This window comes from Sus scrofa, chromosome 2 (assembly GCF_000003025.6).
Source record: "Sus scrofa isolate TJ Tabasco breed Duroc chromosome 2, Sscrofa11.1, whole genome shotgun sequence".
NCBI classification, from domain to species: domain Eukaryota; kingdom Metazoa; phylum Chordata; class Mammalia; order Artiodactyla; family Suidae; genus Sus; species Sus scrofa.
Window position 1 is genome coordinate 69,083,054 of NC_010444.4, and position 50,900 is coordinate 69,133,953.

The window sequence follows — 50,900 nt, forward strand, 5'->3', positions numbered from 1 at the left end:
CTGCTCCCGCAGCATATGAAGGTTCCCAGGCTAGGGGTCCAATTGGAGTTGTAACCGCCAGCCTATGCCAGAGCCACAGCAACACGGGATCCGAGCTGCATCTGCGACCTACACCACAGCTCACGGCAACGCCGGATTGTTAACCCACTGAGCAAGGGTAGGGATCGAACCCTTAACCTCATGGTTCCTAGTCGGATTCGTTAACCACTGCGCCACGACGGGAACTCCTGTTTTGTCTTTTAAAAGTCACAACACAGATTATAAAATGATGTAAACCAGGGAGTTTCCTCGTGGCTCAGCAGGTAAAGGATCTAGTGTCATTGCTGTGGGTCTGGTTATAGCTGTGGTGTGGGTTCCAGCCCTGGCCCAGGAACTTCCACATGTTTTGGGTGCGGCCCAGAATAAAACTAAATAATAAAATAATGTGGTCAGCTTCTTTAAAGTCGGTCAGAACTGCCATCTGGTATTTGGGCCTTGCCAGGCAGCCATAGTGACCCATCAACTAGGCTGCCCCTTGATGAAAACTCAGGAATGCCTCTCCTGAGAGTGTCTTCAGAACTCATAGGACATTCTCTGATAGTCTTCAGTGGACACAAATTTTGATCTTAAAGCATCAGATTTGACTGAGTAGGAAAGGATAGGTGGAGTTCCCATTGTTGTTCAGAGGGTTAAGAACCCAACTGGTATCTATGACGATGCAGGTTTGATCCCTGGCTCCACTCAGTGGGTTAAGGATCTGGTGTTGCTGTGAGCTATGGTGCAGGTCACAGACAACTCAGATCAGATGTGGCTCCACTTTGACCTCTAACCTGGGAACTTCCATATGCCTTGGGTCCGGCCCTAAAAAGAAAGGAAAAGTTATTTGGAGCCAGTAGTAACGGGTGCAGAGGCCAGATCGGGTGGTAAATGCTGGAGTAAATCTCTCTGGAGAGTCGTAGGTATGCATGGTGGGATTCAGGTGTCCACACCACAGCCATCAGGAAATAGGGTAAAATGAGTCAGAACCTGTTGCCCCACACTAGAATCTCTCAGCCAGATCAAGGATGGAAAAAGGCATTAGAAAAAATGATTCAGTGTCTAGAATGTGCTTTCAAATCAGCACATGTGTGATTCAGTGTCTAGAATGTGCTTTCAAATCAGCACGTGTGTATAGTTTCCTTGGCTGCCTTAATAAAGTAAGTACCGCGGACTAGGACTTCAACAACAGATATACTGTCTCACGGCTCTTTTCTTTTTTTTCCAGGGCTACACCTACAGCATCTGGAGTTCCCAGTCTAGGGGTTGAATCAGAGCCGTAGCCACAGGCTTACATCACAGCCACAGCAATGTGGCATCAGAGCTGCATCTGTGACCTACATCACAGCTCATGGCAACACTGGGTCCTTAAACCACTGAACAGGGCCAGGGATGGAACCCACATCTTCACGAGTACTAGTCGGGTTCTTAACCTGCAGGGTTGGTTTCTGCTGAGACAGACTCCGTCCCACCCCTCCTGCCTAGCTTCCGGTGGTTTGCTGGCCTTCCTTGGCATTTCTTGGCTTGTAGATAAATCACTGATCTCTTTTGTCATCTTCAAGTGGTGTCTGTCTGAATTTCCCCTTTTTATAAGGGCAGCAGTCATGCTGGGTTAAGGCCTACCCTAATGACCTCATCTGTCTTTTTTTTTTTTTTTTTGTCTTTTCTAGGGCCGCACTCACAGCATAAGGAGGTTCCTGGGCTAGGGGTCTAAGCAGAGCTGTAGCCGCCTGCCACAGCTGCAGTAACTCGGGATCTGAGCCATGTCTTCGACCTACACCACAGCTTGCAGCAACGCTGGATCCTTAACCCACTAAGTGAGGCCAGGGATCGAACCTGCAACCTCATGGTTCCTGGTCGGATGCGTTAACCACTGAGCCACGATGGGAACTCCCCTGATGACCTCATCTGAACCTGACCATCTGCAAAGACTCCATTTCTAAATAAGATCACAATCTGGAGATGATCACTTTTATCTTTTTCTCCAGGGAGAAGTAGTTGAACCCATGATCGAATGTAAGGGGAACGATTCAACAAGATCGGCCCTGAGGCCTGTGCAATTTGGCACAGGTGCATCACATTTCCCCTTTGCTGATGCCTATTTTGAAATTCTCTATAATAAAAAGTGTTATTTTTTGTTATGTTTACTTTTTTCTTTTCTTTTCTTTTTTGGCTGCCCCATGGCAAATGGAGTTCCCAGGCCAAGGATCAGATCCAAGCCACAGTCTTGACCTAAGTGGCAGATCCTTAACCTACTGTGCCAGGCCAGAGATCAGACCCATGTCCCAGTTCTCCCAAGACGCCACTGATCCTGCTGTGCCACTGCAGGAACTTCTTTATTTTTTGCAATGTTGTGTCGATTTCTGCTGTACAGCAGAATGACCCAGTCATATATATATATATATATTTTTTTTTTTCTTTTTGCCTTTTCTAGGGCTGCACCCACAGCATGTGGAGTTTCCCAGGCTAGGGGTCTAATTGGAGCTACAGTTGCCGGCCTACACCACAGCCACAGCAACGCCAGATCCTACCCATGTCTGCAACCTACACCACAGCTCATGGCAAGCCGGATCCTTAACCCACTGAGTGAGGCCAGGGATCAAACCCACAACCTCATGGTTCCTAGTTGGATTCGTTAACCACTGAGTCACGACGGGAACTCCTATACCTTCTTTTTTTCATTCTGTCTTCTACCATATTCTATCCCTGTGCTATACAGCAGGACCTCATTGGCTTTTCCATTCTAAATATAGTAGTTTGCATCTGCTAACCCCAAACTCCCCATATATCCCACCTGCTTCCCCCTCCCTCTTGGCAACCACAGGTCTGTTCCGCATGTCTGTGAGTCTGTTTTTGTTAAAGCCTTCTTTTAAAAAAAAAAGAGAGAGAGAGAGGGAGTTCTCTCATGGCGCAGTGGGTTAAGGATCCAGTGTTGTCACTGCAGCAGTGACAGTGGCGGCAATTGGGTCGATGCTGTGGCATAGGTTCAATCTGGCCCCAGAACCTCCAAAGTAGTTCTGCAGGTGCAGCCAAAGAGAGAAAGGCGAGTGGAGACATTTCTTCAGGGGAGTTGTTGCTACTTGCCAATCCCATCACACCCTCTTGGGCCATGGGTAAACCCCGAGAGGAAGGGGACTTCACAGCTTTTGAAAGCTATCTCTGAAGGCAGGACATCCAGGACTCAGGATGATTTAGGCTTAGGAAAGCTCAAGTGAGGGAGTTCCCATTGTGACTCAGCAGGTTACAAACCCAACTAGTATCCATGAGGACGCCGGTTTGATCCCTGGCATTGCTCAGTGGGTTAAGGATTCAGTGTTGCTGTGAGCTGTGGTGTACTTTGCAGACTCGGCTTGGATCTTGCGGTGCTGTGGTTGTGGTGTAGGCCGGCAGCTGCAGCTTAGATTCGACCCCTAGCCTGGGAAATGCCATATGCTGTATGTTCAGCCTTAAAAAGTGAAAAAAAAAAAATCAAGTGAGCCAAGGGAATGGGATCTGACCCCCAGGAGACCCAGAGGGTGAGAGGCAGGTGGCTCTGATGGTGGCATCAGGGTGGCCGCTTATTGGTGGCCCACTGGGAGGGAAGAGAGTGTAGGACCTGACCCCAAGGACTGAGGGAAGAGCCACAAGCCAAATCAAAGATGACTCCATCCCAGCAAAGGGGTCCCCAGGAAAGAGGAAGCCCCAGAGAGCCCCCTAAAATACTTAACCACACTCCTGGGGCATCCAAAGGGGGCAAAGCCACCTGCCAAGGGGGAGCTGCCCTGTCCCCTCCTCCCTGCACCTGGGCAGGAGGGACTCAAGCGCCCATGGGAGGAAGCGAAGGGAACAAGCCCTTCTTCCTCTACCAAGGCCTCCAGCCTGGAGAGGCCCGACCCGGGGCTCCCAGCCAACACCAAGTCGAGATCAGCAGTTTGCACATGATATTGATTTGGGCCTGAGTCCCAGGCAGAATTCTCAGCCAGGGCAGAGTCCACCACAGAATAAACATTCAAAGAGCGGAGGGAGAAGCCAAGTTATGTTTTTATCAACATCCAAACGTCATGAAGTTTTGCTTTACACCCAAGGGCTGTGATGCGGAACCATGAGGCTAGAATGAACTCATCTGTGGGAATGCAGGAGGAAGTGTGAATTCCTGCCTAGTTCTAAGGAAGCAGACACACTGTAACTCCTACTGTCTCTTCTCCCTGAACAGCAATGGCCTTATTGAAAACTCATACCCACCCACCCTCTTTTATTTTTTGGCCAAAGATCTAATCTGAACCACAGCTGCAACCCATGCCACATCTGCAGCAACATCAGGTCCTTAACCCCCCGTGCCACAGTGGAAACTCCTCAAGCCCACCCTTTGAGGTTTGTGTTACCCTCCCATTCTATAGCTGAGGCCATCAAGATTCTGCTAGGAGAAGTGACTTGCTCAAGGTCAGAGCTTGTGGCAGGTGCTCTCGGCAACTTGACCACATCCCATCAAGCACTTGCTGGTCTGTGCACACCCCCAGCAGCTGCAGGACTCTACTGGGCTTGTCAACTGGACAGGTCAGAAGGACTGGGGAACCATAATGAGATACCACTTCCCACGCATTGGGGGGCAATCATAGTAATATTAGAGCAAAATTAATTTTGGCTAGCAAGAGTTCCCGTTGACCCAACATAGTGTCAATGAGGTTTCGGGTTCCATCCCTGGCCCCACTCCAGAGGTTAAGAATCTGGCATTGCAATAAACTCTGATGTAGGTGGAAGATGTGGCTGGGATCCCGAGCTGCTGTGGCTGTGGTGTAGGTGTAGCTGCAGCTCCGTTTAGACCCCTAGCCTGGGAACTTCCATGTGCTGCAGGTGTGGCCATAAAAAGAAAAATAAATAAATAATTAAATACATTTTGGCCAGGATGTGGAGAAATTGAAATCCCAGAATCTTTGTACCTTGCTGGTGGGACTGCAACATGGTACAGCTGCTGTGGAAAATAGTCTGGCGGTCTCTCAAAAAGTTAAACATGGAATTAGCATGTGACTCAACAATTCCACTCTTAGTTATATACCCCAAAGAACTGAAAACATGTTTGTACAAAATCGTGCTCATGGAAAGTTCCCATTGTGGCTCAGTGGTAACAAGCCTCAATAGTATCCATGATGATGAGAGTTTGATCCCTGGTCTCGCTCAGTGGATTAAGGGTTCAGCATTGCTGGAATTGTGGTGTACATCGCAGATATGGCTCGGATCTGGCATTGCTGTGGCTGTGGTGTAGGGTGGCATCTATAGCTCCCATTTGACCCCTAGCCTGGGAACTTCTATATGGTGCAGGTGCAGCCCTAAAAAGTAAAACAAAAACAAAAACAAAAACAAAAAACAAAACAAAAAAACACATAGCAGCATGATTAACAATAGCCAAAAGGTAGAAACAACCCAAATATCTACCCACTGATAAAGGGATAAACAAAATGTGATACACCTTTACAATGGAATATTATTCAAACTATGGCCCGAATATCATGGAGGTTCCTCAAAAAATTAAGAGAATCGGAAGAACGTCGTCGTCTTTAACGAATCCAACTAGTATCCATGAGGATGCAGGTTCATCCATCCCTGGCCTCACTCAGTGGGTTAAGGATCTGGTGTTGTCATGAACAGTGGTGTAGGTTGCAGACACGGCTAGGATCCTGCGTTGCTGTGGCTGTGGCATAGGTGAGAGGCTACAGCTCCAATTTGACCCTTAGCCTAGGAACCTCCATATGCCACGTGTGCGGCCCTAAAAAGCAAAAAAAGAAAAAAATAAGTTAAACTCAATCCAGCAAGTCCACTTCTGGGTATTCATCAAAAGGACACAGGAGTTCCCTTTGTGGTACAAGGGGATCAGTGGCATCTCGGGAGAGCTGGAATTCGGGTTCAATCCCCTGCCTGGCACAGCGTGTTAAGGATCCAGGGTTGCTGCCGCTGAAGTTTAGGTAACGACTGCGATTAGGATCTGCTCCCTGGCAGGGGAGCTCCATATACTTCGGGGAGGCCAAAAAAAAAAAAAAAAAAAAAAAAGGAAATGAAATTGCTTTCTTAAAAACATACTTTGGTGGGGTTTCCGCTGTGGTAGAGTGGGTTAAGGATCCGGCATTGCTGCAGTTTCCACATGGGTTGCAGCTGCAGCTTGGATTCAATGCCTGGTCCAGGAACTTCTATATGCTGCAGGTGTGGCAAAGAAAAAAAAATCTGGGAAGTTCCCTGATGGCACAGTGGGTTAAGGATCTGGCATTGTTGCTGCTGTGGTGAGGGTTTGATCCCCAGCCTTGCAACTTTTGTATGCCATGGGCACAGCCAAAAAAAAAGATATCTGGACCTTGTGTTCCTGGACCTGTTAAAACCTGGTGGATGAAATCCTTTGGGAATCTTTTTTTTTTCTTTCTTTCTTTTTAGGGTTACAACCTTGGCATATGGAAGTTCCCTGGCTAGGGGTTGAACTGGAGCTACAGATTCAGCCCACGCCACAGCCACAGCAACACCAGGTCCGAGCTGCGTCTTTGACCTACACCACAGCTCACAGCAATGTCTGATCCTTGAACCAACGAGCGAGGCCAGAGATTGAACCCGCATCCTCATGAATACTAGCCAGATTCACTTCTGCTGCACCACAGTGGGAACTCCTCCTCTGGTAATCTTTTGTAAAAGCAGAGGAACGGAATTCCGGGCTGGAGGAACAGCATGTGCAGAATGCTTACAGAACAAGAGTTTATTTATTCAATAAATGTGTATTGACCATTTGCCTATAATGACCAGACATTGATTCAGGTGCCGGGCCTGACAGGGTCCCTGGCCTTCTGGAGCTCATGCTAATGGAGGTGACACAAGCAAGTAAACCAAAAGAATTTCAGCAATTGAGTGAAGTTTCCATAATGAAACCCTTAGGGCAAGTGACAGAGAATGTGGCCCTGGACAGAAGATCCAGGGAGGGGGGAGCATGCAGGAAGCTTTTAGGAAGAGGCTCAGACCACAAGACGGGAAGAGCATTCCAGGACAAGGGAACTGCCAGGTGGTCATGCCAGAGCTCAGAATGAGGGGCGAGCAGACATGATGCCATGGAGAGGGGTTTGAGTACTTCTAGTTGGGGACCACACCCTCTGATCTGCAGTGGACCCATCCCCTGACCTTCCAGAGACTGCCTGGCACCCTGGAGGAAACCCTGCCCTTCCTGGTGGCTGCAACAAGGAGATGGGGAACCTCTGCTTCCCTTTCTTTCAAAGAAGCACAAAGGGAGTGTAGACAGGGAGGAGCAACCCCCCTTATCACCCCATCCTCATCTCAGGAAATGGCCCTCCACCTTCCCAGGACCTCAGACCAGGACCAATGAGTGGACCTTGACTCTGCTCTGCCCCCATGTCCCAGCAAGTGCAGCTGGCCCTGTTGCCAAAACGGATGCCAATTTTTTTTTTTTGGCTGTCCCACAGCATATGGAGTTCCCGGGCCAGGGATCAGATCTGAGCTGCAGTTTCTACATAAGCTGCAGCTGTGGCAATGCCAGATCCTTAACCCAGTGTGCTGGTGGTGTCCCATTGCTTCCAAGATACCACGGATCCCAATCCCACTGCATCACAGCAGGAACTCCTGGATGCCAAATGTGACCACACCTCCAGGGTCACTGCCCATTCCAGGCTCCATCACTGCTCCCCTGCGCTGGAGCCGTCACCTCCTCTCCAGTCTCCTGGCTCCTACCCTGTCCTCCTTCCTATCACCTTCCTGGCTATAGCTCTGCTGTCTCAGGAGGCTGCCTGTAAACACCCAAGTCAGGGTGCGTCCCTCCTCTGCCCAGAACCCTCCACAGCCACCTCATTTAGAGGAAAGGTCAAAGTTCTCCTTAGACCAAGCTCTACCCCATCCCCTCTTTACTGCAACTCAGCAACACTACCCTCATGACTGTTCCCCCCATCCATGGCATGCGGAAGTTCCCTGGAAAGAGATGCAACTCTGACCACAGCAGTAACCAGAGATACAGCAGTGACAATTCCATATCCTTAACCCATTGAGCCACCAGGGAACTCTTTTTTTTTGTTTTTTTTGCTCTTTTTAGAGCCACACCTGCAGCATATGGAAGTTCCTAAGCTAAGGGTTGAATTGGAGCTGCAGCTGCCATCCTACACCATAGCCACAGCCATGACAGTTCTGAGCCAAATTTCCACCTTACACTGCAGCTCACGACAACGTTGGATCCTTACCCCACTGAACGAGGCCAGGGATCAAACCTGAAACCACCTGAGCCACAGCAAGAACTCCAAGGAACTCCCTTTTTAAAAAATTATTTTCTTTGGAGTTCCCGTCGTGGCTCAGTGGTTAACGAATCCGACTAGAAACCACGAGGTTTCGGTTCGATCTCTGGCCTTGCTCAGTGGGTAAAAGATCTGGCATTGCCGTGAGCTGTAGTGTAGGTCACAGACGCAGCTTGGATCCCGTGTTGCTGTGGCTGTGGTGTAGGCTGGTGGCTACAGCTCTGATTAGACCTCTAGTCTGGGAACCTCCATATGCCGCAGGAGCGGCCCTAAAAAAGGCAAAAAGACAAACAAACAACAACAACAAAAAATATTTTCTTTAATATATGTGCTGCCCCATTGAGCTCCTGGCTGTTCCTTAAGGCAGCTTCTATCTCAGAGCCTTTGCACATTCAGTGCTCTCTGCCTGTTAACTGCCCTTCCTTGCTATTGTCAGGACTCTTCTCACCACCCTCTGGTCTTAGCTCAAATGTCACCATCTCAGTCTTTCACTGAATTGTCTATTTAAGGTTTATTAGTTCTCATGGCTCAGAGGGTTTAAGATCCAGCGTTGTCACTGCTGTGACTCTGTTTACAGCTGTGGTGCAGGTTCAATCCCTAGCCCAGGAAATTCTGCATGCTGCTGTCATGGCCAAAAAAGGAATGATAGAATAAAAGAAGGAAGACCCTTACACTGAGGTATATGGAATGACAGGCTGACGTGGACCTGCCATATAGCGCAGAGAACTCTACCCAGTAGTCTGTGATAATCTATGTGGGAAAAGAATCTGAAAGAGCATGGATAGTGTATATGTATGACTGAGTCATTTTGTCATACAGAAGAAATTATCACAACCTTGTAAATCAACTATACTTCAATAAAACTTAAAGAAAAAAGGTTTATTAGGAGTTCCCGGGTGGCCTAGAAGTTGAGGATCTGTCATTGGCACTGCTGTGGCTCCGGGCACTGCTGTGGCTCTGGGCACTGCTGTGGCTCTGGGCACTGTTGTGGTGCAGGTTTGATTCTTGGCCTGGGAACTTCCACATGCCATGGATGAGCCAAAAAATATACATAAATTGGAGTCCTACAGTGGCTCAGTGGGTTAAGAACCTGACACTGTTTCTGTGAGGCCTTGCTCAGTGCTTTAAGTTTCTGGATTTGCTCCAAGTCGCTGCACAGGTTGCAGATGTGGCTCAAACCTGGTGTTGCTTCATTGTACAACTACGAAAGTCATAAATTCATTGAGTAATTAAAAAAATGGAAGGGGTGGGAGAAAGGATAATTTAATACGTGGGATTGATTACAAATGTGTTGGCAGAGTTGAAGAAACAAAAGAAGAAAAGTCCATTAATAAAGATCAGTAACTGCAAGAAGAGACCACCATCCCCAGAGCTGCTGGGGAAAAGTGATGTTACTGAGTCGAGGAGCACATACTCTGCCACCTCCTTTCTACCTTCTCATATCCTGTTAATGCACCACAATGGCAAAAACCTATTGGACCACAGCTGGAAAGAGAGCCTGGGAAATTGTGTTTTCAGGCTTCCAGTTCTATTTTACAGGAGTGAGAATAAGAGGGCTGATATGGAATGTTTCAATAGATGATAGCTGGCATATACCTCTTCTACTAGCATTCTTAATCACCTTACCCTCCTTTTAAAAAATTCGTACCGTCGGAGTTCCTGTTGTGGCTCAGTGGTTAACGAATCCGACTAGGAACCATGAGGTTGTGGGTTCGATCCCTGGCCTTGCTCAGTGGGTTAAGGATCTGGCGTTGCCATGCACTGTGGTGTAGGTCGCAGACACGGCTCGGATCTGTTGTTTCTGTGGCTCTGGTGAAGGCTGGCGGCTACAGCTTCAATTAGACCCCTAGCCTGGGAACCTCCATATGCCACGAGTGCAGCCCTAGAAAAGACAAAAAGACAAAAAAAAAAAATCATACCATGTATACCACTATTTGCTTATTTATTGACTATCTCTCTGCCATTCCCAGCCATGTCAGAATAGAAATTCTGTAAGAGCAGGGGCTTTGTCTGTCTTGCTTGTTGCTACACCTCCAGTAGTCAGAATAGTGCCTGGCATCAGTATGGTAGCCTACGAAGAAGGGAGGGATTGTGAGAGTGAACTGCGTCAGTAGAGAGGAGTATTTAATTACTGATAACGTTTAGAATTGCCAGTGCATGGTAATAATAAAGAAAATAATAACTTGATGAATTGTAGTTAGTTTTATGACTGATTTCTAATTTTCTGCAGACAGTGCATTCTTTTATGTGAGGGTAAAGGATTAACAAAACCCTGTCTCCATCTCTAAGGACGTATTTGAACTTGGGTTAACTTTTCTAGTTCAGTTCCTCTGGAAACATGATAAAGTAAAATGTCAGCTTGTTAGTAGGCAACATTTCTTATGGTAAAAATAATTCTCTAGTGGAAATCTTAGCTTTGGGCTTCCATGAATGTGGTAACATTTGAAACTGGATATTTCGTTTGTGAGGACTCTGGAAGCTGTCCAAGATTGTTTATAAGAAATACTGATTACTCTGTCAGACATGAGACTTCAAAGTTGGTGGTTCCTATACTCTCCTAGAAGAATTCTGGTTCCCTTGTACCTAAATGTCACTTGAAGAATAAAGATAACAGCTATTGGATGGTTGTATGAATTGCTAAGATGACTGGTCCCGCTGAAGAAAGCCTGATGTTCCTCCACCAAATACTGAGTTTCCTATTCAATCAATATATTTCTAAGTAAATTGGTACAAAGCATAGTATATTCTTTTCTTGTAAGATTGATGTTTAGTTAGGAGAACCCCTGGTGGGCATTCCAGCATGTATTAGATGGTCAATAAATATTTTCTGAACAAATGCATGAGGTTGGAAATGTATGACATTATATAATTATGTGCAATTATATAATTATTGAATGGTATTACCTAAATTTTGATATGCTTACTTTGTTGAAATTAATAAATGATTATACCAGCAAAAAAACAAAACAAAACAAAAACCTGGTGTTGCTGTGGCTGTGGCTTACGCCAGCAACTGCAGCTCCCATTCAGCCTCTAACCTGGGAACTTCCTTTTTTTTTTTTTTTCTTTTTTTGTCTTTTTGCTATTTCTTGGGCTACTCCCACGGCATATGGAGGTTCCCAGGCTAGGGGTCTAATCGGAGCTGTAGCCACCAGCCTACATCAGAGCCACAGCAACTCGGGATCCGAGCCGCGTCTGCAACCTACACCACAGCTCACGGCAACGCCGGATCGTCAACCCACTGAGCAAGGGCAGGGACCGAACCCGCAACCTCATGGTTTCTAGTCGGATTCGTTAACCACTGCGCCACGACGGGAACTCCTAACCTGGGAACTTCCATATGCCATGGGTGTGGCTGTAAAAGGAAAAACAAATCAGAAAAGCCCTACCAAAATATAAATAAATTAGAAATTCTTTAAAAATTCAAAATAAGGAGTTCCCGTCGTGGCGCAGTGGTTAACGAATCCGACTAGGAACCATGAGGTTGCGGGTTCGGTCCCTGCCCTTGCTCAGTGGGTTAATGATCCGGCGTTGCCCTGAGCTGTGGTGTAGGTTGCAGACGCGGCTCGGATCCCGAGTTGCTGTGGCTCTGGCATAGGCTGGTGGCTACAGCTCCAATTCGACCCCTAGCCTGGGAACCTCCATATGCCGCGGGAGCGGCCCAAGAAATAGCAACAACAACAACAACAAAAGACAAAAAAAAAAAAAAAAAAAGATAAAAAAAATTCAAAATAAGGTTTTACTGGGCGTTCCCATCGTGGCTTAGCGGAAACGAATCTGACTAGCATCCGTGAGGACGCGGGTTCAATCCTTGGCCTTGCTGAGTGCGTTAGGGATCCGGCATTGCCCTGGGCTGTGGTGTAGATGGAAGAGGTGGCTGGGATCTGGTGTTGCTGTGGCATAGGCCAGCGGCTACAGCTCCGATTCGACCCCCAGCCTGGGAACCTTCATATGCCCTAAAAAGATGCGGCCCTAAAAAGCAAAAAAAAAAAAAAAAAAAAAAAAAAAAGTTTACTAAACTTCACATTACCTATTCCCTTCTCTGCTTCACTTTTCTCCTAGCACTAATAAAATCATCTCTGCATGACGCCAGAGACTTTCATCTGTTCCGTTCACTGCTGTGAACGGCACCGGGAAAAATGCCTGGCACAAGGTAGGCTCTCAGTCATTGCATAGCCTGTTGAGAGAACGAGCCACGCTCTTGCCGCTGCGAGGGGTACCTGGACCGCGCGGGGGAGCTCGCTGCTCGCGCACTTGGGACAGAGGCCAAAGGACGCGGTGATGTGAGCCCGAAAAAAATCCGCCAGAAAATGACCTCTAGCGGAGAATTTTCCCAAACCCTCCCAGGGACGTCCCCGGCCTTCACTCTTCCGCCTATGTCCAGGCCGTTTGGGTCGGGAACCCAGCGCCCTCCACCCTCCAAGAAGAAAGATCCCCGTGGAAATTTCTTAGGAACAATCAGGGCGGAGAGAGGAACGCTTTTCTAGCTGGCGAGTGATTCGCAGCCCCTTCCCTTGGAGGAAGGGTTCTAGCGTCCCTGAGGGCCCCCCTCCCTTCCCTTTCTGCAGCTCGACCTCTTTGGCCCCAGTAGGTCTCCATGGCGACGCGACGCTCCCCCCACAACAGGAAGACTTAGGCGGCGGAGCTCCGCGCTTGGAGACTCTAGGGTCCACAGCCTTGACGAGCTGCATGCTGAATCTTGGGGTCCCACGCGCAGGCGTGGCCCTGGGGATAGTGTGGGGTGACCTTGGGGTTAGGGTGGGGCGGCATGGGGGCGACCTATAGACGCGGCGCGGGGCCTCATCATTTCCCTGAAATGCCCTAATGGAACAAGCCCGGACAAACACTCGCACAGTGCTGGGGGCCGGGGTTCGAGTTTCGGGAGCTGCGCGCAGAGGACTCCCTCTCCCCGCCCCACTCTGGGACCTAGCGGCTGCCTCAGTTTCCCTGCAGAAGGCAATGGTTCGAGCGCCCCCTCTCCCCTCTCGCAGTCAATGTCTGCGGCATCAGTTTCTCCACGGAGCCTGGGAACTGCAGCGGAGGGGTTCCACGCGTCAAGACCACGAGGCTTCCTTCCTTTTTCTGAAAACTAAAGACGTTCACGCGGCGGAGGCCAAAAGGGGAAGCGAGGCCCGGCGGGGTGGGAGCGCCCATCCGTGGGGGATGCAGACGTGATGAGGCTTGCGTCCTCACCCCCAGGGTTCACTGGCGCCTGGAGGTGCCCGTGCCTGCAGCGCTTCCCAGGAAATCTCGGTGTCAGCTGGGAGGGGAACATGCCTCTTGGGGGAGGGGCACCCTTGGACGAGAAACGCTTGGGGGAAGATTCCTGGGCCCCCACCGAAGCGAGGGAGCCTCTACTCGGTTAAAGAGGCCTGAACGCGCAGGGGAGTCAGACGAGTTCGAAGGCCCTCGCAGCTCGGATCCTCTGTTTACCCCTCTACGGAATGGACGCAGTAACCGTCCCTACTGTCCAGAGTGGTTGGTAGCATTCAGTAAAGCGCTAAACGCAGTGTAAACTTACAATCAAGGTTAGCCCAGCCAGGGCCCCGGGCCCCGAGCGCCGGGAGCAACCCCCGAGTTGCAGCCGGGTCGCTTCCGCCAGGCAGCCCTCTTTACTTCAGTTGGGAAATTCCGGTGCTTGAGCGGCCAGCGAGGCGGGTGGACAATCTGGCACGGCCCCCGGCACCCCCTCAGCGGAAATGCCGGAGCCCTCGTTCGGGAGGGGAAAGCTCAAGGTTTCCGGGAAGGGAGCACCGCCCCTCGGCCCCCCGTGGCGGGCCACTATAAAAGGACCCTCGGCGCCACAGTGCGCGCCACACGCCTCTGAGCCACTTAGTCCGCCCCGCCGCCTCCGCGATGGCTCCCGGCGCCACCCATCCTGGCCAGCTTGCGCTCCTGGCCCTGCTCCTGCCCCTGCTTGGGGCTCTGCTCCCAGGTGAGTCGGGCGTGGGGGCTGCCGTCTGTCGGGCGGGCTCTCCGGGATACGAGCTAAGCCCCTGGGAGCGGTGCGAGGACCTTGTCCCCAGGTAGGAGGCTTGGGGATAAGGCCACTCATACTTTGGGGAGCTGTCTATGGGAAACTGGGGCTAGAGCCACCGATTGAAAATCAACAGCCCTGGGTGCGAATCTAGACCCTCCATTATGGCACGATCTGTGGCTTCGGGACTCTGGACTGCCCCTCCCAGAGGAGCCTCAGTTTTTCAGCCATAAAATGGAGAAGTTAATAGCGGCCACCTGGAAGGGGTGTGCCCTGGCCCCAGGAGGTGGTCAGAGCTTGGAGAGATGTAGCCCCTCGCCAAGCTTACCTGGACTGGGGACTTCCCCCCCCTCCCCGCCACAACACACCCTTGTACATTCTGTTCCTCACCCTCTGCCCCTGGGGGAAGTCCAGGACTCTCAGCTCAGGGGAATTCCAAGGCTGACTTGCCCGGGGAGCAGAGGCTGAGCAGTGGGATGCCCCGGCGGCTGCGCCTGGGGTCGGGGGAGTGGGGGTGGAGAAGGGGGGGAGGGTGGCAGGAGAATGAAAGATGGACATTGTGATTGCCAGCTCAACAAAGTGTTCTGATCCCTATTTCCGTCTGGGTTCTCCCGCATTCTCACCTGAGTAAGCGCCCTTTTTCAGGCCTCACCATTGCCGTCTGTGAAATGGGAATGATCCCAGAATTATCCACACATCTCCGCACCAATGGAGGAGACCCAAAGCTGAAGGAAGAGATCTAGGGGAGGGGCTCAGACAGACATTATTTTCCGCTTTGGAGGCACCCCAGTCTGAGGAAGCTTATCCCAACAACCCCCCTCCCTCTTACCTGCAGTCACTTGTTACCTGCACTGCGCTGGGTGTGACTTGCATTAGCAGGAGGCGGGGTGACTATAGTCACCCAACTTACAGATGGAGAAATTGAGGCCCAGAGAGGGGAAACCACTTGTCCAAGGGAATGAGGAGCCAGCCTGATTGGATGTCCTTTATCCCTGGAGGACTGACTCCCTCCACCTGACCTCTTGGAAGGGAAAAGAATGCTGAATTCATGCCCTTCTTTTGCCAAAATCCTCCATGGCTCTTCATTGCTCACAGAATGAAGACTATCCTTAACACCTCTTACCCTATTTGCATGATCTGCCTAACTTCCTTTCACCCCAGTTAATTCCCCATACTCTTTGCTCCAGTCACCCTGCCTCAGGACCTTTGCATTTGCTGTTATTTGGCCTGCAACTCATTTCCCTTTCCTCTGGATGGCCAGCCCACTGCTCATCATTCAGATCTCTGCTCACAAATTACCCTGTCACCAAGGCACTGTCTGTTCTATCTCCCTGTTTTATTTTCGCCAAAGCTCTTGTGAGCATCAGTTATTAATTATGTTGTTTGCTCCTGAGTTTCTCTGTCTCCCACACTGAAGGCAGACTTTTGTCTTGTTCAAAGGCTGGCTTGGTCCCCAGCACGGAGCATGGGCTGGGGGCAGTAATGTTGATGAGCCCCATTTGTAATGTGGGTCTCTCTCTTATCCTTTGGTTGCAGGGCTTGGAGGTGCTGAAATCTCAATGTGGCCCCTAAACACCATCATACCCAAAGGAGGCTCCATGAAGGTGAACTGCAGTGTTGCCTGTGATGGAAACATCACCAGCTTTGGCCTAGAGACTCACTGGCACAAGACTGAAGTGGACCACAGAGACAAGTGGAAGATTTTTGAACTGAGTAATGTGGAAAACGATGGCACTCTACTCTGCCATGCAGTATGTCAGGGAAACCAGACACAAGTTCAAGGGAACCTCACCGTATACTGTGAGTGCCTGGGACCTGGGGGCTGGATGAGGCAGGCTGGTTGGGGGAGGTGGACAAGGGAGTCCCCAGCAGGCTGGGACAGCCTTTTTTGCTTGGTGGTGGGGCCAGAGTCTCATGGAAAAGGCAGATGGGCCCATTTTCGGAAAGCCTCATTATCATCTGGAACCTTTCCTCGAACTTCCTTGGGTGTGCCCTTACAGTAAGGACGGGCATGCAGAACATTTGAGAATGCTGGCTCTGTAGGCCTCTTGAAACATGTGACAAAGTCCTAGATCTGACTCTAGAAAAAGATGCAAGTTGGAGTTCCTGTTGTGGCTCATCGGGTTAAGAACCTGACATAGTCTCCATGAGGATTCAGGTTCGATCCCTGGCCTCGCTCAGTGGGTTAAGGATCCAGCATTGATGCAAGCTTCAGTGAGGTTTGCAAATGTGGCTTGGATTGGTGTTGCTGTGGCTGTGACATATGCTGCCAGCCACAGCTCTGATTCCACCCCCAGCCCAGGGACTTCCCTATGCCTCAAGTGCACCCCTAAAAAGGAAAAAAAAAAAAAAGATGCAAATTAAAACTAGCCCTGAGATGGCATTTTCTTTCTTTTTTCTTTTGTCTTTTTAGGGCCACACCTGTGGCATATAGAAGTTCTCAGGCTAAGGGTCGAATTAGAGCTGTAGCTGCTAGTCTACACCACAGTCAGCATCTCAGGATTCGAGCTGCGTCTGCCACCTACACCACTGGTCATGGCAATGCTGGGTCCTCAACCCCCTGAGTGAGGCCAGTGATTGAACCTTCATCCTCTTGGAGACGAGGCAGATTCGGTACTGCTGAGCCACAATGGGAACTCCAAGATGGCATTTTTCACGTAGTGGCAACCATCCAAGAAATTGATAACAGCCATTTTGGCAAGAGTCTGAGGAAGCAGGCAGTCCTGGGATTTTACTGACAGTGCAGGGGTGCAAAGAAGCACAACCCACCAGTGGGGAAGCAGGCATCAGTCCTCAAAGTGTCACAGGCGTGTGTCCTTTGACACAGAAATCTCACTCCTGAAAGGTGAACTTTTAGGCATCCCTGCCCATGAGAGACATGAGGGGCTGTGAAGTTATTCACCATAGCTTTATCTGGAAGGGTAAAAGCTTGTAAACCACTCAAATATGGGGGCTGGGTAGATAAGTGGTGGTACAGTCCTCCTGTGGAATAGTATGCAACTATGTAAAAGAATAAGACAAAAGCTCCTTGTGTCCCGAAAGAGAATGAGTTCCATGGTGTGCAGGCAAGTTCAAAAGAAGGAAGGTATGCTCGGAATGAGTGGCATGCCAACCATAGGGTTAGGGAGCCATGGGGACAAGGTGAGGGAGGCTGTGTTTCTGCATTAAAGAGCCCTGAAAGGAAAGGCAAGACATGACAATGTGAGCTGACTGTGAGGAAGGAACCTGGGGGGTTCTGGGAGAGGGCAGGAGGTTAGTTTTCTCTGTGTGCCTTTTTTTCACTTTGGACTCTTTTTTTTTTTTTTTTTTTTTTTTGCTGCTCCCTGGTCTTGTGGAAGTTCCCAGGCCAGGGATTGAAACCATGCCACAGCAGTGACCGGAGATGCTGCAGTGACGATGTTGGATCCTCAACTCACTGTGCCACAAGAGAGCACCATCACTTTGGACATTTTGAGGTGTGAGAATTAGTTAGCATAACCATAGGCAATAAAGAGATAAATGAAATTCACATTAAAGCAAAACAAAATAAAAAAGGAAGAACGAAGGAGAACTGGCGGAGTTCCTTGGTGACTCAGTGGGTTAAGGATCTGGTGTTGTTACTGCTGTGGTGAGGGTTCGATCCCTGGCTCAGGACCTTTTGCATCCCATAGGCATGGCAGAAAGAAAGAAAAAGGAAGGAAGGGAGAGAACTGGCAGACTGGTCTTGAGACAGTCTTAGATTCCAGTCCCAGCATGGCCCTCACGAATGGGTAACCCTGGTGTGTGTGTTGGGGTGGGGCAGAGGAACGCATGGCCTCCTGACTGATTTTTCACGAGACCACCTCAGAAAGGTCTAATGATGCAGTAGAGTCTGAAGGACATTCTGCCTTCATGGTGTCTGAGCAAAAGAAGCCTTTGGGCAAATATCAGCTTTGCTTCTGTCTTGGAGGATGTTTGAGCGGCTCTTAACTGGGTGAGAGAAGTTCCCAAACATTCCCAGTGGCCTCTGAAAAGCCCCAGGAAACTTCCTCACAGGACCTTTCCCCATCTCAGCCTGAGAGTTGAAAGCCCAACCCTCCAGGTTTGAGTCCTGGCTCTGCCACGTGTTTCTCTCTCTGTGACTTTGGGTGCCAGGCTTTCCACCTCTGGGAAATGGAGCAGAGGGCCGCACACAGTCACAAGGGGTCACCTAGGAGACACTCTAGCTTGGTCCTGCCTCACCCCCACTGTAAAGATAAGGGAGAATCTCTGGGTGGCTGAGCTTTGTCTAGGAAGAGTCCTAACTCCTGCAGGAGGTGATCCCTCAGTAGGCCTTGAAGGATGTGTAGGAGTTGGTAAAGACAGGCATTCTAGACAGAAGGAACAGCCTGAGCAAAGGTTCAGAGTGGAGAAACGTGCCGATCTGGAGGTGGGAAGGCAAGAGGCCCTGAATATCAACAGATTGGTGTGGTGGGAGCCATATTTGTCAGGACCTGAACCTCAGGCTGAGGAGCTTAAGACCTTCTCTTTAGGGTCATAGGGAGCCATGGAGGGTGTGTGAGCAGACCAGGTATCAAGAGAGAAGATCCAGAAGGCTGGCCTGGAGTTCCCACTGTGGTGTAAGAGGATTGGTGGTGTCTCTGCAGTGCCAGGACACAGGTTCCATCCCTAGCCCAGCACAGTGGGTTAAAGATCTGGCATTGCCACAGCTGTGACATAGGTTACAACTGTGGCTCAGATCTGATCCCTGGGCCAGGAACTCCATATAGCCGATGCTTTGGGGTGGCCAAAAAAGAAAAGGAAAAAAAAAAGGCTGGCCTTACAGGAACCCAGAGAGCAGCTGGCCATGGATCCACTCCAGGTCACACATGTTGTGGGCTGTGGCTGCTTCCAAGAAGGGGAGGGGTGGCAGACAAATATTTGAACAATGGAATGACCAGGACTTAGCAAGGGACTAAAGATGAGGAGTCAAGGCGAGGTACAGGCAATTCCTCCTCCCCCAGTCTGGCCTTCAGGGGGAGGAGCTGGGCTCAGAAATGTGAGTTCCATTTGGGGGCTGTGGTTTGAGGGGGCCTCTGGCTCTGCAAGTTGGGGTTTGTAGCAGGTGGTCAGAGGTAAGAGTTGGATGTTGAAGGGTTTTCTCAGCCTTTTTTTTTAACAGCTTGTAGTGTCAGTGCAATGAATTTAGGGGTATTTATAGAGTTGTGCAACCACAACCTCATTAAGAACCAATCTATCACCTTAAAAAGTAACCTCATGCCCATTTACAGTCATTCTTTTAACTTTTTAACTGGATTAATAATACCCCTACCTTCATTCGCTGCAATTTACAGCTTAGAAAACTGAGGCTTTGTTTCTGTAGCCCTGAGGACTGGAGCTGTTCCAGTGGCAATGTCACTCCCCCACAGGCCATAGCAAAGAAGCAGGGAGAAGTTCTCGCTGTGGCACAGTAGGTTAAGAACCTGACTGCAGCAGCTCCAGTCGCTGCAGAGGTGCAAGTTTGATCCCTGGCTCCACCTAGTGGGTCAAAGGATCTGGCATTGTGGCAGCTGCGGCGTAGGTCACAGCTGCAGCTTGGATTCAATGCCTGGCCCAGGAACTTCCATATGCTGTGGGTGTGGCCATAAAATAAAATTAAAAAAAAAAAAAAGAAAGAAGAAGAAAAGCTGTGAATCAACTGCAGGCTCCCGATACTTTAACAGCACTGCCAAGTGACATTTCAGGGACTCTTGAGAAGGAAACAGAAGTGGAAGGCCTCAAGACCCCTCCCTGGAGAATCTGAGGTGGGATACAGGGCTAAGCTGTAACTTACCGAGGCTCTGCTGGCAGTTTCCACTGGCAGTCCAGGCTTGGAATTCTGTTACCTCATGCAGAATGGAGACCTGGGTCTATAGGAACCAAGCCCACGTGTTGTGTTTTCTGGGAATATTCAGGGTTTCGTTTTGAGCGTTTGTAGTTTGTTGTTAGCTTTTTGACATTTCAGGGGATCACACAGCTCATTCAGGAACTTCTTCCCCTTAAAAATAAGCTCCTGGGAGTTCCTGTTGTGGCGCAGTGGTTAACGAATCCGACTAGGAACTATGAGGTTGCGGGTTCGGTCCCTGCCCTTGCTCAGTGGGTTAAGGATCCGGCGTTGCCGTGAGCTGTGGTGTAGGTTGCAGACTCGATTCGGATCCCATGTTGCTGTGGCTCTGGCGTAGGCCGGTGGCTACAGCTCCGATTCGACCCCTAGCCTGGGAACCTCCATATGCCGCGGGAGCGGCCCAAGAAATAGCAACAACAACAACAACAACAACAAAGACAAAAAGACCAAAAAAAAAAAAAAAAAAAAGCTCCTGGACTTCCCTTTGTGGCTCAGTGGTAGTGAACCCAACCAGTATCCTTGAAGATTCAGGTTCAATCCCTGGCCTTGCTCATTGGGTTGAGGACCCGGTGTTGCCGTAAGCTGTGGTGTAGGTCGCAGAGGCAGCTGGGATCCAGCATTGCTGTGGCTGTGGTGTAGCCTGGTTGCTGCAGCTCTGATTCGACCCCTAGCCTGGGAACTTACATATGCCCGAAGGTGTGGCCCTAAAAAGACAAAGAAAGGAAGGAAGGAAGGAAGGAAGGAAGGAAGGGAGAGAGAAAGAAAGAAAGAAAGAAAGAAAGAAAGAAAGAAAGAAAGAAAGAAAGAAAGAGAGAAAGAAAGAAAGAAAGAGAGAAAGAAAGAGAGAAAGAAAAAGAGAGAATAGGCTCCTGAAAGGCCTTGTAGTCAGGGAGTTTCCTGATGGATTAAGTATCCAGTGTTGTCACTGCTGTGGCTCTGATCACTGATATGGTGTGTGTTCCATCCATGGCCTGGGAACTTCTGCATGCCATAGTTCCCAAAAATAAAGGGGGGGGGGCCTTAAGTCAATGTGAGTGGCTCAACCTTGTTCTTTCTACAAACATAGAGTGCCTATTGTGGGCCAAAGACACAACCGGCAACAAAACAAAGATCCTTGCCCTCCTGGGCTAACTTACCATGGCAGAAATAGAGAAGAAGTAAGTAAACTGAGTAGATGATCTTGTATGTCAGAGGTGAGGGATGCTATGGAAAAAAATAAGGCCAAAAAAAGAATAGAGACTGGGAGTCTTTTTACAACAATATCTAGAGACTGGAAAGCTTAAATGTACTGTGTTTGTGGCTCAGCAGGTTAAGAACCCAACAAAGGGTCCATGAGGATGCTGGTTTGATCCATGGCCTTGCTCAGTGGCCTCGCTCAAAAATCTGGTGTTACCGTGAGCTGTGGTATAGGTTACAGATGCAGCTTCGATCTGGGGTGGCTGTGGCTGTGGCGTAGGCTGGCAGCTGCAGCTCTAATTTGACCCCTAGTCCAGGAACTTCCATATGCTGCTTGTACAGCCCCCCCAAAAAAGAAAAAAAAAGTTTAAAAAGTAATGTACTGTATTTATTTGCTGGGACTCCTGGTAATAGACATGGAAGTTCTTTCCCGATTTTCACTCTTAGATTCTGCCGTGAATAAAGACTTGTTTGTCCCCCTTCACAGCCACTTGGGGATTTCTCACCAGTTTATCCTGAAGCCCTTAACATTCCTGTCTGGCTTAGGTGGTTTGGGGTGTGTTTGGGGGAGAGAGAGGTAAGACTTCCTAAGCAGGTGTAGCCAGGGCCCCCCCCCCACCCCTGTGGGCAGGCAGCCAGGCTGTCCGGTTCATACCACACTCCCTCCACCACCCCCTCCAGGGTTCCCGGAGTATGTGAAACTGGCTAACTTGTCGTGGCAGCGCGAGGGCCAGCACTTCAACCTGAGCTGCCAAGTGTCAGGCGGCGCACCCCGGACCAACCTCTCTGCGGTGCTGTTCCGGGGGGAGGAGGAGCTGTTCAGGCAGTCAGTGGGGATGGAGGAGCCTGCCAATGTCACGTTCCGGATGCTGGCCAGCAGAAAGGACCACGGTGCCAATTTCTCTTGTCGCACTGAGCTGAACCTGCAGCCCCAGGGGCTGGAACTGTTTTGGAACAGCTCGGCCCCCTTGAAGCTCCAAACTTATGGTGAGACAATGGGGAGCCAGCAGAGAGGATGGGATGGGGGTGGTTCCTGCTTGGGGTGCAGGGTTCCTAGGAAGGAGAGGAACTGGCCATGAAGGTGCTGAGAAGGTGGCCACCCAGCCTGCAAAGGCTTCTGGGAAGAGCATGTTCTTGGCCTCTGGGGTGGCGTGTTCTGAGATAGGGTGCCTGGACTGCAGGATCTTCTGAGAAGGCTGTGACCCGGGGCAAGAGGTGCATGTGTCCTGGGACAAGGGTGACCCTGGCCACAGTTGCCAGAGAAGATGGTATTCCAGGGGAGGGAGTGAAACTCCTCCAGGAAGGGGCTATAAGATGTCTGGTCCCTCTCAAGTTCCATCCACCCTCTCTCTCTCTCTCTCCAGTCCTGCCAGCCACCCACCCACACCTTGCTACCCCTGAGCTTGTGGAAGTGGGCACACCCGTTTCTGTGAACTGTTCCTTGGATGGACTGTTCCCAGCCTCAGAGGCTACGGTCCACCTGGCGAGGGGGGACCACAGGCCGCCACTAACAATCACGCATAATGGCGACTCCCTCCTGGCCAAGACCTGGATCAATGGAACCGAGAAGGAGCAGGGCACCCAGTACCTGGTATGTGAGATAATGCTGGCAGACGAGAAGGTGGTGACAAAGAAGAATGTGACCTTCTACAGTAAGTAGAAACCCTGGTAGGGCTTCTGAGGGGGCGGGGCTCACACCAGGGGCGGGGCTCACAACTGTGTCTTGCCCCTCCTCCAGGCTTCCCACCTCCCAACCTGACCCTGAGCGAGCCTGAGGTCTCAGAAGGGACTACAGTGAGCATAGAGTGCCAGGCCCACGGTGAAGCTGTGGTGACACTGAACGAGGTTCCAGCAGAGACCCCCAGCCAGAGGGCCCAATTGAAGCTGAATGTCAGCGCTGAGGACCATGGGCGAAGCTTCTCCTGCTCTGCTGCCCTGACGGTGGCTGGGCATGTGCTATACAAGAACCAGACCCAGGTGCTCAGTGTCCTGTGTAAGTGGGGTCTCTGGACAATGACCCCTAACCTCCAAGGCCCACCTCTCCCTCACCCTCTCCCCAGATTCCTACCCAAGCCCTCCGGTCCTAGATGGTGAGTGGTGTCCTATTACCTGGCCCCCATCCCTCATCTTGCTGTTTCTTCAGATGGACCCCGGCTAGACGAGAGGGATTGCCCAGGAAACTGGACGTGGCCAGAAGGCTCCCACCAGACCCTGACGTGCCAGGCCAGGGGGAACCCAACCCCCAAGCTGATCTGTCGCCGGGAAGGGGACGGGGCTTTGCTGCCCACCGGAGACCTGGGGCCTGTCAAGCGGGAGATTACAGGCACCTACCAATGTCAGGCCACCAGCTCTCGCGGTGTGGCCACCCGAGTCGTGGTCGTGAACGTGATCCGTGAGTGCCAGGGTTCAGGACTGGGCAGGGCTGGGCCAGTGAGGCCAGCATAACCCTCACTGCCCTCCTGTCTTCCCCACAGACAACCAGAATAACATGGTCATCATCATTCCGGTGGCAGCCGTGGCTATCTTGGGCAGTGTTGGCGTCGCCGCTTACATCTATAACTACCAGCGGAAGATCCAGAAGTATGAGCTACAGAAGGCCCAGGAAAATGCAGCCATGAAACTTAGCACACCAGCCTCGCCGCCTTGAACCTGATCCAGGGCAGGACCTCCTCAGCACCCCCTCCCACACTGGGACGAGCGGGGCTGCATCAAACAATGGTGGTCATACACCATGGAAGCTGTACCCACCTTCCCAGGATGCCAGAGGACAGGATAGAGGCCTCAGTCAGGATACAGACAGCATCTGGTGTCATGACACCTGCGTACTTATGACCCCACCCCCAGGCCTCACACCTGACCTGTAGCCACAGCACTGAGCCAGGAGGAGGGGGTGAGATTCAACATGATTGTGAGGGGTGTCGAAGTCTGACCTGACCAGAAGGTGTGTGATGGAATCCTTGACCTCCAACATGGAAACACACAACTGGGAAACATTGAAACTCACCCACCGCTGCATGTGCTGAGGTCCTGCAGTCCTAAGAGACAAGTGGCCCTGCACAGACACGTGCAGTATTGAAACACAAGTCTCAACACTTTCTCCGACAGATGCCCGGTTCCGGCACTGCTGTCTGCTGACTATCCCCAGCTCCTGATGATGACATATTTATTCATTTGTTCTTCTACCAGCTATTTATTGAGTTCCTTTTACATGGGCTGGAGTGGTAAACAAGGATTTGCTTCTCAGTCTAATCTCATTCAGGGTTGCCAGGTACAGTTGTAGTGGCTGTGCACTGCACAAGAGTGCCTGAAGGAAGTTCTTGTGTGGTGCAGTGGGTGAAGGATTTGGCATTGCCACAGTTGTGTCACAGGTTGCAGCTGTGGCTTAGGTTCGATCCCTGGCCTAGGAATTTCCATATGCTGTGAGTATGGCAAAAAAAAAAAAAAAAAAGAGTGCCTGGCAAAAAAGATCAAGTAGCGCTAGAATTTCCTACCCTATTGTCCAAGCTGCTTTCTCCCAGAAAGGGGCTAGCAATGGTGACATGATTTAGCTGGTGCCATGCCCGGAGATGATCCACTGAGCCCTTATGCCCCAGCACTGGCACTGACCTCTGTTAGCCACCTCTCCATCCATATTCATCTCTGCCAGTGCTCACAATAACACCTGGTGACATGCCTAAATATGGGTGCTCACTCCTTGATAGCTAAACCATGGAGTCCCAGTAAACTATGCCCAACCCCCGCGTGCCCCTTTCTTGTCCTACTTGTTTCTGTCTCAGTAGGACATTGCAAAAACAGAACACTCTAAGGCTCCAGATTCCTGCGTGGATGAGGGTCCTGCAAGCAGTGGGGAGGAGAGGCCTAGGAGAACCCCGCTGGGCTCTGGAATCCTCTCCCTTGTACTAATAAAGCTATTTCATCCTCCCAGCCTTGTGTGAATTGATGGGAAGTGTTTCCTCCAGCTGGAGTCCTTTCTAGCCTGTCCTCCCACTTCCTGTCCCAAGAATAGGCTGCTGGTTCAAGGCCCAACCCTCAAGCTATAATCCAAATCTGGGGTATATTAGGGCCTTTTGGGACTGAAAATTAAAGACCTCTCTCCAGAAAAAAAAAAAAAATACAACGTTTGGTTTTGGATGGGGTCTAGGATCCCTTTTTTTTTTTTTTTTTTTTTTTTGGTCTTTTTGCTATTTCTTGGGCCGCTCTCGCGGCATATGGAGGTTCCCAGGCTAGGGGTCATATCGGAGCTGTAGCCACCGGCCTACGCCAGAGCCACAGCAACTGCGGGATCCCAGCCGCGTCTGCAACCTACACCACGGCTCACGGCAACGCCGGATCGTTAACCCACTGAGCAAGGGCAGGGATCGAACCTGCAACCTCATGGTTCCTAGTCGGATTCGTTAACCACTGCACCACGACGGGAACTCCTAGGATCCTATTCTTAAGCCATGGGAGCAGGCGATTTTACTGCCAAGGCCCCTGGGCCCCTCGGAAACTCCGTCTTTCTCCCACGTGCCCGGGTGGGGCTGAAGAGGCGGTGCTTCGGGCCTCCTTATCTCCAGAGCCAGCCTTGGCTCCCTGGCGCGGGGCCCCTCAGTCCGGGCTTTTTGCCATGGGGTCTCTGTTCCTCCTCTTGGTTCTGCTTTTGCTGTCGCCCTCTTCCCCGCGAGGCGGGAGCGCGCGGAGGCGCCGGAGTGCGCGGTCGCACGGCCCCGGAGGCAGTTCTCCCGCGCCCTCGGAGACCTCAGCACTTTTCTGGGTGCTCATCAGTCCCGAGTTCAAGGCCGTGCCGCCGGGGGGCTCAGTGTGGCTCAACTGCAGCAGCAGCTGCCCGCAACCAGAGGGTTCCAGCCTCCACACCGAGCTGCGGCGGGGGGAGACGCTCAGTGGACCACGTTGGGTATCCTACCAGCTGCTGGATGTGAGGGCCTGGAGCTCCGATGTGCACTGCTTCGTCACCTGCGCCGGAGAAACTCGGGGGGCGACCGCCAGGATTACCGCCTACAGTGAGGGACAGGGGCTTAGGCCGGGCTGGGGTGCGGGGAGGGGGATGGAGCGGGGGTAGTTGACAGTCGCGCTAGGGGGAGCCCTCAGACCTTGCCTAGCGGCCCCCTCTTGCTTTAGAACAGCCACGCAGCGTGATCCTGGAGCCTCCGGTCTTAGCAGGCGGCGAGTACACTCTGCGCTGCCATGTGACGCACGTGTTCCCGGTGGGCTTCCTTGTGGTGACTCTGAGGCGCGGGGGCCAGGTCATCTACTCCGAGAGCCTGAAGCGCTTCACCAGCCTACATCTGGCCAACGTGACGCTGACATACGCGTTAAGCGTCAGGCCCGGTGACTTTGGGCAGCCTGTTACCTGCCACGCCCGCCTCAATCTCGACGGCCTGGTGGTCCTCAGTAGTTCGGCACCCATGACGCTGCCAGTTTTCGGTGAGGCACCCTTATAATCCTGGGAGGAGTAGAGAAGGGTTATGACCCCAAGAGGTGCGGGCCAAGCGAAAGCATGTCCATGTGGGTCCTCACATCTGCAAGTGCTCTGTTCCTAATTCTCCCCTTCCACCCCCAGCTTGGAGCCCTGCGTCCAAAGCCTTGGCCTTCACCTCCATCGCAGCCCTTGTGGGAATCCTTCTTGTCATGGGCATCCTTTGCATGCATAAGTACCTACTGATACAGTCTCAGAGGTAGAGGCAGTGGTCCATGCTGGCTGAGCTGGAGGAAAAAGGAATCTGGAACAATTTGTGGAACCTTGCCTGGATCAATAAAGTCTTCCTCAGCCAGCTTCTACCCTTGGGCATAAAGGTCCCCCATTAGCGCACCTCCTCTAACCAAGTGGTCTTGTTTTTTGGCCTTGCCTCTATCATTTTCTCCAAGTTCCTTTTTTCCTTGAGGGCATCTTAGGTTTCCTAACTCTGATCTCCCAAACCGGAGCTGCAATCCCTCTGCATTCCCAGCCGGTGTAGTAAAAACCTTCCACAGGAATTATCAGTGCAGAGCAGAAGGGCAAATCCTGGGCCTTGGGAGGCTTTAGGCTGTGGGAAGGCTTGTTCCTGGTATGGCTTCTCCTGATTGGCTCCAGAGCTACCAGCAGCAGCTCTCATTGGATGTTAAGTTTCCTTCCCCCTTCCACTTTAGACTCTGCATTTTCCTCGAGGTAGGAGTGGGATGAGAACTAATCCCCCTATTTCACCATTAGCTCTGGGGGTGAGAGCACAGATGGGTGGGGTCATATGTACTTTTGGGGGAACATGGATACACAGAACAAATACCATGTGGTGACTGTGGTAAGGAACAACCATATGGTGGTGTGTGTTGTGTGTGTGTGTGTGTGTGTGTGTCAGACTCGCTTCCTGGCAACGTCGGGATGGTCACTGGGCCTGGTGGGTACATGGGGGTGCCCAGATGCGGGGGTCAACTGTTAGTCTCTTGATCTCGCGTGGACACAGAATCTGGGCCTGTACTGGATGCCTGGCAAGGCCCTCATGGTTCCAGGGCCCCAGCCGCCGCGCAGAAAGCGGATTGAGGTGCTCTTTGGCAGCTCCTGCTCACACACGCAGCGTAGACACGTGCCCGCTGCACGCTGGGTAAATACAGACCCAGAGCAGAGCCGACCCTAATTTAGATGCCCGAGAACGCTGCGCGCACGCACACGTGTTCCCAACTCGCTGTCACTTTCATCCCCGCCCCTTCTGTCGCGTGCGGGGGCGGAGTCAGAGAGGGAATAGGGCGTGGCTGTAACCCTCAGCTCCCAGGGGTCAAAAGGGGAAGGATCTGTGAAAGAGGCATCCCCACCTCCTCCCCTATAACAGTCTCCTTCACAGCCTGAGCTTCTCAAATCTCTTCTAGCCCCCTAATCAATCCCCGCCCCAAGGAGCGCTAGTAGGAGGGGCTAAATACGGAGGCGGAGCTCGGAGTCTAGCTCATTATCATAGCATCTAAGCAAGGGGTGGGGTGGGGGTTTGAGAAGGGCAAACCTGCATCCCACCCACCTCCGCGTCGCCGCGGAGAATGACGCGGGAGCGCGCAGCCGCCCCCAGAAGGCTCCGGGCGATGGGGCTGGCCTTCACGTAGACCCCGGGGGTCGCTCGCTCCTGCTAGCACGCCTTCACCAAGGCCGGGAGCCTGGCTCACGCTCGCCCTCCCGCCCCCCTGCCGCCTCTGCTGCCGCCCCCACCTTGGAAACCAAGTTACCAACGTTAAACCAATCCCCGAGCGCAACTCAGCCTCCTCCACACCCCACCCGCCGCGCCGCGCCGTCCTCTAGCCCAGCTCAGCGCTCGCGCTCCCCTCGCCTCCTGCGCTTCCCCCGCGGCGGCGATGCCAGGGCCCTCGCCAGGGCTGCACCGGGCGCTGCTCGGCCTCTGGGCTGTCCTGGGCCTGGGGCTCCTCGGCCTCTCAGGTAAGAGCCGGTCCGGCTCAGGGTGGACAGGGCGGGGGCGGAGTTCCTCGACCTGCGAAGCGGCCACTAGCCTCTTCTCGCTCCGCCCTCGCCTCGCTCCCACGCTTCTGCCCCCACCTTGAGCCTCGGGCCTTCTCTATCCCTCTTCCCCTCAACACACGCTAGAGATCCAGCTTCCTGGCTCCTCGCTCGTCCCTACCTTCGAGATCCTGGGCGATCTTCTGCACCCAACCTCGAGCTCTGGAGACCCCATATCTCCCTGGTCCCCTCTGGGGTACTTCCTCACGCTCTGCTATGCACCATGGTCCACGGACTGGCATCTTACCCACTCATAATCCGTGAAGACCCCATCTCACCAACTGCCATGAGTCAGAGGCGCTGTTTCAGCTCACTCAGAGCCCTGGCAACCGAGTCCTTTAGCTGTTCCCGCGGTTCCTTCCACGAGCCCAGCCCCATGTCCTCTTTCTTTACTCTTCACCCGGGTTTGGAATCCTTCTTTATCCTTGACTCACCCTCATCTCTCTTTTGGCCCTGCTTCAACCAGAGTTTCCCCCTCTCCTGGCCGAGAACCCTGAGAACAAGTTGGTTTCCTTTCCCCAACCCGGGGTCCCCTCCTTCCAACATTGCTGTGTGCATTGAAGACCCCGTTTTTCCTCTCATCTCTACCCTCCCCCATGCTTCCTCATCGCTCCTTCAGCACCTTTGAGAGTAGGGCTCTTTGCTGCCGTGTACCAGAGGCACCCTCGAGGTTTGGACGGTGGGAGCGTGCTTGTAAACCTCAGGCCTGGGCAGGACTCGGGAATCCTGAGTTTTTTTTTCCTGATTGTGGCCTCTACTCATTCCTCGGGAATCCCTGACTTGGCATAGGGGCACTTAGATCTCAGGGAGGTGGCTCTCAGGCTGAGCTCGCGTTTCTCTGGGCAGCGGTAGCACAGGAGCCTTTCTGGGCGGACCTGCAGCCCCGCGTGGCGCTCGTGGAACGCGGGGGATCGCTGTGGCTGAATTGCAGCACCAACTGCCCACGACCAGAGCGCGGTGGCCTGGAGACCTCGCTTCGCAGGAATGGGACCCAGAGGGGTTTGCGCTGGCTGGCGCGGCAGCTGGTGGATATCCGCGAGCCGGAGACCCAGCCCGTCTGCTTCTTCCGCTGCGCGCGGCGCACTCTGCAGGCGCGTGGGCTCATTCGCACTTTTCGTGAGTTCTCAGCGGCCATGCTCTCTTACTCCACTACTTTCCCTCCCTTCCAGGCCCCGCCCCCTGGGTCACGGGGTTCCCTCCTTTGGCTCTCTTTCTGAGTCTGCACGCCCTCCCCCTCTTTGTCCCTGGGTTCCAAGCCACATTCCGAGGAGCCCTGGTGTTTCCAACAGCCACGGTTCCCCCCTTGCAGAACGGCCCGACCGTGTAGAGCTGGTGCCGCTGCCTGCCTGGCAGCCAGTGGGCGAGAACTTTACCCTGAGCTGTAGGGTCCCTGGTGCTGGGCCTCGTGGGAGTCTCACATTGACCCTGCTGCGGGGCGCCCAGGAGCTGATCCGCCGCAGCTTCGCCGGGGAGCCACCCCGAGCGCGGGGCGCGGTGCTCACAGCCACGGTACTAGCGCGGAGGGAGGACCATGGGGCCAATTTCTCGTGCCGCGCAGAGCTGGACCTTCGGCCACATGGTCTGGGGCTATTTGAAAACAGCTCAGCCACCAGAGAGCTCCGAACCTTCGGTGAGTGGATGTGAGGAGAAGGGGACCAAGAGGGGTCGGGCCGGTGTTTAAGAAGTTCGGAGGCAGAGAAATCTGAACTCTAATTCTTACTCCAACACCCACCAGCTGAAAGTTATTTTCCTCTCTGTGCCTTTAGGATAATACCATAAAATAGTGCATGTAAAGCACTTAGAACATACTGAACTTTCAACACATAAGTTCAAGCTCTGTTATTCTACTCCCAGCCCTGCCTCCGGACCCCCCGCTCCTCGCTGCCCCCCGACTCTTGGAAGTGGGCTCAGGAAGACTCGTGAGCTGCGCTATGGATGGGCTGTTTCCAGCCTCGGAGGCTGGGGTCTATCTGGCGCTGGGGGACCAGAGACTGAGTCCCGATATCACGCTCGAGGGGGACGCTTTCATGGCCACTGCCACAGCCACAGCTAGCGCAGAGCAGGAAGGCGCCAGGCAGCTGGTCTGCAACGTGACCCTGGGGGGCGAGAGCCGAGAGACTCGGGAGAACGTGACTGTCTACAGTAAGAGGGAGTGAAGTGGGACCTCCGCGGCTCGGGGGTGGAGCCAGAGGAACACGAAGGCGGGGCAAACAGTGGGTTGGGCCTTGGTATTGGAATGGGCGTGGCCCAGGAGCCCCGAAATCGCGGGGCCGATGAAAGACTGAGACTGAATGGTAGTTGGGGAAGCAGAGTCTGAGCTGCCCAAAGGGGAAGTTGGCATACCCGACGAGGATCCCTAGAAATGTGGCTTGACCACCTCAAGGGTGCGGGGCGAGAAGGGGGCGGAACCTAACAGCATGAGAGGCACAGTACTCACTGTTAGGCTGCAGTGGGGAAGGTACGGGTTGATAAGGGTCAGCCTTGAACCGTAGAAGGGGCGTGGTCAGTGGACTCCCGGCCAATGCCCCGCCCCCAGGCTTCCCGGAGCCCCTCCTGACCCTGAGCGAGCCCAACGCCCCCGAGGGGAAGACGGTGACAGTAACCTGTGCAGCCGGGGCCCGAGCCCTAGTCACACTAGACGGAATTCCAGCCGCAGTCCCGGGACAGCCCGCCCAGCTCCAGCTAAACGCCACTGAGAACGACGACAGGCGTAGCTTTTTGTGCGACGCCACCCTCGAAGTGAATGGGGAGACCCTAAGCAAGAACGAGAGCACAGAGCTGCGCGTCCTATGTGAGTTTACTTTAACCTCTCGGCTCCCCTACTCCTCTTGATCTCGAGGGGCCTGCCCGATCTCTGGCCGTTTGGAGGCATTGGAGGCTCTCCTCACGGTCCACATCTAGCCTCTCTGTATTCCATGCCTCTGCCCGCAGACGCTCCCCGACTGGACGATTCCGACTGTCCCAGAAGCTGGACTTGGCCGGAGGGACCAGAGCAAACACTGCGCTGCGAAGCCCGCGGAAACCCAGCTCCCTCGGTGCACTGCGCGCGGCCCGACGGCGGAGCGGTGCTGGCTCTAGGCCTGCTGGGTCCCATCACTCGAGCACTCGCTGGCACTTACCGCTGCACTGCTACCAATGTCCAAGGCCAGGCAGTCAAGGACGTGACTCTGACCGTGGAGTGTGAGTAGGGGTGCACGGGGCATTCCTCTGTCTGATTCTCAGGTCTAGAGTTGGCCAGACTGCAGAGAGGGTTGGAACGGGGTCTGAGGCATGACTGGGAAGAATTTTGGGAAAGGGTAAAGACTGGTGATTAGGATTTTGGGAAAATCTTGAAGAAGGATGGAGGGGGAAGTGGAAGGCTTGTCCACAAGGGTCTGGGGCGTGACATTTGGGCTGAGTCTTGGAAAAGTGGGTGCTCCAAACAGGTTAACAATTTTTCAGGACAAAGGCTGGGGGAATGTCCTGTAGGAATCATAAAAAAGCACACGAAGCCCCCAAACAGCATGCAACTTTAATGGTAGGAAACACCTTTGGTTTGGCATCCCTGTGCCAGGCATAGCCTGTTCAATGCTTCCTGGCCATCCTGGGACAGGAAAAAAGGGTCTAGGGACATTAGACCAGTCCCTAAACACCAAACTCTGGAACACTCCTCTCTCTAGACGCCCCAGCGCTGGACAGTGTGGGCTGCCCTGAACGTATTACCTGGCTGGAAGGAACAGAGGCCTCTCTGAGCTGTGTGGCCCATGGGGTCCCGCCACCCAACGTGAGCTGCGTGCGTTCTGGGGAGGCCGGGGTCGTCGAGGGCCTGCTGCATGTAGTCCGGGAGCACGCAGGCACCTACCGCTGCGAAGCCACTAATGCTCGAGGGTCTGCAGCCAAAAATGTGGCTGTCACAGTGGAATGTGAGTGGGGACATCATGGGGCAAGATGGGATGTGTCAGAATAACCCTGTGCTGACTTCCAGTCTCTCTGCTCCGCAGATGGCCCCAGTTTTGAAGAGCTGAGCTGCCCTAGCAATTGGACATGGGTAGAAGGATCCGGGCAACTGTTTTCCTGTGAGGTGGATGGGAAGCCAGAGCCAAGTGTGGTGTGCGTTGGCTCCGGAGGCACCAGTGAGGGGGTGCTGCTGCCGCTGGCACCCCCAGACCCCGGTGCCAGAGCCCCGCCAATCCCTAGGGAACTGGCACCCGGTACCTACATCTGCAACGCCACCAATCAGCACGGCTCCACCGTCAAGATGGTTTCCGTGAGCGCGGAGTGTGAGCGATGCCTCGGCGGGCGGGGGAGTAGGGGGCGGTCTGGGTTTCGGCCCCTCCCTGAACACCCTTCCCCCCCACCCCGGCTTTTTTGCAGCGCCACCGCAAATGGATGAATCTACTTGCCCAAGTCACCAGACTTGGCTGGAAGGCGCCGAGGCTGCTGCGCTGGCCTGCTCCGCCCGGGGTCGCCCCTCCCCACAGGTGCGCTGCTCCCGGGAGGGCACTCCCCGGACCCAGCGGTTGCATGTGTCCCGAGAGGATGCGGGCGTCTACCGCTGCTTGGCCACCAACACACATGGCACAGATGCCCGGATCGTCACCGTGGGCGTGGAATGTGAGTGAAGGCAACACCAGATAGAGGGCATTTGGTCTCCAGAACAGTGATTGGAAGAGGTGGGACTGCCCCAAAGAGTTCAAGGGCACCTCCTCCAGACCTATTTCCGGTGACAAGGAATCCTGGCCTTAACCTGAGGGTAATGAGAACCCTAGGGAACAAGAGCCCTGCCTGCCTCCCTCAAATTCTGGGTCTCAAGGGTACTGGCCTGGGTCCCTACCTTCTTCCATTCGGTGAAGCAGGGCTCAGGATTTTAGTGGACAAGAGTCCAGTTGTAGGGGGAGGGGCTTCTAATGGGAGGCTGAATCCTTGCCCACTCATCTCACTAGGGGCAGTCTCAGATTGTGGGGGACAAAAGGGGGCACTTGGTCAGCGGCTGGCCTCCTTCAACATTCTGTTCCCTGCAGACCGCCCGGTTGTGGCCGAGCTGGCTGCCTCGCCTCCCGGAGGCGTGCGGCCGGGCGGGAACTTCACGTTGACCTGCAGAGCGGAGGCTTGGCCCCCCGCCCAGATCAGCTGGCGCGCGCCCCCTGGGGCGCTCAACATCGGCCTGTCGAGCAACAACAGCACGCTGAGCGTGGCAGGAGCGGTGGGCAGCCACGGCGGCGAGTATGAGTGCGCAGCCACCAACGCGCATGGGCGCCACACGCGGCGCATCACCGTGCGCGTGGCGGGTAAGTGGCAGCTGAGGGGCGGGGAGCGGGGCAAGGGGTCTTAAGGGGACCGTGATCTGCGTCTTGGGGCTCTTGACCCCGACCCTGCCTCCTTTTCAGTCGCCACAGGTGAGACGGAAGTGAGCCAGAGTAGAAGTTAAGCGTGCCCGTACGGGTGGGGCTTGATGGTTGGTTGGAGGTGGGAAGTGGAGGGAGAGTAAGCTGGCTGGAGCCCAAGGGAAGAGAACCTCCGGGGCTGTGACTGCTAAGAGGAGGGACTTCATTCTGCATTGGACTTCATTCCAATTCACTCTCTACTGTGTCACTGTGGAGAAGGATTGGAGAGAGACTAAGCGCAGAGGATGGGGGCGGGGGACCCCAACAAGATCCCCAGTCCCACTTCGTGTGTCTCTGTGGCTGGGGTCTTTGGGGAGTGGAGGAATGACCTGGTCACCCCTCCCATCCTTTTGAAGGTGCGGAGAGTTGACTGACTTGTGGGTATCCCTGGAGCTAGAGGGTTATAGCTCCCTGTGATAGGGTGGCACGTAAAATGGGTCTGGAGTCTTTCCTTTCCTTCAAGGCTGAGTTCCCTGGGGCTCCCTGACCGAGTGAGGACTGACCTCATGCTTGCGGGGAAGGGAAAGAAGTGGCCCGGGCTTGGCGTGTAGACGGGAGGGAGGAAGAGCCCCCGAGCTCGTCCATCCTCTTTGAGCATCTATACCCCGCAGGTCCGTGGCTGTGGGTCGCTGTGGGCGGTGCCGCTGGGGGCGCGGCGCTGCTGGCCGCGGGGGCCGGCCTGGCTTTCTACGTGCAGTCCACTGCCTGCAAGAAGGGCGAGTATAATGTGCAGGAGGCCGAGAGCTCGGGCGAGGCGGTGTGTCTCAACGGCGCGGGCGCCGGCGCTGGCGCGGATACGGGCGCAGAAGGTGGAACAGAGGCTGCTGACACAGCGGAGGCGCCGGCAGGGGGCGAGGTCTTCGCCATCCAGCTGACGTCAGCGTGAGCCCGTTCCCCTCTCCCCGCCGGCCGGGGGGCGCCCCCCAGACGCACACGGGATCTGATTTATTCTATTTATTTATCCATTTATTTATTTATTTATTCATTCATTCAATTCCAGGGAGGCCACCCTCATTTTCTATCCCCTCCCCCAATAAAGTTTTTATAAAGGACTCCATTTGCTTCAGTCTGCAATGTGGAAGCAACCCAGAGTTCGAACCCCAAACTTGCAAGTTATTTATTCAAAAAAGCTTTTTGCTTTTTGAGGGCTCACTATGTCTCAGGCACAGTTCAAGCCACCCTTTCCTTTTCCCGATGTGACCCTTGAGCTGTGTTTCCTGCTCTCACCAGACCCTTGAGTTGGGGTGGGGACCTCGCTCCTTCCTCCCTCTTGGCAGCAGCTTATCTCTTCCGCTCAGCTATGCCTTTGAATCTGGCTAATATTTAGGGGTGGGAGCTAGGTGCTTCCCCCAAGGCTGGTTCCAGGCAGAGCTGAGGCTGCCTTCCCTGATTGGGAGGAGGCCCTTTCCCAGGAGTCTGGGCATTGCCCCGGCCCTGAGGCCTTGCAAAGATGTGTAAGCCAAGCTGTAGCAGCTATGAATGTCAGCCCCTGGGATGTCCCTCCCATTACAGGATCTGCCCCTGCCCCACCCTCAATGCCCCTTCCTTCCGTGCCCATCCACCATGCCTCCCTTCACCCCCGTACCCCCCCTTTCGACTTGGCCCATCATGATTCAGAAGAGACACCCCACACACACACACTGCACACCACTTCATCTTTCGCAGCCCTTACGGCAGAAGGAGAGAACAGCTGGGCCTCCCCCACTCCCAGGCTCCTCCTCCCTCAAAAGCAGGAACACAGAACTGCCAGAAGGAAGCAGGCCTGGACCACCTAGCTTTTTTTTTTTTTTTCTTTTTTGGTCCGCACTTGTGGCATACAGAAGTCCCCAGGCTAGGGGTCAAATCGGAGCTGCAGCTGCCGGCCGACACCACAGCCACAGCAACACCAGATCCCAGGTGTGTCTGCCACCTACACCACAGCTCACGGCAACACTGGATCTTTAACCTACTGAGCGAGGTCAGGGATCAAACCCATGTCCTCATGGATACTACTTGGGTTCGTAACTGCTGAGCCACAGCAGGAACTCCTGGAGAGCTCCAGCTTTATGGGCTGCCCCAGGCAAATACTTTGAGAGCAAAGGAGAGAGCAAAAAACAGGCACTAGAGGCCAAGCCAGAGCTGGTGTCAGGTACGGAAGGCATGAGCATGGAGTGCAGCCCCCCCGCGCCCCGTCACCTCTTTCCAGGCCCATCCACATCCTCTAGGTTCCTTGATCCCCCCCAGGGCCAGGGATCGAACCTGTGTCCTCATGGATGCTAGTCAGTTTCGCTAAGCCACAATGGACCTCCTATTAGAGACTTATTGAATATTTACTTACTGTCACTCTAAAATATTGGCTTTGCTAGAGCAGGAATCTTTGTTCTGGTCACAGTTCAGTGTCCCCACTGGGGCCTAATACACAATAGTTGCTCAACAAAAGCTGAATAAGTGGATAAAAACAGCCGGGGGTTTGCAGACACCCAGTCTGAGTGTCTATCCCCAAAGTTTCTCCATTCTAAACCCTGGAGGGGGGTTATCATGGTCAAGGACACAGAGGTGGTGACTTTGGACCTCTGAAGTCATGATCCAGTAGAGGAGATGAATGTGAATTTTAACAACCTTGCACCAGCGGAAAACTGGAAATTCTTTTTTTTTTCTTTTTTGTCTTTTTGGGCCACACTGGTGGCATATGGAGGTTCCCAGGCTAGGGGCCGAATCAGAGCTGTAGCCACCAGCCTATGCCAGAGCCACAGCAATGCAGGATCTGAGCCACATCTTCGACCTACACCACAGCTTCATGGTAACACCAGGTCCTTAACCCTGAGTGAGGCCAGGGATCGAACCTGCGTCCTCATGATAGGTTCTTTTTTCTTTTGCTTTTTAGAGCTGAACCCACAGCACATGGAAGTTCCCAGACTAGGGGTCGAAATCTGAACTACAGCTGCCGGCCTATACCACAGCCACAGCAACAGGAACAGCAACACGTGATCTGAGCCACATTTGTGACCTACACCACAGCTCACAGCAACGCCGGTCCCAGAACCACTGAGCAAGGCCAGGGATTGAACCCGCATCCTCATGGATACTAGTCAGGTTTGTTTCCTCTGAGCCACAATAGGAACTGCCTGGTAGGTTCTATGAGGGAGACAAACAAGGCGCTGAACTAGTGCCTGAGGGGTAGGAGTCAGGTGGGAGTGGGGTGTTCCTTTTAGCCTGGGTGGGCAAGGAAGGCGTCTCTGAAGACATGGTGTTGGCTTGTCAGTTCCAACAAGTGATGACAATGCAGCAGCTGTGAGAAACATGGGGAGGGTGTTCTGAGGCGAGAAAGGGCGGGAGGGACCCCATGCGTCAGGGATCTAAGGGCTGAGGAACCTGGGCTCAGGCCTTCCCAACAGGCTCACTCAGGAGACACAAAGGGGGTCTCACAGGGGCTTGCCTTCCCAGGGCATGTGGCAAAGCAGGCCTCACCCCTCCCCCAGCAAGGACCACCCCTCCCCTCCCCTCCATCCCCCAGGGAGTACTGGGGGCCTGTGTGTCTCAGCAACAGAGGCAAAGCTCAGGGTCTCCCATGTGGTTTTTTGGCTTCAGGGTGGGGACTCATGTGGTGTTGGAGAGTCCTTGAAAGCGGGGACAGGGACACAACAGGGCTGGAGTGTGAAAGGACACAAGGAGGTGACATACTGCGGGCAGGGCTGGAGCTCCCAGAGGACAGAGCCACTTGTGTGTATGTCGCTGTGTGCCAATGTGGGCCATCTACGTGTGTTTCATGTGTGTCTGTACTGTGCCTGTGTATGGGTTCCGTGTCTATCAACTCATGTCTATCGGGGGATGTGTGTCTGTCAACGTGTGTGCATCTTTCTGTCTTGTGAGTGGTCTGTGTCTGTGTGTCTCACGAGTGTCAGCACGTATGTGTCTGCTGATGTCTCATGTGTGTGTACTGATACATCTGTCAGTGTGTGTATCCGGGCACATGTGTCTGTCTCATGTGTGTCTATCTTTCTGAATGTGTGGTCTAACTGCCTGTGGTGGCAGTTGTCCTGTATGGGGTGTTGTAACAAATGTGGCTAATTCCCTGTGGGGGGTGGCAGTACCTGTATCTATGACTGTGTGTGTCCCTCAGAGCCCTAATGAGGAGACACCTCGCCCACATCCCTGGGCAGGGGAGAGGCAGGTGAGGGCGCGCAAGGTGGGATCTGAAGTCACAGCGCCCCTTCTCTGAATAGTTCTACTCTTTATTGTCACTGCTATTAACAATATCAGTGTCACAGCAGAGGGCATTTCTTGAGGGTGGGGGATGCTCAGCCAAGCCTGATGGAAGCAGGGGCTGGGAAGGGGGGCCAGTGACCCCCTGAGCCAGGACTTTGCACTTGGGGGTCTCTGAATGCGGAAGGGGCAGAGAGGAGGCAGGCTGGACCCCTCAGGACTCAGGCTCTTTCCCCTAGGAAGGTGTCTGCCCGTTCTCCCCCTGGAGAAACTGAGGCAGGAGAGGCTTGGCTGGGTGAGGAAGGGCTTACCCTTCCTGAGTTGGGACTGGGTGGGGGCCCAGGGACACCCCGCATCTGCCACATAGCCTCTTGGGCTGGACATTTTTCCTGGGCACCAGCCAGCAGCTAGAGCACCGAGTGCCATATTTCTTGTACCTGGGGTGGGGGGGGGCAAGAAAGCAACACTCAGCATGCAGCAGGGGCTCGGAGATGCCACCAAGGAGGCAGGGGTTTTCTCTTTCTTCCCAATAGACCACGCTGGCTAAGCACAGACCCAGGTGAGAACCCCCACCCCCAAACCCTCCCCCATTTTGAGGACCTGATGCCACAGGCATTGCAGAGAGGGGTCCCATCTTCGGCATCTCTCCAGAGCGGGGTCCTCTGGGTCCTACAGGAAGCACAGCGTCGGGGCCCTGAAAGGGCAGAGGCCAAAGAGCAGGGGTCAGAGAGCAAGAGTCCAAGCTAGAGGCCTGCACTGGGTGGGCCATTTGTGGGGGGGCGTCTCTGTGAAGGCCCCACCCAGCTCTGGGCCAGCCCCAGGGTGTTGCCAGCTCTGAGACAGTGGGAAAGCCAGGAAAGGAGACAGATGGCAGAGCTCTCAGCAGAGGAGGAAGCTGGGGGTGGGGGTGACTCAGCTTGAGTGGAGTGGGGGTTGCTGTGAGTCCTCCTGGATGACTCTAAATAGGGAAGCAGTATGCGGAGAAGGATGAGGAAAGGAAATTGATTCCCACCCCCCCAGTATTTATAGCTCTCACGTTTCTAGGACTCACCCAGGGCTTCGCTGCCTCCCGGGTTGGCCTCTGGGCCTCGGGCGGGGCCTGTCATGGGACCCTGAGAGCGGCTGCTGCAGGCTAGGCTGGGGAATAGACAGGTTGTTAGCACTGGAGGGTCTGTATCCTGTCCCAGACAGCCCCCCAGTGAGGGTTTACTATCAAGGTATCAGGTGCCCCATCCCCACACCCAGGGAGGCATCTGATGTCTGAAAGGCCTGGCCTTGCCTCTCATCAGTCACCAAATACATAATGAGGGAGTTCCCGTCATGGCGCAGAGGAAACACGTCTGACTAGGAACCATGAGGTTGTGGGTACAATCCCTGGCCTCACTCAATGGGTTGAGGATCCAGCATTGCCGTGAGCTGTGGGGTAGATCGCAGAAGCGGCTTGGATCTGGCATTGCTGTGGCTGTGGTATAGGCTGGCAGCTAAAACTCTGGTTAGACCCCTAACCTGGGAACCTCCATATGCTGTGGGTGTGGCCCTAAAAAGACAAACAAACAAAAAAACCAAAAACATAATCTGAACTATACAAGAGGTAGTAAGCCAGGGGCCAGCCTGCCAGGTTGAAAGCTCAGTTCTTTCAGGTCCTTGCTGTGTGCCCATGGACAAGTGATCTCATTCTCTGTGCCTCAGTTTCTGCATCTGAAAAATGAGCTTCACAAGGCTCCAGGGAGCCCAGATACATTTGGAGCTACCCATTACCTCTATTGTTTGTTTGTTTTTTGGGCCGCAGGCCACACTACCCCCCCACCCTCGTGCTAGGGATTAGATGGAGCTGTAGTTGCGACCTAAATTGTAGCTGCAGCAACACCTGATCCTTAACCCACTGTGCCAGGCAGGGGATCGAGCCTGCATCCCAGTGCTCCTTTGTGCCACAGCGGGAATTCCCCCCCCCAGGTCTGACAAACGGTAGCTACTATCTACCATCGTTACTGGAAAAACTAACAGAAGCAGGAGCCCTGGGTATGGTCAGGACATCTCATTAGGAAGAGACTCGGGCTCAGACCTGGATGTGACTGGCACATAGCAGCAGGGACAGGGATAGGCACTGGCCCGAGGTCTGGCTCAGAGATGGGGCCACCTGTAATACAGGCTGGGCTGGGAGTCTGGGAGCTGAGCCTAGGAGCACCTGCCCCCAGGCCTCTGCACTGTTATCATTATTATTTGCATAAAGGGTGCTTTTGCCAAAGTTAGCCCCTACCTGTAGCTGGGTATGATCTGTAGGCTGCAATCCGGCTTTATTTGAAACTTCAGGGTCACCCCCTCAAACAGGGGGTCCACTTTCTCGGCGCCCCGCTGGGGATTCGGCTGCTTTCTGGGCTTTCTCTGTGGCTGGGCGGAAGAGGCTGGGGGAGCCTCTGGGGGCCCTGGGCTGTGGCTCAGCATGTTCTTGGCATCCTTGGCCAGAGGTAAGGGTCCCGGAGTCCTCAGGGCCTTTGGCTCCCAGCAGGGCCCCTGGGCCTGGGTGTCCCAGGCGGGGGGCTGGGCCAGACCCTCTGCTGTCTCTTGGAGGAAGTGCAGGGCAGTGACAGAGTCCTGGTGTGCAGACCAGAAGGACCTGGGGGCAAGGGGCAGTGTGGTCACCCCTTTCCCTGGGCCACAGAGAAGAGCCTACATGGGTCTCAGAGAAGTGAGGCGAGGAAAACGGCATAACCTCTGACCCCCATACGACCCCAACTATCCCTGAAGATCAGGCCCCCTTCCTTGTTAATACCAGTAACTAACGTTTTGACCCCTGGATAACCCCGGGACTCAGAGATCATGACCCTCTGACCACTGAGCCAGGCTCAGGGGAGGGCTACTCCTTAACGCACCTGCCACTGGGTCTGAAGCATCCTGGGGTCCTTGGTGCGTTCTGGGCAGGGGTTCCTGGGGGAGGCTCGGGGTGCAAACAGGGCGGTGCCTGCAGCTCTCGGAGCATAAAATCCGGGGTTGGCTCGGCCTCCATCTCGCTCAGCCCAGCTCAGCCCAGCCCCCGTTCCCAAGTCTCTCGCCGCGTCCCGCCCACGCCAGGCCCACCCTATGAGCCCCACCTGGGGTGGGGGGCCGCTTCTGGCAGAGAGGGCAACCAGCTCCACCTGAGATGGGCGGGGCCGGTGGGATCGTGCGCCTCTGGCGGGCGAGGCTGGGCACAGACCTCCAAGGCCCCAGCTTCAGGCCAGCCTCTGCCCCTCTCTCCCTTCCGCCTCTCTGTAGGTGGCCTGCACACCCCTTGTGGCCAAGGGCTGCCGGGACCCTTCCAAATCCCTCCGCGGCTGCGGGGCGGGGCCTTGCCACGCTGATCCTCAGGCTGGAACGCCCTTTCAGGCCTCTGCCTCAGTTTCCCACTGGCCCATCACTGTTGGAGGGGAAGGTGGGGGTGGGCTGGGGTCCCCCCTGCCCCACAAGGAGACTCAAGATGCTGGAGATCTGTGAGACAGTTTTATTGTCTCTCCAATTAGATTCCACCCCTATCCACACCTCCATCCTAAAGGGGTCTAGGGGAGGTTGCCCCAGCAGGGGCCCCGTCCCCACCAGAGCCTGGACACCAGATCTCTCTGAAGCAGGGGTTTTGGCTTTCTGGGTGCTCCCGCCACCTCTCTCGGGCCTGTCCGTGCTCTGGGCTGGGCGGGCAACTCGACTATTCCTCCAGTCCTGGCCCTGGGGCCATGAGTGTCTGGGAACCGTCCAGCTGCCCGTGTGTCAGTGCGGCTTGGGGATGTGGCCGTCCACGTAGAAGTTCCTGGTGATCTTGGGCAGAGTGAATTCAGCCCCTTCCAGCTCTGGCGTCAGCACGATCTGGCAGCCCAGCCGGGAGTTCTCTTGGAGGAGGGGGGCCATGTCCAGCATGTCGTCTTCCCTGGGGCAAGGGAGGCAGCTGGTTATTAGTGGGTCCAAGGGGTATGCTCTCCCGACGGCAGCCGAAATGGGGAGAAAAGCTGGGGCTTCCCTCCACTGCTGCCCAGGTGGACCTCTGGGCACCTGGGAGGCAGAGGCTCAGGGGCTAAGCCCTGCAGCCCTGGGCTGGGAGGGGCCACCCTGCTCACCTCTCCTCAGGAGGAGGCAGAAGGTCCAGGTGGTCCTCACTCACATACACATGGCAGGTAGAGCACGCCAAGGAGGCTTCACAGGCCCCTGGGGGCAGGAAGTGAGGGGGTGTGGGTGAGGGGCTCCCTCAGACAGAAGCCATTCAGCGAAAGACATAAAGGAGGATCCCTTTGTTTTGGCACGTGCCCCTCACCTCTCCCTCCCAGGCCTGCACACCCACTCTGTACACCCTCCACCCTGTCATTTACTTAGCTGGCTGTTCCCGACCTGCTTGTGGGTTTTGCAAAGGCATGTCCTGGGTGTCCCGTCTCCCCAAGACTCCGCAGCAGGCTGAGCGCCAGGCTGGGTACCTGGGACCATTAATGAGCATGGATTTGACTGCAGTGTAGCAGAGAGGGGACGGGCCAGGCAGGTTCCCTGCAGCCCGTGAGCCCTCACTGCGACCCTGCCACTTTGCTGGGGGCTTCCCTACTGTTCCTGAAGGGAGGACTAGCTCACTCAGCATCTAGTGCTGCAGCAGAAGGGGTCAGGGAATAAGGGTTGAAAGATGCAGAATGGGGTTTTCTGCTTGCCCCTGGACACAGTCCCAACTTTCTGACTGATCACTGGGAACTGTGCTTGGATCATGCCCCTCCCGACCTAAAGCCTTCCAAAGGGTTTTTATAGCTGGAATAAAATCCAAAGCCCTCCACTCAGTCCTTGGGATCCTCCCACCTCCACAGTCAGGCCCTTCAGCTGCACTGGCACTCTCATCAACTCCAACACACGAAGCTCATCTTTACCACAGAACCTTTGCACTTGCTGTACTTTTGACCTGGAATGCTCTTCTCATCACTCTTTCCATGGCTAAGTCCCTTTTGTCTTTGGGGACTCAACTGTCCTCCAAGTCACGCATCTATTTCTTGTCCTTCCTCCGACCCTTGTTTAATTTCTGGATAGCATTTATCAGTCTCAAGTTACTGTCATAATTTCAGGGTATACCTGTGCTCTGTCAACCTGCCCTCTTCTCTGTACTTAGCGCTGAGCCTGGCGTGTTGTAGATGCTCAAGAAATACTTGTTACAAGTGAATGGGACAGAATTCTCCTTTCTTGGTGTTCCCGGTGTGGCTCAGTAGTAACAAACCCAACTAGCATCCATGAGGATGCGGGTTCCATTCCTGGCCCTGCTCATTGGGTTAAGGATCCAGTGTCGCTGTGCGCTGCAGTGTAGGTCGCAGGCGTGGCTCAGATCTGGCGTTGCTGAGGCTGTGGCGTAGGCCAGCAGCTACAGCTCCTAATCTACCCCCAGCATGGGAACATCCATATGCCTGAGTGTGATCCCTCCCCCTCCCCCGGCAAAAAAAAGGATTCTCCTTTCTCTTCCAGACAGGTTGGACAATGAGGATGGAGCTGCAAGGCAGCCTCCTGACCCATTGGTGACTAGTTTGCCCACCTTCCCTGTCTCTGGGGAAGAAAACTGTCTGGGCCTTGAAACTCTAAGTAGTCCCCAGGCATCTCTTCCTCAGCCCTCTTTCCCAGTTAGCATCTTTACCACATGAGACAGAGATTATCGAATATAATTGTCCCAACTGGAGTGCCTGTCATGGTTCAGTGGAAATGAATCTGACTAGGAACTATGAGGTTGTGGGTTCGAATTCCTGGCCTCGCTCAGTGGGTTAAGGATCTGGCGTTGCCGTGAGCTACGGTATAGGTCGAAGACTCGGCTCCAACCCCACATTGCTGTGGCTCTGGTGTAGGCCAGCGCCTACAGCTCCGATTAGATCTCTAGTCTGGGAACCTCCATATGCCTTGGGTGCGGCCCTAGAAAAGACGAATGGAGAAAAAAAAATTTGTTCCAATTATTTACTGCATACCAACTGCATGCCACATACTACACACAAGCTCTTTTAATCTTCACAGTAACCCAGTGAGACAGGAATTAAATTATTACATTTTACAGATGAGGAGGCCTAGAGATGCTAAGTACCTTGGTCAGGGTCATATGGTTGGCAACAGCAAAATCTGAACACAGGCCACTTGCCTCAAAAACCCATGTTCTAATCTCTATCATGAACTGCCAGCCACTGGATTCCAGAATAGAACTTAAGGTATGTCTGCATGACCAGCCACCACCCCCACATCCCTCCAACTCTTCCCCACTGATGATCAAATTAGCTTCCTATTCAAACACGCAACAAATAATTCTTTTTTTTTGTGGCCACATCCCTGGCATGTGTAAGTTCGAGGGCCAGGGATTGTACTGGTGCCACAGCTGTGACCTGTGCCACAGCTGCACCAACGTCAGAGCCTTAACCCACTGTGCCACAAGGGAACTTCCCCTGTATACTTTTTTAAAAGACCACTCGTCCCACTTGCTCATGCTATAATTATATGTTTACGATGAGATTATTTTCTTATTAGGCTGAAATATGAAATGACAGGGGCTCTATCTGTTGTTTACATTGCTACCTGCCACTCAGTAGGTGTTCATTACTCATAGAAGAGCAGCACAGATTAGTGGTTAAGTAGGCTGGGTTTAAACCTAGTTTTGCTACTTATTTGACACTGGACCAGGTCTGCTAAACCTGGGGCTCAGCCTCCTCACCTAAAAAACAAGATAACATTCTCCCTTATTGCATAAAGTTGTCATCAAATAGATTCAATCAGTTAGTATTAACTTGATTAATGTCTGCTATCAATATCTTTCTTTTAACAAATGCTGCTCTAATACCTGCTGCATCTAAAGACCATGATAGGCAACAGCTAAGTGTAAACAAGGTAAAGAGCATTTCAGATCTCATTCTGGGAGAGAGGACAAAGGAGAAAACAAAACAATGACAAGTGCTATGGAGACAGTAAAACACATGGACCTGACAGAGTTACTGGGGACGTGGGGACAGACTGTCAAGAAGATGATGTTTACATTCGACCTGAAGGATGAGAAGGAGCCAGAAGATCTGGTGGGAAAGCACTTCTGATGGAGTAGCAAATGCAAAGGCCCTGAAGCAGGCATGAACTTGACTGAGGAACAGCAAGAAAGTCCGTGTGTGGAGTTCCCCTCGTGGCACAGAGAAAACCAATCTGATTAGGAACCAAGAGGTTGCGGGTTTGATCCCTGGCCTTGCTCAGTGGGTTAAGGATTCAGCGTTGTGGTGACCTGTGGTGTAGGTCGAAGACGCAGCCTGGATCCTGCATTGCTGTGGCGTAGACTGGCAGCTGTAGCTCGGATCGCACCCTTAGCCTGGGAACCTCCATATGCCTAGGGTGCGGCACTAAAAAGCAAAACAAAAACAAAAACCAGTGTGGCTAGAATAGAGAGAGGAAAAAGGAAGAGAATACAAGCTCCTGTGGGGCATGAGCTTTAGTAACCTCTAGTAAATGCTCAATAAATGAGGGTTAAGATGGCAGGAGATGAAACCGTGGTAAGTCTTAAGTTTAAAACCACGTTTGGTGGGAAGCCATGCAGGGTTAAGTAGTGGAGAATCATATCTGTCTTGTGGAGGTTTTTAACGAACGAGTAAGGGCCTCCTCAGTTCCCTGTGCCCGGCTCCCACCTTCTAGGTCCACCCCATGGCGCTGGGCCAAGTGGAGAACATTATCCCCGACTCTGCCGCTCACCGGAATCCGCTGGCCTGATCGGTCTACGAACACCACGTTCACCCTGGGGACAGATGAGGGTGAAGATGCCTTACTGGATGACGGACCCAGGGGCCGGGTGGAATTTAGGGTTAGGAAGTCGGGTTTGGGGCTTGATGGACAGGGGAATAGGCGATGCAGAACCGGGATGAGGCCACAGCCTCAAGGCAAGATGGGGACCGGAGAGGGCTCGTGAAATCAGTAATGGGGGATTGGCTCCCGCACTCACACGTCCCCAAGCCGCTCCGGGCCGCCGGCTTCTTCCTCCCCCGCCGGGCGTGAGCCTGTAAAACACAGTTGCGTGAGAGGCCATGCCACACCCGGCTGGCGTTGGATGGGTTAACGCTGGCCGCCCGAGGTACCCCAGGTACCTGTCGCCCGGAACTTCCTAGCTATCGCTGGTGCTGCCGCCTCCCCAGACCCCAAGATGCCCCCGGGCCGACTCCACCATGCACCCCTGGCCGCCCGCAGCAGGAACCCAGCATTCACGCCTCCCCAGGCCACGGAGGCGGCCATGACAGGCATCAGGTGACCCAGGTACTAGGCATGCGCTGTGGCAGACGCAGGCGCCAAGGGCCCGTAATCACCCTAATATAAGCGTCGGGCTAGTTATGTGTGTGCGCATGTGCGGCGGCGCGCGCGAGGGAAGGAAGTTGAAGCAGACTGCCAGGGTGGAAGGGCGCTGGGTAGGCTCGGGTGCACGCAGACCTGCACGGCTAAGCAGCTCTCCCACCCAGGCCCACTGTTTGTCCCAAGAACAAGACAGCTCTGCTTTCTTTAAAACCATTTACTTACAAACTTTAATTCAGCAAAGGTCTGTGTGAGAAGACTGGGAAGAGAATACCCGCCCCGTGGAGTGGATGCGGACCCCCTAAGTCAGGGGAGGGAAGCTGGTGGCCCATCTGGCCAGGGTCACCTCAGGCCAAGAGGCCCTGCTGGTGAGCAGGGGCAGAGCTTATCAGCATGTTGTTGAATTTTCCAGCACTGGGCCAAAGGGAGGCCAGCTCCGGGTGATCTGGCTTGGGGATGAAGAGGCAGAGCTCATCTTCAAAATGGGGGAGACAGCGGAGGCTCAGTGAGATGCACAATGCCCTAAAGAGGACAGGTTGAAGCCAGCAGAGAAAGCCCATCTCTGCACCTAGGCCTGGGCAAGAGGGCTGGTGGGACTGGTTTGCCAAGACCACAGTTTTGGCCTTCTACTGTCCCCACGATAAGGAACCCAGGGTAGAGAGGGCCAATCCCCAGGTCAGAGCCATTTGGTCCTGAGTCAAGCTTCCAGAGCTCAGCATCCGAGAGGCTCTGGCCAGCAGGGCCGGGGGCCTGGGCCTGGCATTTAAGGCATCAGAAGGTGAGGGGACTGTGGAAAGGAATGAGGGACCTGGAACTGGAATACAGGTCGGAGAGGGCAGGAGACAGCCATGCCTGCAGCAGATGTGGGAGAAAGAAAAAAGGGCTGAGCCATCTCAAACCGAAAAGTGTGGAATGGAGACCCAGACATGCTGGGCCTTGAAGGAATCAGAGCTGGGGATCATCCTGGATTGTTTAAAAAATAATAAAAATTAGAAAAGGAAACCAAAGTCAATTGTCAAAGTTAAAAAAGGGGGACAGTCTCTGATCCTCACGGGAGGTCAGGGAAACCTCCAAGGCACTCGAAAGGCCAAGATACAGGAGTGACGAGGCAGGAGTGGGCTCCCAGAGAGACGGACACAAGTGGACACAGGCGGACGTAGGGGTGGGGAGAGAGAGCAGGCCGCGCCTTTTCCCTCTTAAGGCTGCAGGGTTTCCACACTGGGAGCAGGCCAGAGGTGCACAGTGGCCCCCAGGCTCCCCTACACTCCTTAGGCTCCTGCTGGTTGGTCAGCAAAGTCTTTCAGAGATTTTTCTATGACCGAAAGGAAAAACAAAAAACAAACAAACAAACAAAAAAAAAACCCACAAAATAAAACACCAGAAAACCCAAAAGCGATTTGGTGCAGGCCCTTGAGCATCTCCGGCACTGGCCCCTCAGAAAATCCTCTTGCGCTTCAGGTAGGAGTCTGCGTAGTGGCCACCAAGGCCCTGGGAGTGCTGGCCCACGTAGCTACCTTCTGGGCTCGGCTCAGGCGAGGGCAGCAGGTGGGCGAAGCTGCGTTTCTGGCCACCCAGTGGGGTCTGAAGACAGAGGGGAAGGGGTGGTGGGTCAGGGGCCACCCAGGGGCCACTGCTCCCCAGCCCTGCACATCCCCACCCCCTGCCCGTACCTTCAGCAGGTGGCTGTGGCCGTTGGGCCCAGGGCTGAGGCCGAGAAGCCCTTCTCCAGAGCCCAGTGGGGAGGAGCCGACCACCTGGGAGAAACAGGAGTAATGTAGGATGGGAAAGAAGGCAGCCCGAAGAGCAGATGCAAGAGTTTCAGGTTCAAATCTTTTTTTTTTTTTTTTTTTTCCTTTTTAGGGCCGCACCCAAGGCATATCACAGGGAGGTTGCCAGGCTAGGGGTCGAATCGGAGCTACAGCTTCTGGACTACACCCCTGCCACAGCAACGCCAGATCCGAGCCACATCTGTGACGTACACCACAGCTCACGGCAATGCTGGGATCCTTAACCCACTGAGCGAGGCCAGAGATCAAACCTACAACCTCATGGTTCCTAGTTGGATCTGTTTCTGCTGAGCTACGAAAGGAACTCCACAGGTTCAAATCTTGCTGCTGCCATATACTAGCTGTGAGACTAAGGGAAGATTACTTCATGTCTCTGGGCCTCAGTTTCCCCATCTGTGGATTGGGGCTAATACCACCCAAGTCCCAGGCTGCTGAGGGAGGATGTGAGAGGAGGCCATGTTGGGCAGTAGGAGATGCAAGACAGACTGGGGTGGGGGGCCTGTTTCAGCTCAGCCCTGTGGGCCCTGGCATCCTGGCTATCCCAGGAGACCTGCGTTTAACTGGGGAGGCTCCTTACCTTGTTAAGGTGGCTCTGCTTGAGGCCAGCCTGCAGGCCACTGGTGAAGTAGGAAGTGGGTGAGCCCGAATAGAAGTGGGAGAGGGGCCCACTGCCACCTCCACCACCCCGTTCGCCAAAGCCACTGGGTGGAGGGGACATCTGCAGAGAGGGGACTGGCTGAGTGAGACAGAACACTGCACTATCACCCACTTTCAGAGATTTCCCCAAATGACTCTGGGCTTTGGCCAACAGGATAGTGGGGAGACAGTGCCAGTAGAGGGGTCTGCCCTCCCTTCCTCCTCTGGGGAACCTTGGAACCCCAGAGCACAGGCTGGCCTGCTGGTGGAGGGGGCGGTGAGCTTCACGTAGAGCAGATAAGTCATTGCAGGAAGCCACCATGGACTGCTGAGCTGCAGCCGAGTTGCCAGGTGACTGACGAGTACCACCTACCCACCACCCCGCAGAACAGTGAGAAATTAAAAAAAACTGTTTGCAGTACTCAGCCACATTGTGGCAGAACTGCTTGTTAGGCAGCAAGCTAACTGATACACCCGGGACATGGGATGGAGAGAGTGGCTCTTACTTTGTGTCGGCTGGGTCCGTGAGGCCCTAGGGTTGGCTCCCGTGGGTGGGAGAAGAGCCGCCGGGGTCCCACATCCTGCGTGAAAGTGGGAGAAGCAGGTTGGGTTGGGGTCTGTAACAAACCTCACCCTTGATTCAATTCCATGGCACAGCTGTCAGCAGCAAAGTCAGCCCCCTCCAGAAGCGGGTCAAACTCTAGTGTGTGAGGGCAGACTCAGACTGCCGGGTCAGGCAGTGAGACAGAAGGGGTGCCCTGTCCCAGGGGGTGGTTGCACCTGGGCCCCAAGGGGACTGCTGTGAAGGCATGTGGCCCCCATGGGGCCAGGGGTTGAGTTTTCAAGGCAAGCTTGGCATCCAGGCTGTGCAAACTCTTGTGCTTTTTTTATGCCGGCACTGGCCATTTCTTTTGGTTATGTTTTTGGCTTGTTTTTTTGCTTTTTAGGGCTGCACCTGTGGCACGTGGACGTTCCCAAGCTAGGGGCTGCAGCTGCTAGACTACACCACAGCCATGGCAGCACCAGATCTGAACCACGTCTGCGACGTATCCTGCAGCTCACAGCCAACACCAGATCCTCAACCCACTGAGCAAGGCCAGGAATCCAAACTGCATCCTCATGGACACTATTTGGGTTTGTAACCTGCTGAGCCACAATGGCAACGCCCTCAGTTATGTTTGGTGTGGGCCAAACATAACACAGGCGGCCAGTCTGCAACGTCTGACCCAGTGGAAGCTGGAATTAAAGATGGAACAGGGACAGAGGCAGGAATCATGGTGGGGGGATAGGAGGGTAACGGAAAGAATAGAGAGGCAGTTGAGCCCTGCCTCTAGGGAGAAACTGATGTGTGGTCTAAGGCCTCTTGGGAGAGAAAGACTGACAGCAAGCAGGGTCTGACGATGCACAGACAGACAGACAAGAAGCTTAAGGGCAGGGACCGTGTCCTGCATGTTTCCCGCCGTCTCCTTAGCGCTCCGCCTGGCACAGTCAGTGTCGGTTTGGAGAACGACCTGCTCCCGGGGGAAGAAGGGCCACGGCAGGTGGCCTCTGGTACTCACCGAGGGGTAGTCGAAGCCATAGCTGTCGGGCAGCCCTGGCTCAGGGGGCAGGCGGGCGCTGGTGAGGGGGCTGAGCAGGCGGGACTTGAGCTGAAAGGCTTTGCTGCTGCCACCGCCACCACCTCCGGGGGCTGGGGGGTTAGGCAGGGGGCCCTCAGCTGGGCGGCGGCTTCTCCCAGCGCCTCCCCAGCCCCGGGCCTCCTTACCCGCCAGGTTGCTGGCCGGGAGCAGGCTGTGGAGGTTCAGGTAGGGATTCAGGGGGATCCGGAAGTCCTTAGGGGGCTCCCCCAGCAGCGAGACCTGTGGTGGGAGGGCCAGGTTCTTGAGGGGCCCTGGCAGGGGGGACCCTGCAGGGCAGGGGGCTGGAGTGATGCTGGGTGCAGGGTGGGGCCTTACCCCAGGGGGTGT

The 50,900-nt window shown here is 53.9% G+C and overlaps 4 protein-coding genes across 12 annotated transcripts; 3 read left to right on the top strand and 1 right to left on the bottom strand.

Moving 5' to 3' along the window:
• ICAM1 (intercellular adhesion molecule 1) lies at positions 14,083–24,669 on the top strand. Its single transcript, NM_213816.1, is given in 7 exon segments — positions 14,083–14,190; positions 15,769–16,032; positions 21,911–22,216; positions 22,594–22,881; positions 22,968–23,222; positions 23,373–23,621; positions 23,704–24,669. Coding segments are annotated over 7 exon segments (1,614 nt in total). The 5' UTR covers positions 14,083–14,111; the 3' UTR covers positions 23,877–24,669.
• On the top strand, positions 25,557–27,000 carry ICAM4 (intercellular adhesion molecule 4 (Landsteiner-Wiener blood group)). Its single transcript, XM_003123246.5, has 3 exons — positions 25,557–26,229; positions 26,348–26,653; positions 26,790–27,000. Exons 1-3 carry the CDS (start codon positions 25,836–25,838, stop codon positions 26,906–26,908), a joined length of 819 nt encoding a protein of 272 aa, XP_003123294.3. The 5' UTR covers positions 25,557–25,835; the 3' UTR covers positions 26,909–27,000.
• LOC100511183 (intercellular adhesion molecule 5) lies at positions 28,170–35,117 on the top strand. 4 transcript variants are annotated; one of them, XM_005654856.3, is made up of 11 exons: positions 28,170–28,619; positions 29,544–29,813; positions 30,007–30,327; positions 30,552–30,839; positions 31,348–31,488; positions 31,629–31,877; positions 32,357–32,599; positions 32,678–32,956; positions 33,051–33,290; positions 33,698–33,964; positions 34,672–35,117. In XM_005654856.3, exons 1-11 carry the CDS (start codon positions 28,538–28,540, stop codon positions 34,944–34,946), a joined length of 2,655 nt encoding a protein of 884 aa, XP_005654913.1. In that variant the 5' UTR covers positions 28,170–28,537; the 3' UTR covers positions 34,947–35,117. The 4 variants fall into 4 exon arrangements, with proteins under 4 accessions (XP_005654913.1, XP_020939443.1, XP_013842884.1 ...); XM_003123220.4 differs by having other exon boundaries at positions 28,204–28,619; positions 31,234–31,488; XM_021083784.1 differs by lacking the exon at positions 30,007–30,327 and having other exon boundaries at positions 28,199–28,619.
• On the bottom strand, positions 38,247–46,590 carry LOC100526209 (ferredoxin-2, mitochondrial). 6 transcript variants are annotated; one of them, XM_021083785.1, is made up of 10 exons: positions 46,312–46,461; positions 46,170–46,224; positions 45,859–45,965; positions 42,593–42,675; positions 42,325–42,412; positions 41,113–42,137; positions 40,500–40,856; positions 39,294–39,379; positions 38,843–38,936; positions 38,247–38,679 (listed from the first exon to the last, which is right to left on the bottom strand). In XM_021083785.1, exons 6-10 carry the CDS (start codon positions 41,244–41,246, stop codon positions 38,550–38,552), a joined length of 801 nt encoding a protein of 266 aa, XP_020939444.1. In that variant the 5' UTR covers positions 41,247–42,137; positions 42,325–42,412; positions 42,593–42,675; positions 45,859–45,965; positions 46,170–46,224; positions 46,312–46,461; the 3' UTR covers positions 38,247–38,549. The 6 variants fall into 6 exon arrangements, with proteins under 6 accessions (XP_020939444.1, XP_020939447.1, XP_020939446.1 ...); XM_021083788.1 differs by having other exon boundaries at positions 45,923–45,965; positions 46,312–46,459; XM_021083787.1 differs by lacking the exon at positions 42,593–42,675 and having other exon boundaries at positions 45,923–45,965; positions 46,312–46,470.

Excerpts from the sequence above, each read along its gene's own strand:
- ICAM4 (XM_003123246.5), top strand. The coding sequence starts at position 25,836 with ATGGGGTCTCTGTTCCTCCTCTTGGTTCTGCTTTTGCTGTCGCCCTCT. Across the intron at positions 26,230-26,347 it reads CGCCAGGATTACCGCCTACA|AACAGCCACGCAGCGTGATC; the intron begins GTGAGGGACAGG and ends CTCTTGCTTTAG. Across the intron at positions 26,654-26,789 it reads CATGACGCTGCCAGTTTTCG|CTTGGAGCCCTGCGTCCAAA; the intron begins GTGAGGCACCCT and ends TTCCACCCCCAG.
- LOC100511183 (XM_003123220.4), top strand. The coding sequence starts at position 28,538 with ATGCCAGGGCCCTCGCCAGGGCTGCACCGGGCGCTGCTCGGCCTCTGG. Across the intron at positions 29,814-30,006 it reads TGGGCTCATTCGCACTTTTC|AACGGCCCGACCGTGTAGAG; the intron begins GTGAGTTCTCAG and ends CCCCCCTTGCAG. Across the intron at positions 33,291-33,697 it reads CGTCACCGTGGGCGTGGAAT|ACCGCCCGGTTGTGGCCGAG; the intron begins GTGAGTGAAGGC and ends TGTTCCCTGCAG.
- LOC100526209 (XM_021083787.1), bottom strand. The coding sequence starts at position 41,246 with ATGGAGGCCGAGCCAACCCCGGATTTTATGCTCCGAGAGCTGCAGGCA. Across the intron at positions 39,380-40,499 it reads CAGATCATACCCAGCTACAG|CCTAGCCTGCAGCAGCCGCT; the intron begins GTAGGGGCTAAC and ends TCTATTCCCCAG. Across the intron at positions 38,680-38,842 it reads TGCAATGCCTGTGGCATCAG|GTACAAGAAATATGGCACTC; the intron begins GTCCTCAAAATG and ends CCCCCACCCCAG.